Genomic DNA, 72,089 nt, shown 5'->3' with positions numbered 1-72,089 from the left:
AACTTGTCTATCCTCAAATTGTTCAAAATGCCCAACACATCTTCCTTCCTAACAAGTATTTCTTCTAGCTTACCAGTCCGTTTCACACTCTCCTCTTCAACAATACGGTCCCTCTCATTTGTAAATACAGAAGAAAAGTACTCATTCAAGACCCCTCCTATCTCTTCCAACTCAATACACAGTCTCCCACTAGTCCTTGATCGGACCTACCCTCGTTCTCGTAGTTGTGCAGTATAACATCACAAGACACAGAATTTATAGCAAAACTTTACAGGTATCATACTAAATTCTGTGTCTTACGATCTTATACGCCACAACCATCTGATGAAGGAGCAGTGCTCCGAAAGCTAGTGTTTCCAAAGAAACCTGTTGGGCTATAACCTGGTGTTGTGTGATTTTTAACTTTGTACACCCCAGTCCAGCACCGGCATCTCCAAATCATTAAAATACTCACAGTGAAAAATTGTTCTGACTGTGAAAGTTACCTGGCTGGGAAAGGGAAGACATATAAATAAACCCTTGTGAGCTAAATATCACTTAGGACTGGGGTTACGAAAAGAGATCATTGTAAAATAAATTATGAAGTGAGTTTTTTGGTTGTGTTAAAAGCAAAAGGTTTCATGGTTTGAAGTATAAATTGTCTGGCGACAATAATCCCTCGTCAATACTGCCTTTAGTTTGTAAAAGGCTCAGAACTCTTGTTATGACATCCTTCAACTATTAACTGCAAGTTCAAGTTTATTTCTTTAAAGCTGTCAGACTTTGGGTCACCACAAATGAAGTTGTTTTGAGTGCTGATTTACGCTAACACTTGAAAGTTAGTTAGGCACTTAAGCAAGCTGGCCAGCTCAATACTGGCAGGTTTTTCTCTATTCTAATTCACAATCAGAGAAACCTCTTCAGTCAGCTTGTATATGCAATCATCAATAGGATTTACAACATTAAGGCAATTTGAAATATCATTGTGGTTAATCCTGTCAAGGATCACAATGTTTCTTCCCAAAGAATCCTAACAAGTATCAGTATTTACTTGGAGACTAATATGGTAGGCAAGACATTAGGATAATGCATTTTTAAAAATGGAAAGATATTTAAAATTTAAAGGGGGGGGTTCATGAGGGTAGTATAGTGATATGGATGGAGAACTGGTTGGCAAATAGGGAATGAAGAGTAGGAATAAACAGGTCTTTTTCCAAATGACAGGTGGATCAGTGCTTGGGCCCTAGCTATTCACAATATATATAAATAATTCATATTACATATATATTTCTATAATTCATATTATATATAATATATATAATGTGATTTAGGTGAGGGAACTAAATGTAATACTTCTAATTTTGCAGACAATTCAAAGCTGAGTGTGATAGTGAACTGTATGGAGGGTGCAAAGATGCTTCAGTGTGACTTGGACAAAGTTGAGCAAATGCATGGCAGATGAACTATAACATAGGAAGATACTAGCGTATCCACATTAGGACCAAGAACAAGAAGGCAAATTATTCACTGAATAGTGATGGATTGGGAAAGGGGGAGGTACAGTGAGAGCTGGATGTCCTTGTCCACCCATCGCTTAAAGCAAGTATGCAGGTGGAGCAAACGGTGAAGAAGGCAAATGATTGATGGTCTTTACAGTGTGAGAATTTGAGTATAGGAACAGAGATATGTTGCTGCAACTGTGCAAGATCTTGGTGAGACCACACCTGGAGTATTGTGCACAGTTTTGGTTTCCACATCTGAGGAATAATGTTTTAGCTATGGAAGGAGTGTAACAAAAAATTACCAGACTGATTGCTCAGATCAAAGGACTGAAGATAGAGGGAGAACAGATCAGATAGGAATATGAAGGGCCCTGGAAAAGGGTCACTGGGCCTGATCTCTTCTCTCCACTGATGCTGCCAGATCTGCTGTGTTTCTTCAACTATTTCTGTTATTGTTTTAGTTCGAGTATACTCACTGGAGTTTAGAACAGTGAAGGGGCATCTCACAGGAACCATTAACATTTTAACAGGGCTAGATGGGGTAAATGTAGGAAGGATGTTCAGGGAGTCCAAATCAGAGGACACAGTTGAAGAATACAGGATAGGTCATTTAGGACTATGAGTCGGAGAAATGTCTTCACCCAGAGACGTGAGCCTGTGGAATTTTCTGCCACAAATAGTGGTTGAGGCCATACATGTCAACGTTTTCAAGAAGGAGGTAGGTATTTCTTAAGGTTAAAAGGATCAAAGGGTATGGGGGAATAAATGGGAACAAAGAGTTCAGCTGGATGACCAACCACGGGCTTATTAAAGGGCAGAGCAGGCTCAAAGTGCCAAATGGCAGATTCCTGCTTTCTGTGTCTACGTGTCTATGATCAAATTATATCAGAATAAAATCCCCTGGTCTGGATGGACTCTGCAGCTGTTCTTATTGAAATACATAAAGAAAGAAAGAGCAGAGGCACCATGATATATAACGTAAAAGTTATTAGAAAAGGGGAACAGAGCAAGAGGATTGATGGGCAGTTGATGTGATCCCTATGTTTAATAAGTGAACAAGAATAATTCCAGTAAACAACAGACCAATTGGTACAACTTCGGTGTTGGAAAAGATAATGGTATTTTTACTCACAGATGTAGTAGAAAAACATGTAGAAACAGAAAATATGAAAGATAATCATCATAGATTTCAAAAGAAAGGTTCCGGCTTGTCCAACCGTATTGAATGTTGTGAAAAAGTAACAAAAATGAAAAATGTGTTGCTGGAAAAGCACAGCAGGTCAGGCAGCATCCAAGGAGCAGAAGAATCGATGTTTTGGGCATAAGCCCTTCTCCAGGAATCCTCACTCCTGAAGAAGGGCTTATGTCCAAAATGTCGATTCTCTTGCTCCTTGGATGCTGCCTGACCTGCTGTGCTTTTCCAGCAACACATTTTTCAGCTCTGATCTCCAGCATCTGCAGTCCTCACTTTCTCCTAAAAAGTAACAGAAAGGATAGGTAAGGATGATGTAGTCAATGCACTGTAGTTCATTTGTCAGATATGGAAAGAGATGTTCAGCATTGAAATTGGCGGTCATGGTGGTGAAAATATACATCTGAAATTCAACTCAGTTCAAGGTTGAATATGATGTTGAGATTATGGACGTTTGAAGTGAATAGCTAAGAAATGGTGTAACATCAGTAACAAACAAGTAGAGAGGTGACTGGACCACAATTCGAAGAGGAATATTGATGGAGTGGCTTTTTTTCTTCTCTGGTCACATATTGTGATACCTGACTAATATCATCACAGATGCTTGAAGCCAATGACCCATTGTCGACATAGTTCCAAACTTTGACCTGACATTTTTTGCTCTCCCTTTCAATCAGATTTTTAACAGTTGCTCAATGGTGATTGCTGACTTTGTATGTTGATGGAAAGATTAATTAAACTTTATGGACCTGGAAATCCTAAGGGTTATCAATATTGTTTGTTAAATTATAGCTTCCACTACAGTTTTCTAAATATGTTAGAAGCCTATGTGTGTTTATTGGTTTATACTAAAGAAAAGGATTAGGCCTAATTGCAATGTTCTGTATGTCTGAAAAATCTAACAACCCACAGACATGAGTCTCTGCACTCAAGGAAGTCAAGTAACTTTTGAGTTAGAACCATCAGTAACAGGAGGATAAGAGTTGATATTTGACCATCAGGTTAGAATTCCCCGCCCCTTGGTCACTGACTGTTTAAAACATCTTGAAAGTATGCCAATTAGTTATTTGTAACCCTAACTAGCACTATGGCTACCTGTATGCCGTAACTGAAAAATGTGTGCTGTAGTATACAGGCTGATTACTTGGAACCTGCACACTGTTAGAGAAACCATCTGTTAGAAGGACCACCCATGGTCATTCCCAATGGTGATTTTAATAAGCACATTTTACTCTATATCAATTAAATTGGGTCTATGTTGATAAATGACCTAACTGCTTTTGACATTTTTTTAAATTCCAATTTCTCAATGGTAAAATTCTACATGGAATCCAAGTATCATAGGCTTTGAGATTTGGTCAAAGCCTGAGTTATTAATCATTAATCTGCCTCATTATTCTGACCAGTGCTCCTTTTAGGTTTTTTTTTGTATGGATAGTAACTTTAGATCTATACAGTAACTTCAGAAAGAAAAAAGCTGCACTTTTATTTTCATGATAATAAATAGGAAAGTTTGCAAAATGCTGACATCTGAATAATACTTTTTTTTAATCCTGGCTATTCACCTTTTTGTTTTATAAACATTGAGAATGACTTTTCCTGAAAACGTTGCTGGCTTGGATTCAAGAGGGAAACATAATTGACTTTCTTTGTGTTTTTCTTAAGAGTTATGGAAATCCTAGAACAATTACAGAAGGACAAATCCTCAGTGACCTGGCTTACACTGAACTACTGATCTCTTTCCCCAGCTTAGGAACTACACTGAGGAATGAATAACATTGAAAAATGTTAATGTCACAGTCAAAATAAACAAAATGTTATTGTTGTATAAGTTAATGCTTCATAATACATTGGCTCCACTCATCTACTGATGTCACACAGCATGTGATTGGAAGCCAGGAGAGATACTAGCCTCCTAAAGTCCTAATAACAATACCTAACAAAATGTAATTATTTATTGCTATCTTGCAATAAAATATTTTGTTATCAAAGGACAGTAACTCTTCTATCAATACTCTACGAATGGTGTACCCTCTATAACTAATCACTTGATAGGCCCAAGTTGAAGCAAAGACAATGTTTTATTCACTCCTGGGCCACAGGTATCACTGGTTGGGCCAGTATTTCTTGCTTGTATGTAAGAAGGTGGTATTGAGCTGCCTTCCTAATCCACTGCTTTCCATATGCTGCAGGTAGATCCACAATGCCCAGAGGGAGGGAATGCCAGGATTGTGATCCAGCAATTGTGAAGGAATAGTGATATATTTCCAGGTTGGGATGGTGATTGGCTTGGAGTGGAACATGCAGATGATGTCATTCTCATGAATCTATTCCCTTTGTTTTTCTGAATGGAAGTGGTTGAGGGTTCAGAAGGTGCTATCTCAGGGTCTTTGTTGCAATTCTGTGGTGCATCTTGTAGACAAGACACCCTGCTGCTACTGAGTGTCGATGAAAGAGGGAGCGGACGCTCGTGGTGCCGATAAAGTGAACTGCCTTGTCCTGGATTATGTCAAGCTTTGTGAGTGTTGTTGGAGCTTCATTACTCCAGGCAAGTGGGGAATATTCCAACACATTCCTGACTTCTGCCTTATGGATGGTGGACACGCTTTTGGGAATTGCTGCAGTATTCCTACTCTTTGGCCTGTTCTTGTAGCCACTGTATGTAAATGGTGATGCCACTTGAGTTTCTGATATTTCCCAGGTGAAGTTGAAAGTGAAGTATTCAGTGGTATTAACACAACTGAATATCAAGAGACAATGGTTAGATTGGAGATGGTCATTGCCTGGCATTTGAGTTACACAAATGTTATTCGCCACTTTTCCGTCCAAGCTTCAATATTAGATTAGATTAGATTCCCTACAGTGTGGAAACACTTTTCTAAGATATTGTCCCAGTCTGATTCTTTTGAACATGAACTGCTTCAGTGTCTGAGATATCACAATGCACAATCATCAGTAAACAAACTGGCAAAAATGGCAAACATCAGTAGATATCAGGAATGGTCATCTCAGAAGGTACCAACATTATAATGTGCACTGTGCCCCAAGATCTCTTCTTCTAACCTTCCTATGTGGAAAAAAAATAGCACTTCAATACCATTGCTACATTTTCATCAGCATACTTATGTTCCTGTCTTTCCACAGTTAGTTTTTCAAAATCTTTTCTAAGATGTTTTCCCACACCATGTGTTGCTCACATTCCCCCAGGTCTTTTTATTTTCTCTGAATCTCCCCCTCTGCCATTGTGGACTGGCCATTATGGAACAATAAGATTAAATCTGGAATAATTTGTCATCTGAAAGCTTCATCTCACTGTGGGGAAACTCAGGTAAATCTTGGCAAACCTAATTATTTCTAGTCATTCAGCACAGAAACTGAACTAAATGAGTCCCTCTTGCCTGAGTTAGGGTCATATCCCTCCAAACTTTTCCTAATCATGTACTTATCCAAGTGTATTTTAAACATTATAGTTGTGTCCACATCCACCACTTCCTCAGGCATTTCATTCCACATGCAAAGCACCCGCTGTGTAAAACATTTTCCCCTCATGTCTTTTTTAAACCTCTCTCCATTCACCTTAAAAATGTGCCCCCTAGTCTTGAATCCCCCAATCCTAGGGAAAAGGCACCTGCCATTAACCTTAAATTTATTTAAGGTTTTCCCAAACTTTGTGATCTAGATGCAAAGGAAAGTTCCCTCCATTCTGCTCTAACAACAACCTCCTCATTCTCAGAAGAATGCATTTCCCATGCTATCATCCTTCTGTTATGGCCATTGTTCTAGTCTCACTGTATCACAGGTCACAATGTAAGATAAAAATAACCTTTCCCATTGCCATCATGACAACTTAACTATCTTACCTATATCAAACTTTAAACAAAAAGATCAATTAGATTTCTTAATAAATAGGTTTTTTTAATCAACTTAAGAGTTTTAAGAACTTAAGTTAGGTCAGAATTTTATAGAATCAGTAGAATTGGATGACAAGTATGGTGAGGTCCATCTCGGTATTGACATCATCTTACTCCATCTTTTATGTTTTTTTTATAAGCGGCATGGTAGGATTCTCACTAGGCAGCAGTTAGATACCAATAGATGCTCATTTATGATTGTTAAGCCCCTTGTTAACACCACAACTCACCTCATTAATTGTCTGACTCCCAATTTGCCAAATAAGCATGACATCAGGAAAATTCAACAAGAAAACCAAAGTGTGTTGGCAGATTCAACTCACTACTTCTTCCAAACCACCTCTAATTTGGGTCAACTGTCAACAACACCTCAGGGCACAATCCGGGGCACCAGCCAAATGCACTCCTCGCCCATGGACATTTGTATCTGCCATCTGCCAACCCATTACAACCATCCTGGCATTTTTACTATGCACTAGCAGTGTGCTGTGGAAGCACAGACTTACATGGCACACCAGCAACTAGCATTGCAACAAGTACTGGGACAGGCACCAAGCCTGTGGATTTAACTAGGCTGCACATTAGGATTGTTCGATTGCTCTTTTAATATTCACTAGCTTAAAGGCTACCTGGTTGCTCACAGCCTCCTTGCCTTGCCTTGCTTTGCCGTACCAATTAGCATTAGTTGTGGAGCTGTGAGGTGCTCACCATGGACCCACACCCTCTCTGATGACAATTCTCACCCAGTACGGAAGCAGAGATCGAGTGACTATGAGGTGACAGAGAGAAGAGCCTGTCATATACCATGGCTAAGTGAGTAAGGGCATTCGCCTTTGTTCTACATTGTTGGTCATTCCTGTGCATCCTGAAGATGACACTGACCTGGACAGTGACCTAGACTGGGCTGCCAAGGCCTGATGATGCAGCTTCCTCTGCAGGTCCCCTGGGAAGGGGTCTCCTCAGTTTTGCAACACTCCCTTGACCAAGATCTCCAATTCCCAATTGGACAATCACATCTTTCCCTTCTCCATCATGTTCCAACTCTGACAGTGACCAAGGGCACCTTCAGATTGCCGCTGTTCGTCTGGATGCATTTTAAAGATGATGTGGGTTCATGGAATCCCATTGTTTTGCCAGATATCCATTGTGTGGCGAGCTGGTCTGGGAAAGGCGGTGGTAAGATATGGCAAATATTGGACATCAGAGATGTCATGGGGCATGGTAGGTAATTAAAAACTCACTTGTCTTGTGGCGAGTTTCTGTCCAAAATCCTTCCCAACGCAATGTAGACTTCGCAAAAAACACATAAGATTCAGTGTCAGTAAGGATGCAATAATTGGTTAAAATACACAGTCAGTAATGTAGAAGTATAAAAGTTTATTTCAATAAATATCCCCAACATATTTACTCTTCCTGTGAAAAGGGAAAAAAGAATTATCTGTGAGATTAGCTTTCTGAGAACAAACAACACTTTGACCAAATGGGTTATTCTTGAAAGCAAAAGGATAAAACATAGAATGTTCCAGAGTCTGGTCCTCTGCTGTTCTGGTGTATGTGGTCAAATCACTAATAATGCATGGTATTAGAATCAATCTAAACATCATGGCATAGACAGAGAACACAGGGGGCCAATACCTTCAACATATTGTTTAGCTAACACCATTGTTAACAGCTAACCCGGAATGCAACTTTTAAAAAAAAAGATTTTGTGATTTACACATGAAAGAAGTGAAACTATCACTGTATTCTAACAGATGAAAAGCTTAACAGACAATCAATTTTTCAATGTATAATTTCAGTTACATCACACTGTAAATTTTTGCTATAAATTCTGTGTTAGGATCAAGCCCTCCACTACCACCAGATGAAGGAACATTGCTCCGAAAGCTAGTGTGCTTCCAATTAAACCTGTTGGACTATAACCTGGTGTTGTGTGATTTTTAACTTTGCTTCCACAGTCTTGTAGAAATAGCTTTCTCAGAAAAAACAATCATGAGATGTTCTACCAACTACACTTGCAAAAGAACTGATAGGTTTCACTGTAAACTAATGTATAACATTTTCAGAAATGAGAGACATTACCTGGGCAGCTTGTTCATAGCAAACTTCCCTTTAGCTCACTTTGCCCTTAGCAAACTTCCCTCCAACTGAACCAAATAAAACAAGACCGTCTCCTAGCCAGTCACTAGCCAGAATAAAACAATGATTTCTAGCAAGCTTTGTTAAATAAAATCTCCAATGGGAATTACTTCTTTTAAGGAAATCACTTCAGATTTGTCAACAACACTTAAACTCCTTTTTCCAATTTCAAGTTGTCGAAACAAAATTAAATATCAACCATCTTCTTAACATTTCAACCTTACTGAATTAACTTTAAATAATGTAGTGTAACCAGTGCTGACATATGAGAAATTACATTAAGTGAAAATCTTCCCATAAGCAATTGTATTGAGGGTGTTTAATTATGTAGCTGAAAGCCCTTACAGGACCTGTAATCTAATCTATGTCCCTGCAGTAATAGTGTTGTTCTGATCCCACTGTATTATCTCTTTGTATCCCTAGACAATATAACATAATGCAGTTCTTTACAACTATTTCACTTTATTTTTAACAAATTTGATTGCTACAAAGTGCAATTTTCTCATCCACAAATGATTGGCCAGATTTGACCTTGGGCTTGAAAGTATATGTTTTCTGTACTGTAAGTGCCTATTGAAACTATGACATGGCATATTTCTAACACCTCTGTGGCTGCTAGATTTCAGTTCGAGCATTGGTCCTCCAAGCTACCTGCTGTGGAATGACCTTGTTGACTGAGAGCCCCATTTAAGGAAAATTAGCATTTTGGCAGCTGGCCAGGGTTAAGGAGGTTAGCATACTTGTGTTTTCCTGGGGGATCCATTTACTGTTGCTACAGTGACATGCTCTGTTGTTAAGGTTGCAAGTTCCTTGAGATAGTTTACACTATACTATTTGTACACTATTTTTGTTTTAGAACTATACTGTCAGTGGCGGGGGGGGGGGGGGAAGAAAAATAATTGTAAGAGGCTTTCAATCTCCTGTTTTCTGAGAACCAAGTCTGGAAATTTTTAGCCTTTTTCATTCTGGTCTATTAAATGGTTAATTGATATAATCAAATACTTGGGGTCAGTTCCACAGACTTTTCATTCTGCTGAAGGTGTTGATCATTTACTGGTGTGCACTGGTATCAGCCTTCTTCATGCAACTGGTGATGCTTCTTTTGTAGATGTTTTTAATCAACCCTGATCTTTCCAATGACCTGAAATCTTGCCCTTTGATTTGACATTTTTAAAACTTAGGCTGCTGTGAAGTATCTCAGGACACTTGTTACGTCATAGGCACAAGCTGTCTTTGTTATATTATTAAATGTCCTTCCTTCTCTCCATCTACAAATTTTGTTCGAATAATTTTCTTGTGTTGCTGCAATCAGGTACAATTTCTTGTGTTTTATTGTTGTAATGAATTTTTATTTTTGCAAACGTGGAACAGATTTCATTTCAAATGCTCACAACTGTGGTAATAAACAACTTCAGCCAATCTCCACAAACCACAAGGTACAGTTCCAAAATAGCATCTGTTGCCTCTGTTAAAATAAAAGCGAGTGATTCAAAGAATAGTTTCTCTCATTAATGGATACGGGATGATAAATTGGCTGCAATCAGAACTTCCGAAAACCTAATGTTTTTAATCATCTCCCTCAGCTTCAGTTTTCTTTTATAATGTTCTTCCTTGTATAAATATCCTTACTTTTGCAAGGATTGTAAATACAGTGTAAAATATACTGTAATTTGTCAGCATGTTAGCTAAGGATACTTGGGTAAACGTTGATTCTGACCAGTTTTGGGTGATTGATGGAAGGTACACCCCTCAACAGAGGTTTGAGACTGATCTAAACTTGAGACTCACACGAGACCATGATAAGTTTGGTCGCCTGGTGACATCTGTTACTGCTTCTCAACTAAATCAATGGCCCTCAGGCAAGTTCTGGAATTGAGGGGCTGATTATGGATGGGTCACATCCCTGAGATGTGCTGTGGAACTGGCACCACACATTTGGTGATGATCATTGAATAATCCTGCAGCCTACTCTGCATATCACTGGCCAGTTTAATGCAGGGATCCTGCAGGTTCCTTATTATTCTCCTTAGATGAATATGTAGGTGGCTTAATGTTTGTCTCAGGTTGGCACCTTGGGCAGCTGTCTATGCCAAAGTGGCAGTGACTGCAACTGTTATCAATTAAGAACAGCACTGATCCCAAAACTGGCCCTTGTTGTTGCCTTTATCTGCTGTCAATCCAACAGCAATAATTTTTTATCCCATTCTCTATGGAATAAATTTCTGACACAGCAAAACCTCCACACACCACTTTGATCTTGTCTCCAACTCAATCCCCTTTCTAAGTTAAGGTTTACAATTGATAGATCAGAGGTTCTTGGCAGGACTGTCACTGAAATAGCAAGGCCACCTTCAGCCTCCAAGCGAAATTCTGGCAGTACTGTAGCAGGAATGTTGGAGACAAGGGCTTGTGAAAGTGGAGACAAAATTAATGGGGAAGAAATGCCTGAGGACAGCAGCAGTTGTGGTCTTATACGCTCAGGATAGAACAGGGCCTATACTGACAAGTGATGGAGATGTAATACATGGGAGGAAGTGTGCTACTAGGCCCTCTTCCATTGTCTCCACTGGGACCTTCTGGAAATTATTTACTACATTTCAGAGAATGATACCTATTTACTGATAGCAAACTTCAGAAGCAACATTAACAGGAATAAAATAAATCTGCCAGGGACCTCAGCACTTACGTTAGAGACAAAAAAACTCCAGACACTGGCATCCAAAGTAGACAAGCAGGATGCTGGAAGAACATAGCACACCAGACAGCACCAGAAGGTGGAACAGTCGATGTTTCAGGTATAACCTGAAGAAGGGTTATACCTGAAAAGTCGACTTCTCCACCTCCTGTCTCATTCTATCATTTGTATGTGGTCCTCAAGAACACAAGAATTAGAAACGAGATTTGGCCACCTTCTCCCTCAGCCAGGTCATGGAGTCAGAGGAAATTCTGTACTGTATGATTCTTACAGTAAGTGATCAAGAAGGCATGCTGGTCTTCATCACAAGAAGACTCAAACACAGGAGCAGGGATATTATGCTGGAACTGTATAGGGCCTTGAAGAGACTACACCTGGAATATTGTGTGCTGTTATGGTCTCCTTATGTGAGGAAGGATGTTCTTGCTGTCGAGGGAGTGCATCAAAGATTTACTAGACTGATTCCTGAGATTGCAGGATTAACAGGTTGTTTCCTGAGATTGCAGGACTAACAGGGATTATATTCACCAGAGTTCCAAAAACTGATTGAAGATCTCATAGAAACTGATAACATTCTAACAGGACTAACACGGTGGATGCAGGAAGGATGTTTCCAATGATGGATCGTTTAGAACCAGAGGTTACAGTCTCAGAATACAGGGTAAACCATTTAGGACTGAGATAAGAAGAAGGTAGTCGAAGCCAAAACTGTGTATTATTTCAAGAAGGAGTTGGATACATCACTGGAAGCTAAACGCATCAAAAAATGGGAGAGAATCAGGAACAGGCTATCGAGTTGAAGGATCAGCCATGATCATGACAACTGTCAGAGCAGTCTTGAAGGCTTGAATGGCCTACTCCTGCTCCTATCTTTGTTTCTAAAAAGCACATTCCATTCACATTGAAAACATGCACACTTTCATTAATTTTGCCCTTACTCTGACAAAAAGACTGTCACTCTTCTAAAAACACTGAGCAAGTACCTCGATGATCTCAGTAGGTGAATACACCACCCAGAATGGTATAAAGGAATGTAGATTCTTTCCTGGGTGAGTTTGTGGAAGGCAGTGAGCAGCTAGGGAACCACACTCCATTCAGAGTCAGGGCCATCAGGATAGGGAAGAACAAGTTGCATTTGGGTGGGGGAAGCAAATGTGTTTACAAATCTAATTCACTTGCTTGCTGATTACTTATTTTCCGAATTATTTCACTAGTCAGGCAGCATCCAAGGAGCAGGAGAATTGACCTGAAGAATCGGGCTTATGCCCGAAACGTCGATTCTCCTGCTCCTTGGATGCTGCCTGACCTGCTGCGCTTTTCCAGCAACACATTTTTCAGCTCTGATCTCCAGCATCTGCAGTCCTCACTTTCGCCTATATTATTTCACTGCCTAAGTAAATATGTTTCTACAGATGTTCGTGAGTCCAGAATCTCACCCGAGTGGTCACATGAACGCAGAAGTTTCGGCAGCTTAAATTATTGGGATGTTAATTTAAAATCCAGTTTGATCCAAGCACACCCTTCCCATTAGAGAATCAATGAGTGTTATTGGGGTTGGGATACCTCTTGATTTGACAGCCTACCCCATTGGAAGTAATCATTGTCAGGTTACCTTTGCCAGTTGTCCATACTAGTATTGATCTCACAATCACAATTCAAGATGTAGGTATTGTGCACAAACACAGTCAGGAAGCAAAAAACATTGACTGAGATGGCATTTAGCAATCAAGACAGTAACCAAGTAATTTCACTACAGGATACCTGACAGAACTACGGGTGAGGAGAAAGTGAGGACTGCAGATGCTGGAGATCGGAGCTGAAAATGTGTTGCTGGAAAAGCGCAGCCGGTCGGGCAGCATCCAAGGAGCAGGAGAATCGACGTTTCGGGCATCAGCCCTTCTTCAGGAATTAGGAAAGTATGTCCTTAGCCTGCTGGACACACTTTCCTCATTCCTTAAGAAGGGCTCATGCCCGAAACGTCGATTCTCCTGCTCCTTGGATGCTGCCTGACCTGCTGCGCTTTTCCAGAACTACAGGTGAGTCAACATATTGACCATGACATGTTATGAGACTGTGTTCGTGACACAACATTCTCCAAAGAATATATGATTCATTTAGAAGCCAATAAATCATATTATGCCATTCAGTGCTTGATTGCAGTGTTCTGTTTCCCTTGACACTCAATGACAGTACCACTGTGGAATTCCACACCATCAATATCTTGGGGGTTATTATAGATGAGAAACTGGACTGCTCACATAAACGCTCATAGTTATAAGAGCAGGTTATATTTGCCGAACACTCTCATTTGACACCATCAAGAACAAAGCAGCCCTTTTGACTAGTGTTTACAAAGAAAGGCTTTTTTCATTTGTTCATGTGGGTGGGGCATCACGAGTTGAATTAGTTCATTGATTCCTTGAGCACAGTCTGCAACCTTTTATAATTCAATGACAAACCTGATGAATCTATCACTTTTAGTTTCATCAGCTTGGCATTTGAAACATTCATTGTAGTGAAAAATATATCTGGCTCAGATTATGAATTCTGAAAACTCCATTATGGTCCTCTGAGCCTCTTTTTCCAAACAACTGACAAAGGCCTTCATCACATGCTGCTCCCAATATCCAACATTCTGAGAAAGCCTGTGGTGGTCCCTTTAACAAGGAGTTGGAGAGGTCACTCCATGTCAAAGAGCAATAGGAAGAACAGTAAGTCTCTACTTCACCCACTGCTACTTCAAAATCATGGTGGGCTCCTATTGATATAACAGGTCCCCAATTTGCTTGGGCTAATGACACTGTAACCTGTCACCAACAACTGCCTGGTGGCTCAGTGATTAACAATGTTGCCTCACAGCCAGAGGGACCTGGGTTTGATTCCAGCCTCGGGTGACTGTGTGGAGTTTGCATGTTCTCCCTGTGTCTCTGTGTCGGTTTCCTCCAGGTGCTCTGGTTTCCTCCCACAATCCAAAAATGTGCAGATTAGGTGAATTGACCATGTTAAACTGCCCATAGTGTTCAGGGATGTGTAGGTTAGGTGCATTAGTCAGGGGTAAATATAGGATAATGGGTCTGGAGGAGGGGGGGTATACTCTTCAGATGGTCGGTGTGGACTTGTTGAGCCGAAGGGCCTGTTTCCACACTATAGGGATTCTAATTTCTAACTGCCTGAACTGCCCCTGTCAATGTCCCACAAAGAGATATAGATGTTGGCAGGAACAGGTGCTGGGCTCTACACTGCTCCTTTGACTATATTAGAGACCCAAAAAAAACTGCAGATGTTGGAATCCAAAGTAGACAGGCAGGAAGCTGGAAGAACACAGCAAGCCAGGCAGCATCAGGAGGGTGCAGAAGTTGACGTTTAGGTTGTGACCCTTCTTTAGGTCTGGGGGTGGGTGTGGGGGGAGCTGCAGATAAAGGGGGAGGTGGGGGCAGGCTGGTGAAGTGGGGATAGGTGAAGACAGGTGGAGGGTACAACCTGGTTGAGCAATGGGAATGAATCTGGTTGGTGGAAGTGAGGGGGAGGGACAGGGAAGGAAGTCGGGGGATGGGGAGGGAGGTTATTTGAAAATGGAGAACTCAGTATTGAGTTCTCCATGCTGTAGGCTGCCCAGGTGGAAGATAAGGTGGTGTTCCTCCAGTAGGAGCTGTGGTTTTTGGCAATGGAGGAAGCCAAGGATGGTGGGCCGTGACTGGGAGGTCTGGTCGGCCCCTGCAGACCCGGTTGAGATGCTCGGTAGACTGTTCCCTAAGTTTACATTTCGTCTGCCCGACATAGAGAAGACCACATTGGAAGCACCTGATGCAATAGATTAGGTTGAAAGAGAGGCAGGTGAACCTCTATCTCACCTGGAAGGACTGTCTGGGGTCCTGGATGGAGGGGGGAGGGGTGTACCTGCAGGTTTTGCATCCCTTCTGGTTGCAGGGGAAGATACCTGGGGGTTCCGTGGCAGGGGTGGCATGAACCAAGGGCTGTCAGAGGGAAAGGTCCTTACGGAAGACAGAGAGGGCTAGGGAGGGGAAAATGTTCTTGGTGGTTGGGTCTAATTGGAGTTGGCGGATGTGTTTGAGGATGATGCATTGGATGTGGAGACTGATGGGGTGGTAGGTGAGGACTTTATTGTTTTGGGAGGGGAGGTGTTTAGAGCAGTGGAACGGGGAATGGAGGTGGTGTAGCGAAGGATTGTCTGGATTACAGAGGGAGGAAAAGCACTTTGTTCAAAATAGGTGGACATCTGGGATGCTTGCGAGTGAAGCGTCTCCTCCACCGAGCAGAAGCGGCAGAGGCGGAGGAATTGGGAGAATGGGATGGAGTCCTTACAGGATACTGGGAGGATGGGGTGTAGTCCAGGTAGTTGTGAGAGTCTGTGGGTTTATAGTAGATGTCCAACTGGAGACTGTCACCAGAGATGGAAATAGAAAGGTCAAGAAAGGGGCGGGAGGAGTCCGAGGTGGATCAAGTGAATTTGAGGGCAGGGTGGAACGCCGCATCTGCTCGGATAAGGAGACATTCCTCCCTCCATCATCCAGGTAGCCCTCTGCCGCACCACCTCCATTCCCCATTCCACCACTCATGACCCAATGGTAATCCAATGAAGAAAATAAAAATGGGCAGCTTGCCCAAGGCTTGAAAGGTTATTAATTATCCATAGAATCAAAGCAAGTCTGATCAGTGCCTCAGGAGGTAAGGCAATAGATTGGATGAAAATGAAGTGTTTGAAATAAAAGATCTGCACAGAAAGCAAAAAATCTCGGTTAAGGAATTTGTACGTTAAGAATTGTAACTCTTCAATTCTCCACTTGGTGGTGCTGCAACAAGAATTTAAATCTCTCAATTACTCGCTGTTATATTTGTCACATTTGTTACGTTTTCTGTGTTTTTCCCACACTGAGGTTTCACTGACAACCCCCCCCCCCCCCAACCACCACCACCGCTCCCCCCCCCCCCCCCGCCAAGTCAATGAATCATTAAAGTGATTTCTTTCTGGTATCTTGAGGATATATTTTGTACTAATATCTCTTTATGGGCCTTGGTGTCAAATTTTGTTTTTAATTATGCTCCACTGAAGACTGTTTTACTATGTCTGAAGACATTTTGCAGGATTTTAAGGTCTCTGGGACTTAAGCATAAAAATCTAGGCTGATATTCTAATGCACTACTGAGGGAATGCTGCACTTTCAGATGTGCTGTCTTTCAAATGAAATGTCAAACTGAGTCTGCCCTCTCAGGGGGATGTTAAGGCTGACCTGGTACTAATCTGAAGAGCAGCATGGGATTTATTCTGCGTCGTGGTCAGTATTCATCCATCAAAAATCACAGAATCTGATCCTCCTCATCACAATGCTGCTCATGGGAGGTTACTGTGTGTAAAATAAATTAGATTAGATTCCCTACAGTATGGAAACAGGCCCTTTGGCCCAACAAGTCCACACTGACCCTAAAAAGAGTAACCCACCCAGACCCATTCCCCTACCCTATGTTTAACTCTAAGGCACCATTATCGATTCACCTGGTCTGTACCTCTTTGGATTGTGGGAGGGAACCCACAGAGACAAAGGGAGAATGTGCAAATTCCACACAGTCATCTAAGGTGGGAATTGAACCTAGGCCCCTCATGGTGTGAGCTAGCAGGGCTAACCACTGAGCCACCATGCTGCCCCCAAAACAGTTACTTTAATTGTACTTCCTGCATTACAACAGTGGTTACATTACAGCAAAATACTTATCAGCCACGAAGCTGCTTTGAGATGTCTGGTAGTCAGGAACAGTGATTGTAAATGCAAGTCTGTTTTTATAAAAGTTGTTAGTGCTATTGAGTATCAACATACTCAATTGGTTGCATTCAAATCCTTGTCAAACTCCACTGCCTTGTATCATCCAGCAGGAGTCACTGTTTTCAACAACAGAAGCCCTGCCTGATTTCTCCAGTTCTTATCTCAATAACATTGAGACTACAGAATCTAGATGAAAATCAGCTCGATCAGCATGGACTGAGCACGTATGCTTCTTCACCTTCCTGATTTGCATGAATTCCAAATATTGCACAATACACTGTAAGTACATTTAATCACTGCAGCATAGGAAAGATTGAGGAAGACTTAATTGTTTGTCCACTTAAAAATCACACTACTAAAAACACACCAGGCTGTTAAATACTTATTTGTTTGGAGCAATGTTTATATTTTAAGGTCAGTCAATAGGTTCAGTCAGTACAAGTGCCTGAGTCCTGAGAGTCTTTGTCATTGTAGGGTCCTGAAGAAACGGTTAGTGAGATAATTTGATGAATTGGTTTTAATTTTCCAAAACTCCCTTGATCAGAGGCAGCCCCATTAGATTGTAAGATAGCAGATATAACTCCTTTATTCAAAGACAGAGAAAGCAGAAATTACAGGCCAGTTAGCTTCACGACCTTTACTGGGAAAATATTTGAAATTATTATTAATAACGTTATAACAGGACACTTAAATAAACTCAAGGTAATCGGGTAGAGTCAACATGGTTTTGTGAAAGAAAATCATGCTTGACGAGTCTATTAAAGAGTTCACTGATGTGGTAACACTTATTGTGCATAAAGGGGAGCCGGGAGTTATACTGCACCTCAGATTTCCACAAGGCATTTATAAGGTGCCAAGTCAAAGATTATCAATGGTGTTGAGGGGAGCACATTGACATAGATAGAAAATTGGCTCCCAGGAAGCACAGAGTTGGTGTAAATAGATCTATTTTAGGTTGGCAAGATGTAATGAGTGATATATCACAGGGATTGGTGCTGGGACCTCAATTGTTTATAACTTTTATAAATCGCTTAAATGAAGGGATGGATGGTACTGTCACCAAAGTTACTGATGAGGACAGAGGTTACAAAAATATTGACAGGGTGAGTGGTCAATGATGTAGCAAATGGAGTACAGTGTGAGAAAGTGTCCATTCGGAGAGAATAAGGAATAAACATAGAATCAAAATGGTGGGAGATTGCAGAGCTGAGATACAGAGGGATCTGGGTATCCTCATGTAAGAATCATAGGTTAATATGCAGTTGCAGCAAGCAATTAGGGAAGCTTTTAGAATGTTATCATTTAATCATTTATCTGAGAAGGAATTGAATATAAGAGAAGGGAGGTAAAAGTTATTCAGTACACTGGTGAGCGTAGTGTGCATAGCATACTATGTTTATATGTTTATACTATACTATGTTTATACTATACTATACTCCTTGTTTCTGGAGGGATATAATTGCATTGGAAGTAGTCCAGAGAGAGTTTACCAGACTAATACTTGGAATGGGCAGGTTGTCTCACGTAGAAGGGCAGGACAGACTAGGCTTGAATCAGTGGTGTTTACAAGAGTAAGAGGTGACATGTTTAAAACATACAATCCTGGAGGATTGCGCCAGAGCATACATTGAGAATATGTCTTGTTTTATGGGTGAATCTAAAATTGGGAGGCCGATGTTTAAAAATCTGGGATTACACATTAGGCAATTTCCTTTTCTCACAGAGAGTTGTGAGTCTTTGAAACTTTTTTCCTGAAAATGTGGCAGATGTTGAAGCCTTGAATATTTTTAAGGCAGAGGTTGCTAGGTCATCTGAAGAATTGCAGTATTTTACCAGTAACTTCTGCTGTTGGCTTTATAGATTGTAATGCACAAGGAGGTCAATCAATTTCTCTCAACGCACTCTTGAAATAATCCTTTAAAGAAAATAAAGGTGAAGATTCAGAATACAGCATTCAGTAAAAAGATCGTACAAAGGCTGCTGGTACCTGGGCTTAAATAACAAATCAATTAATGTTTACCCACTGTTATAATGTAGGAGACAAAGCTAATTTGCCAGATTCCTTCACACCCATATCACATTGACGTTGAAGCCAGAGCCCCTGACCCAGAGACAGGAGCACTACCATGGCTGATGACCTATCCTACCAAAGTCACTAAAGATGCAGACAGGACAAATGAGAGTTATTCTGAAAAGATCCCTGGTAATTCATAACAGGCACTGACACCTGCAATTTAATGGTTGTGGCAGTGGTTCTGACAGTGGGCTGGAAAGCTGAGGGAACTCACTCCATGGACATTCCTGGAAGTCTGATGTAATTGAATTCTTATGTAATTGAATTGACAGCCAGGAATTAACAGCCTCATGGGATTGTGATTGCTGTCCCTTTAAGGATAAAGGTCCCAGATCCAAGAGCTCATAGCCAGAGGACTACAGCTCAACAGTACCAGCTGTGCCAACAGGAGTGGTGATTACTGTTGATAATGCACCTTGCCAAGGGCAGAAACCAGAGGTAGCCATGGAACTCAGGTAAGAAGTGGGTTAGCTTGCCAGGGCCAGCAAGGGAATGGTGAAGGCTTGACAGGGACGGGGGTTTTGAGAGTTGTGCGTTGCGGTGGGGGGGGACTTTGGCTGAGGTCAGCCGACATTATTGAAGGGAGGAAGTCTTTGCAAGGAGACAGCTCTTCCTGTTGGTGGGGCACTGTAGTAACAAAGTGTACACTTGGAAGATTGCAGCCTCCCCACCAATGGCATTCTTCTAGCCACTTCAGACTCAATTGGCTTCTAGGATAGAAGGCCACCTTTGAACTTGCCTGCCCTGATTTAGTTGAGTTAAGAAGGTGATGAGCTAGCTATCCATCACCTTTTGTCATGATGCTATGGATCTCCCACACCAGACCTCTATCCTCGTGCCCCAACCTCTGGACTGCACCCACACAGGTTGGATTAAATTCTGCCCTTCTGCTTCAGGACAGATGCAGAATAAAGAAATTACCCAGAAAAACTGAAACTGTGAATGTGAAGTTTCATAATTGATGATAGTTTTAACATAGTTAGCAATGGTAAACAGGAGAAAAAAGGCCTTTTATATATTAACAATGTATAATTTCACTCCTGTCTCCTCCAGAATGACTTGGCACAAACTTCAGACCAGAAGAAGTGTTTTATTTAGGAAAATAAATAATAAGCAGACATTAAACAAAACACTACATAACAAAAGCACACAAATTGAAGTACTAGCTGATTGCTACAAAATTATGAATGTGACAGAAACCAGCGTTCCCCGTTCATGTAACTAGAACCTGTGCTTACCAAGCTTGATATGCCAGCCTATGTGAAAAATACATTTAGACAGCTCTCTCCTTACCCAATCTCCCCACAAAATCGTCCATAAATAAGAACTGCCACGTACTTGGCAACACTGAAACTTTTACTAGGAGTCCTTTTCCTAACGAAATTATATCTGTCAGTGGTAGGGTGGCACATTTATTGCACATTGTAATAAGTTCCAGCGCATTGGAATTTGTCATCATATTTAGGGTTTAAGATTACACTCCAAACGAGGTGGAATGCCTCTGTTGTAATGCTCGATAACATGTTCTGCTGCACTGTACTTACAGCATTTCAATGTTAAGGAATCAGAACAGATGATCCTCCAAGGTCATATTTGTTCCCTCAACACTGGAAAGTGTACCCTGTTTAATGCTTCCCAGATTGAGCAGCACTTTCTTTTCATTTTGTCCTTCACCATCTTTCTCTTCAACAATTGATTAGTGTTGATCACAGCTCTCTCCTCTATTTCAACTCCGTCCTCTTCACTCAAATCACTGGCATTCTTCCTGCTGAACATGTCAACTATCCTTCAGGCCACTGAACACAGCAAAGAAACAAAAAGAATCATTCTGATAAATGAAAATGTGTCCACTTGCCATTCTTTTGAATAAAACTTGTCCATTCTCTTGGTTTTTCGATTTTGCCTTTTATCTGTTGTTTTTCTCTCAATATTGAGGTTCGCTGCACTCATTTTGCCAGTAGTATCCAAGGAATATTTGGTCTTTATCTTGGCAACCGTCTCCAGGTTTTTAACCCTCCCCATGGTTTATGTTCCCTGACACTGCTTAATTTAGTCTACTACTATTTTATAGAGCAAGGTCCTTAGCAGTTATTTACAAACATACCGTTCTGCTGTCCTTTCACATTTTTTGCAGGTTACGTAACAACACCAATGATACTTGCAACTACATCGTTCTATAATTGTTTCTGTATATGCATTGTATCCCCGACCACAGCACATCAGGTTACAGCTGTCGCTGTGCACAGAAGTCTTGTTGCACTGCCTGCAGATGAAGCAAGTGAAGGAAGATCAGTTAAAAATGTCAAAACAACAAACATACTATTGTGTTTACATGAAACTAGACATGTAAATGTCTGAATACTTCTACTGGATAGAAATAGATCTGCGTCATGTATTATAGTCTCAGGCGTATGGGTGATCCTAAACTAACGAGTACCAAAAACCTTTAAGTAAAAAAAGGCATATCACCAGACAAATGCTAGATCTGCTCTGTTACCAGAATGTGGACGAAACACTGCAATTAGTCACTGTGACCTTTACCTATCATGGCAGAGGGTGGGCGTGGTTTTCTGCTCCTGGTGATCCAAATATGCAGACTCAGCTTTGACACATACAGTCCCCATTGGACAATTTTCATTTATGGTGGCTCGGTGGGCTAACACTACTGCCTCACAGCACCAGGTTCCCAGGTTCGATTCCAGCCTTGGGCGACTGTCTGTATGGAGTTTGCATGTTCTCCCCGTGTCTGCGTGGGTTTCCTCCCACAGTCCAAAGATGTGCAGGTCAGGTGAATTGGCCGTGCTAAATTGCCCGTAGTGTTAGGTGCATTAATCAGAGGGAAATGGGTCTGGGTGGGTTACTCTTCAGAGGGTTAGTGTGGACTGGTTGGGCCGAAGGGCCTGTGTCAACACTGTAGGGAATCTAATCTAATCTGTTTTACAGGAACACTGCCAAAAATCCACATTTCTTCCATGGTATCAGGGGATGATTTTAGTAACATGAACGTAGTTTGCTTCCCTTCCTCCCCTATTGTTTTCTCTCACTTTGTTTCTCTTTGCTTTTCTCTGTGATTCCCATGGTTAAGAGATTTGAGGGCATTATTAAAGTTTTGTGAAAGGAAGCAACAAGAGATAGCTGCCTATTGTCCTACCATTTAATGTCCTTGTGTAATCTTGCTCTTAAAAGAGAATGATTCTCTATAAATGTTTTACAGCCCTTGTGAGGGCTGTTAGGGTCTCACATCAGTAGAGATTCCTGGTTCTATTCTAACTGCAGAAATGAGTAACACTCAAAATTACTGATGCAGTGCACTTGGTGAAAGATTGTGACAATCAGAAGGGAGACAAGATATAGTGAAATTTCTCCCCAAAATGGCTCATCTGATAAAATATTTATTAGCCCCATTCAAATTCATGGTGGCTCAGTTGATAATGCTGCTGCCTCACGGTGCCAGGGACCTGGGTTCAACTCCAGCTTCAGGTGCCTGTGTGGAGTTTGCATATTCTCCTAGCGTCTTGTGTGGGTTTCCTCTAGTTTCCTCCCACAATTCTAAGATGTGCACGTTAGGTGAACTGCCCATGCTAAATTGCCCGTAGTGTTCAGGGATGTGTGGGTTAGGTGCATTAGTCAGGGATAAATGTAGCGTCGTAGGGGAATGGGTCTGGGTGGGTTACTCTGAGGTTTGGTGTGAACTTGTTGGGCCAAATGGTCTGTTTCCACACTGTAGGGATTCTATGATTAAATTCATCATGAGAAATATCATTGGGCAAGAACCTGGCAGGTAGGCAGCACCTTTAGAATGGAATATCAGCCAAATGTATCCCATTTTTGCCAGGAGATAAATAAATCTATCATATCCATGTTAATAAATAAAGATAGAAAATGAAGATAACATTAGAATCACAGTCGGTTCAGGCTTTACCTCTCATAAGTACCATAGGAGCCTTGTTTTTCACTTGCTGTGCAGTAGTCAGGTGATCCCACCAGATAAATCAGTTCATTCTCCCGAACTGGTCGGATATCAAGCTCTTTAGGCACAAGTTGTTTTCTTGTGCCAACATAACGGTGAATCACTCTGGTGGCTGCCAGGTATTTTGACTTAAGATTAACAGCAATCTTGTTTAGTTCCTGTAATCCCTTCCAGCAGGTCTTTACAGAACATGAACCAGAAACACCATGACATTTGCATTTGGTTTCCAATGAATCAATCAATGCCTGGTAAGAGAAAATTGAAACAAGGTGCTGAAGTAATGCATGTTTACACTGGCTCTCAGTTGGAAGAGATAACTTTCTGGATGTTGGCACAATATTTTTTGGGGTGCAATATAGCCGAGCAATAGGAGGCAGAAAAATAGTATGGTTTTAGCCTTATTAGCCATTTACCTGTCTGCCCACATCATTGTTGTGTTTATTCATCAGTCTGTTCGCCTGTGTTCCACCTCTGTTGCCTTTCATTGGTGCATCTGCAAAAACAGAGCCAAGCTGCAGCCCATAGCGGAGGTTGTCCCCACAACCACCCCACCTGAAGTCAGGCCCAGGAACCTCAGCTGGGCTGAGACCACAGGAACAAGTTGGCAACTCGCCAGAAGCACAGAATCGAGCTATGGAATGACTGAGTGCAGCAGAAGAGAGTGCATACACAAAGGATGATTCTCGTGTTCCTGCAATACATGAAATGAGAAGAGGTATGAAGACCAGTCAAATTTCACAGTTACTAACTCATGTGATTTTTATGTATACGCACATTTACTCTTTGGATGATATGTTTAACCTGCCCTCTCAGGTAGATGTAAGAATTAACATTGCATGATTTTGAAGTGAGACTAGTTCTCCCAGGATCTTGGCAAATATTTATCCCTCAACCGCCTACAGCAGTAACACAGATTAACTGGTTCTTATCACATCGCTTTTTGAAAGATTGCACTTCAAAATCACTGAAACACTTTGGGATATCCTGTGGCTGTGAAAGATGCTAAGTAAATGCAATCACTTTTAAAAGATCTTCAAACTTTTATTTTATTAATGTCTACCAGTTTCTGCTTTGTTACATCAGTAAAGAAAATCTGTCCACTTTTTAACTTAGAACTTTCTCGCCTCAAAATAGGCCCTTCTAAGTGTATGTTGTATCAATAATGGTTCTGATCAATATTATGCATCTATCTGCACAGCTTGTATGAAATGCGATTAGTTATACATACTGACCCGATTGAAAAAAGAAACCAGATTTTCAGTTGTCATGTTTTTAAGGGATAGCTGATATTGGTGAAGCACTGTCAAGACTTTTGTTCACATTAAGTCTCCAAGGGTCAACAGAGTGAAAAATGTAATCTTTCTGACAGTCTGAACCTACTCTTCATCAATACCTCGCTAACACTGCCTGTCAGTAAAACCACCTACAGATGCAAAGAACTCAAAAAACTCCACACAACAGAACTATGATGACAGAGAAGCTCTATTGTGGCTGGTGGTTCAAAGTGAACTGGTATGCTAAATAAAACTGGGGCCTACAATTAAAGTTGTAGGACTGAAGATGACTGCACAGTGGTACAGTGCAACAATGGTGTAGAGGCCTTTTAAGATGAAGCTCTGACTTTAAAAGTGAATAAAAAGCAGGCACTGTAATGCGAGCTTCCTGAAGTTGGGACATAATATTTTGAGTATTCACCACCAAGAAACATCTGTTTACAAGTGTAAGAGAAGAAACTCCTACTTTCAAAACTCTTGACAAGACATTCACAAGATATTTGACATCTTTTTAGAATGCTCAATTGAATCTCACAAGCAAATTCTGGGTCAACTACACGGTGATTTTGATAAGACCAGACAGCAAGAACAAAAGTCTGTTCTTTGATTGTTATCCTTTATAAAATCCTGTGCATTGGCACATTTGAATACATTTCCCATCTCACTCACGCATGAGTAAGACCACTTTACTCATGCACCCTTTGTTTTATGTGTCATGTCTTATTCCAGCTTTGCAGGGTGTAAAAGGTTACAACAGTTCTGTGTTTTTTTTTAAATCTATTCAATGGCACAAAATACAAAGAAAGACATTATTCAGAAAAATATCATGAGGCACCTCAGTGTGATTCTATCTCAGGCACAGATAGCTATTAGTAATCTATGTCTGGTTAGAAACATTTCACTTCAATTGTAAGAAGAATTCAATTAAATTCAATTGAATTCAACCTTTTAAATACTAGGACAACTTCAAAAAGGGGAGTATTAGCAGAGAGACTAACATGTACATTTTTTTTAAAGATACAGATATCAGGACAGGTTAAAACAGTGTGTAAAAAAAAATTGGATCTGAGGTTTAAAATGCAAAAGGCCAGGAAATTAAGCTAAAATTATGTTCAATGCTGCTAGATCATTTTCTCTGGGCACCACTGTTTGGGAAGGAAGTGAAGGCTTTGTAAAGGGCACAAAGAGATTTACTAGATTGGTACCAGGGATGAATCATTATGGCTATATAAGCAGAATGGAGAACCTAGGATCTTTCTCCTTCATGGCAGCCTAACAGGGAGATTTAGTAGATACATTTAAAATCTAGATGGTTTAGTTAAAGAACAATAAAGGCAACTGTTCCCAATGCCTGAAGCATCAATAACTAGAAGATTAAAAAAACACACAAAATGCTGGGGAAACTCAGCGGGTCTGGCAGCATCTTTGGAGAGAGAAACAGCCTGGTAAGAATCTTTTTCAGAACCTAAGTTCTGTAAAAAAAAAGTCATATTGGACTCTGAATGTTAATTCTGTCTCTCTCCACAGATGCTGCCAGACCTGCTCAGCTTCCCCATCTTCTCGGTTTATAGCGTCCTCTTCTGCTTCTCTGTGATGACAGTGTTGTGTATTTCCATGTTATATTTTGGTCTCATTCAAATATTTTGCAAAACATATCACCTTGCACATTTGTGCACTAATTTCAGCAGCCTGTCTGTCTTCTTCACTGTTTACTACGTTTCACAAGCTCACACAAAGAGCAAATTGCAATGACAGAATATTCTGTTTTGTTATGCTACTTGACGGATAAACATTGGCTAGGACACTAGAGAAAAATGTCTTGCTCTTCCAAAATAATGTCAAGGGATCTATTGCATCCATCCCAGGGGACAGACAAGGTCTTGGTTTAATGTTTCTTCCAAAAGATTGCATTTCTAACAGTGCAGCACTGCCCAAGTACCATCTTTGACTTTTGTGCTTCAGTCTTGGGGTGGGATCTAACCCCTGGGCTGTGAAGGTCAGTTACAATCCTGCCAACAACCAAACCACAGAACCTGCTGTCCTTTGGGGTAAATGGTGTTGAAATACAAAGTTCGATCAGTTCAAGATGATGTTGAAGTGTTTGAGATGACAGTATCTGAAGAGCACCAAATTTCCCAATGTCCTGCCCACTTTTCCCTCACACATTGACACACACAACTGCTGTATTTCACAACATGCTGTGTGTGATTGCCTTTCAAAATTTATTTTTTGTAATAGTAAATATTAATTGAACTTATTTGAAATTCTGAGCACATATTGAATTTCAGGTTCCTTGCAGAGTTAAGTGTGTTAATCCTAGGCTGGCAAGCTGGTGCACAACGAGGGACTGCTGTACAGTCAAACATGCTTATCAGTTGGATAGGATTTTAAACAGAGACCTCTCATGCCCCTTCTGGTGGATCCCTTGCCATTATTTGAATGGAGGTGTCACTCCAATATTTGTCCCTCAATTAACACTAATGAAACAAGATTCTCTCATTGTTGAGGGAGTTTACTGTGTGAAAATTGGCAGCTACATTTTGATGAGACTACACTTTAGCTGAAAACCTTTTGGGGAGCAAATGGCACTCTTTAAACACGTCATAAATTTTCCTAAATTACATGTTTTTGTTATGGCTATCAAGAGGATAACACTTCTAATAGTTAAAAATCACACAACTCCATATTATAGTCCAACAAGTTTAATTAGAAGCACTAGCTTTCGGAGCGCTGCTCCTTCATCAGGTGCCTGGTGTTGTGTGATTTTTAACTTTGTGCACCCCAGTCCAACATCGGCATCTCCAAATCATGACTTCTAATAGCACACTGACTTAATCCTGCAGTGAAGTGTCAACATGCAACATTGCTTCAACATCCTGATAGGGCTGCTCACCGTGTCCATGCCCTTCACGATCTTATAAATCTCTGGAGCCTCTGACACTCCAGAGAAAACAGCCCCAGCCTATTCAGCCTTTTCCTAAAGCTCAAACTCTCCTGGCAACATACTAGTAAATCTTTTCTGAACCCCTTCAAGTTTTACAACATCCCTTCTATAGGAAGGAGACCAGGATTGAATGCAGTATTCCCAAAGTGGTCTAACCAGTGTCATGTACAGCCACAACATGACCTCCCAACTCTTATATATCAAAGCCTTTTTCCCAGGGTAGGGGATCCAAAATTAGAGAACGTAGGTTTAAGGTGAGAGGGGAAAGGGGACCTATGGGGCAACATTTCACAGAGGATGGCATTTGTATGGAACGAGGAAGTGGTAGAGTCTGGTACAATTACATTTAAAAGGCATCTGGATGGGTATATGAATAAGAAGGTTTGAGAGGGATATGGACCAATGGGACTGGATTAATTTAGGATAGCCGGCTGGCATGGACAAGTTGGGCCGAAGGGGGTTTTTTAAACGGACTGCATGCTAAATCTGCAGGAAACAGAAACGCGCTGTATTTACCTCTGTTTAAGTCTGGATTGAAGCGGGGGGCTAACTGGATAGAGGAGCAGTTCCACCTCATGTCAGCCATGGCTTTCTGACAAACCAGACGCGTCTGCTGCGCCGCGAACACGATAGTGGGCATGAGGTCCAAGTTTCTCCGGCAGAGTTGCTGCTGGTCTGGGACGAACCCAGGCCGTTTACAATGCTGGGTATGGTTCCAGCCCACAGCGGTACCGCTGACTGCGATGGCACTATCCGAGACATAAAGAGACTTGTTCGGTGTCTGGGTACGAGCTCCGTTTGCAACACTCAAAAACAAAATACACATCCAACAAAGATTTACACAATTTACACATGCAAAGCCAAATCCCAGTAAATAACTCTGGGACAAGTGATCCACAAACTTTCGATTTCCATTCTATTTAAAGTTCCTCATTATAGAAGCATTATAGAATGTGAAAATCCAAATTGTTTTATTTTGAAATCTGTTCCATCTCAGACCACATAATTAAATCTTTCAGGGACAGAAAGTGGTACTCACAGCCACTGTATAGCGCCACACAGCCGCCACTGAACAAACACCAACAAAAGGTAACCTATTCGAATCTCCATTTTCAAGTTGGTCAAATAAAACAGGCGAGGGGGCTCGCTGCAGACAAGAGTTCCGTCTCTGAGGCGGCACCTAAAAGATAAAGAGATATTTGTAAATAAACCGAGCAGCTGCCCTCTGACACTTGCATTAATCTCTGAACAGGCCTGGGCAGAATCGCCAGCGGAAAGACTTTGATCCTTCCTGGCTGAAATATTCTATGATGCATGTGGGGCCGAAGCAAAGAAACCGAAGTGGGACAGTACCAGCCAAATACTTCCAATCGACTCAGTCCGCACTCACACTGCTGCCGGATTCACTGCAAACGGAAGGCTTGGCCAGTTGGAAAGGTGACTCTTGCTTTTTTGTTTCACCTCGGATTTGAGGTGACCTCTTTATGTCGTTCACCCGAGTTTAAACATTTCTCCCCAGTGGCTGAGGTGAACTCCGCTCGCTCTGGATTGATTGCTAGCCGGATAGCTGAGGTCGGGGTTTCAGGGCCCCCGGTTTGCTGGGGGTAAGGAGCCACCTCTGTGTGTCTCGGTGAAGGTTTGTGAGGGGGGCCCCGGAAAACGCCAGCTTTTATAGGTCCGGATGACGCGAGCTGTCTCCATTCCAGCCAGCGATGTGGCTTTCAGGTATAGTGAGTGAAGCTGACGGCAGCTGCGGGGGACATCAAAGCGGCTGCAGACACGGATTCCTATTCATGTTAATCTCGCGCTGGGCAAATACACATAAATCCAGCTCCTGCCAACCCCCTTCCCCATGGGATTTGCCCCCAGGGCAGGTCGGCAAAACAAACAACCGTTATTGTAGCCGAGAAACTGGATCCGACGTTGATATTCACGCACGGTTTGCAGAAAAAAGCACTTGACATGGACTTGGTTCCAGCCCAGATCGACTTTAAACCCCGGATAAAAGCAAATCACTGCGGACGCTGGAATCTGAAACCAAAAGAGAAAACGCTGGAAAATCTCAGCAGGTCTGGCAGCATCTGTAAAGAGAGAAAAGAGCTGACGTTTTCGAGTCTAACTGACCCTTTGTTAAAGCTGCCAGACCTGCTGAGATTTTCCAGCATTTTCTCTTTTGGTTTCTACTTTAAACCCCGGAGTCAAATACCATTCCTGAACACAACCGGGTCCGTTCTTAAAACCAACCAGACGGGCTGAATACGTCCAGCCGCTGTCCAGTAACGCAATAGGTGCTGATCACCTCTCCCACCACCCCCCTCCCCCCCCCCTCCCCCACCATCGCCTCTCGTTTACAGTCGAACGAAGGATTTAATTTCCTCATGATCCCATCGCTCCCGATACCAACTAGTTTTGTCAAATGTTATGTCTTCAATACGCACGGCTTTACAGTTTCCCATGTTGAAGTGATCTCCTCGTTGGTGACAGATAAGAAGGGAAATGAAATCAGTTCCAATACACAGTACACGCTTGACCACACAGGTACACACACACAGCGCCATGACTATCTTGTCCTCACAAAGAGGGAGCTCCATCTATTAGTTATTAATCCATCTATTAATAGCTCCTGTTGTGGCTGTAAATTCTTCTTGGGTTGCCCTGTATCCATTTTGTGAGGTTAGCGAGGGGATATATTTAGTTCAGTTGGCCTGACTAATTTGGCAAAGGAGGAAAACTTCTTCAAGGCAGGCATCCTTGCAAGAGGATTCGCAGTAGGGTTAAAATCAACAAGGTAAAAACAATGACTGCAGATGCTGAAAATCAAATACTGGATTAGTGGTGCTGGAAGAGCACAGCAGTTCAGGCAAAGGTCTGGCAAAGGTCCATCAGTCCAGACACTGTATAAGCTAATTAACGGGAATGCGGAACTTTTATATCTGCCTCCCATCAGTGCTCCATAGTGCACACGGGGCCAGACATTTAGAAGATTTCACTTTGAAGAATCGGTGCAGCAATCTGCTCCCATCTGCTGAGCCTTTGAACTGTTTTTGAAATGAAGGTTTGTGTCAAACTTAGAATTAGCATGAGGATGGCAGAGAGATGAAACAAACAGCGGCGCGCAATCATCGTTTTAAAAAGGGGGCAGATAGCACATTCCCAGCATCTAACGCATACTCACAATACCGGGTATTTGTTCCTACCAGATTAACCGTAGACAAAGCTGCTGAAAATAAAACGTTGCAAAGTAAGGTATGTTTGTATAGCAATCCCTATGTGGAAAGCAGCTATTTAAAACTCGCTTTGATTTAGTTGTGAGGGAACATTACTGTGTTGTCTTTTCCCCATTATCATTCCTGTGTTTGACTGTTGAGAAATAAAACTTTCACTGTAATGTCAAAAGCTTTATTTTACTTTGAAGCAAAATTACAGTAACCAATAGGATACGGAAATAGTTTGAAACAAAAACAGCAATTGCTGGAGAAATTCAGCAGCTCTGGCAGCATTTGGGGAGAGAAAGCAGACTTCCACTCAAATTCCAGGAATTCAGATTTTCAATATCTGCAGTTCTTTGATTTCTTTAATGAAAATAATTGTATTCTTGGAGAGGATTCTAGCCTACACAATGAAGGAGACATTTATTCTGCTAATGTAGACTGTTTTGTAAATGGTTCTCTCTCCTTTGCTACTCATTATCAAACTTTCAAAATCAGCATCATCACCCATTCCTCAAAATATCACTCCTGACTCCTCTGTTGTAATGTTCCACCTCTAGCTTCCCTAAATTCAAAAGAATATGATAGCTTCTCAAATGCTTGCTCATCTTTCCCACTGCTACATGTTGATTCTCTCCAAAGAGGTTTAAGAGTTACAATGAACTGGCCCTAATCAAGGTCAGAAGTGACATACTTTGTGGCTGTATCTCTCTTGACATTTTTTGAACTGCCTGAAGCTGTTGATACAGTAAGGATGCTCCCACCCCTCCCCCCTCACCATGATCAAAGGCCCCAAAGGATCCTTCCACATCTGCCAGAGATTTTCCTGCACCTTCACACACGTCATCTACTGTGTCCACTGCTCCCAAAGTGGTCTCCTCTACATTGGGAAGATAGGTCACCAACTTGAGAAACATTTCAGAAAACATCTCTAGGACATACACATTAAACAACCCCACCGACCTGGAGCCGAATACTTCAACACCCCCTCCCACTCCACCAAGGACATGCAAGTCCAGGGCCTCCTCCACCACCAGATTCTAGCCACCCGACTCCTGGAGGAAGAACACCTCATCTTCCACGTTGGGACCCTCCAACCACATGGAATCAATATCGATTTCACCAGTTTCCTCATCTCCCCTCCCCCCACCTTATCCCAGATGCAACCCTCCAACTCGGCACCATTCTTTTGAACTGTCCTACCTGTCCATCTTCCTTCCCACCTATCTACTCCATCCTGGTTCCGACCTATCACCATCATCACCCCCCCACCCCCACCCCACCCTCCACCACCACCTTTGTATTCCCAGCTATCTTTCCCCCAGCTCCATACCTCCTCCTATTTATCTCTCATCCCCCTTGGGCCTCCCTCACATTCCTGATGAAGAGCTTATGCTTGAAATAGTGACTCTCCTGCTCCTTGGATGCTGCCTGACCAGCTGTGTTTTTCCAGCTCCACACTTTTTGACTTTACAGTCAGGGTAAGGTCGCAATAGTCCTATCAGACCAAAGGACTGCTCTTTGATCTGAAAGAGATGGCTAGTGGTGAGTTTAGACTGAGGGTTATCATGCCTCAGGTGAGGGGCAAGTTTGAGAAGGGAAGACCTTCATAGTAACCTCAGCTGGTGTGGAAATGGAACCCATGCTGTTGGTGTCACTCTGCATTGCAAACAATTGCCCCAAATGTCGATTCTCTTGTTCTTTGGATGATGCCTGACCTGCTGTGCTTTTGCAGCACCACACTCTCAACTCTGATCTCCAACATCTGCAGTCCTCACTTTCTCCCATTGCAAACTATCTGTCCAGCAGAGCTAACCAAGTAGCGTTCACCCCCAGAAGTGTTCTACCATCTAGCCAAAATGATGTTCTATGAATCACACACGAGTGGTGTGGACTTTGAATCTCAGTACTAGTTTTGGGGGTGAGTTATCTCAGTTGGCTGGAAGGTTCGTTTGGGAGTCTGACTGATGCTGACAGCACAGGTTCAATTTCAATCCCTCAGGCTGAGATCACTATGAGGATCCCAACCTCTCAACATTGCCCCTCAACTGAGGCATGGTGTGCCTCAGGTTTAACGCAACATCAGTCATCCCCCTCTAATGAGAGAGTGGGACTATGGTGACCTCACATTTGCTAGTTTGAAACCAGGTATATATGTCATTTGTTCCAAATGCTACTAGATTGTATCAAATAGCACGTCCCTTGGGCTGTCTGCAATGAACTGACCATGCCCAAGCAGCATAAAACACAACATAGTGTCCAACATAACATGTGATTCTGTGATTGGATAACTTTGTTAAATAATCTTGAGCGTGCTAAGAATTACATTGACAACCAATTTATTCAAGGCAGTCAGGCTCATAGTGCGATGCAGTTGTTTAGATTAGATAGATTACTTACAGTGTGGAAACAGGCCCTTTGGGCCAACATGTCCACACCGACTGGCCGAAGTGCAACCCACCCAGACCCATTCCCCCAACACTACGGGGAATTTAGCATGGCCAATTCACCTAACCCGCACATTTTTGGACTGTGGGAGGAAACCGGAGCAAACCCACGCAGACACGGGGAGAATGTACAAACTTCACACAGTCAGTCGCCTGAGGTGGGAATTGAACCTAGGTCTCTGGCGCTGTGAGGCAGCAGTGCTAACCACTGTGCCACCGTGCCACCCAACTGATTGCTATATATATATAAGACACAAAGATCATATACTCATTGCCCTGTTTCAATTGAACAGAATAGGTGGCAGCAATTTTCTGGTTAATTATTCAAGCCAGTGCCTGCTTGGTTGAAAATTAAAATGATATAAAAGATATGGATGTGAACATAGGAGGTATGGTCAGTAAGTTTGCAGATGACACCAAAATTGGAGACATAGTGGACAGCAAAGGAGGTTACCTCAGAGTACAATGGGATCTAGATCAGATGGTCCAATGGGTCAAGGAGTGGCAGATGGAGTTTCATTTAGATAAATGTGAGGTGCTGCATTTTGGAAAGGCAAATCAGGACAGAACTTATACACCAAATGGTAAGGTTCTGGGCAGTGTTTCTGAACAAAGAGACCTTGGAGTGCAGGTTCATAGCTCCTTGAAAGTGAAGTCACAGGTCGACAGGAAAGTGAAGTAGGTATTTGGTATGCCTGCCTTTATTGGTCAGTGCATTGAGTATAGGAATTGGGAGGCCATGTTGCGACTGTACAGGACATTGGTTAGACTGGGTTTGGAATAATCTGGTTCGGGTCTCCCTGCCTTAGGAAACATGTTGTGAAACGTGAAAGGGTTCAGAAAAGATTTGCAAGTATGTTGCCAAGTTGGAAGGTTTGAGCTATAGGGAGGGGCTGATTAGGCTGGGGCTGTCTTGCCTGGAGCGTCAGAGGCTAAGGCTGAAGGATGACCTTTTAGAGGTTTATAAAATCATGAAAGACATGGATAGGGTAAAGAGACAAGGTCTTTTCAGTGGGGTGAAGGACTCCAGAACTCGAGGCCAGGTGGTTTAAGTTGACAGGGGAAAGATTTAAAAGGGACCTCAGGGGCAACCTTTTCATGCAGAGGGTGGTGTGTCTATGGAATGAACTGCCAGACAAAGTGGTGGAGATTGATACAATTGCAACATTTAAAAGGCAGCTGGATGGGGACATGAATAAGAACAATTTGAAGGGGTGTGCGTCAAATGGTGGCACAGTGGCTAGCACTGCTGCCTCACAGCGCTAGGCAACTGTCTGTGTGGAGGTTGGACATTCTCCCCACGTCTGCGTGGGTACCCTCCGGGTGCTCCGGTTTCCTCCCACAGTCCAAAAATGTGCAGGTTAGGTGAATTGGCCATGCTAAATTGCCCATAGTGTTGGGGGAATGGGTCTGGGTGGGTTGACCCTCCCAGAGTACCCTTCATTGTCCAGCACTTTCCGGGAGCAGAAAAACAATGCCATGTTCTTCACAGTCTGCAATATATTATTGATGAGGATGAACATCTTCCCTGCACTTCCACTTCTTACCTTTAAACAACCACCAAACCTTAAACAGATCATTGTTTGCAGCAAACTGCCCAGCCTTCAGGACAACATTGACCACAACACCATACAACCCTGCCATGGCAACCACAGCAAGATATGTCACAGTGTTGATATCGATACCACCATTACACATGGGGACATCACCCACTATTTACGCAGCAGGTACTCATGTGACTCGGCCAACGTTGTCTATCTGATATGCTACAGGCAGAGATGCCCCAAGGAATAGTACATTGGCAAGACCAAGCAGACGCCAAGACAATAGATGAGTGGACACCACAAAACAATCACCAGACAGGGATGTTCCCTCCCAGTCAAGGAACACTTCAATGGTCAGGAACAGTCAGCCTTGGACCTTTGGGTGACCATCCTCCAAGGTGGACTTTGGGACAGGCAACAATGCAAAGTTGCCAAGCAGAGGCTGATAGCCAAGTTCGGTACCCATTGGGATGGCCTCAATTGGGACCTTGGGTTCATGTCACACTACAGGTGACCCCACTGCACTATACACTCTCTCTCTCTCACACACACACTCTCTCTCACACACAGACATGCACACACATTCTTTCATACTCACACACTCACGCAGACCCTCTCTCATACACAAGCTCTCTCTCATATGCACATGCTCCCACACTCACACCCATGCAAGCATCTTCTCACAGGCTTATACTCCATCACACTCACACACACACTTTACCAAGCTTGCACACACTCTCACACATGCACTTGCATTCATGCGCACACTCACATGCACACACTCACTCTCTGTCTCTCACACTCTCTCCTGCACATGCACACATATATACATTTATGGCGTGAATTTGTATTTGCAGAATTATATTTGCATATACATTCCATTTTGCTGAAAAAATGCAGAACCTACAGGCAGTCAATGCAGGCAGTCAATCCGTGTAATATTTTATAAATTCCGCTTTGGAAATAGAACCAGTCTGACTCAAGATTGGGATACAGACAGACTCTAACCTCACTCCTTTAAGGCATTGTCTGAGCTGTGATGTCACCTTTTGTTATAAAACCCTCAGTTATCCTGAGAATGTGACTTAAAAGAAGTTCTGAGATTTACATATGAAAGAAACGAAACCAGCAAACCTAGTCTCAAAGATGAAAGACTTAACAATCTAGGTTTGTTCAATATATCATTTCAGCTGCATGACACTGTTATCTTTTGCTATAAAGTCTGTGTCTTATGGTCCTGCTTGACAACTACCTAATGAAGAAGCAGCGCTCCGAAAGCTAGTGCCTCCAAATAAACCTGTTGGACTATAACATGGTGTTGTGTGAATTTTAACTTTGTCCACCCCAGTCCAACACCAACTTTTCCAAATCATGTCTTTATTCATGTCAGAGAAAATTGCCTTCTTTATTACCTATAGAGCTTGATTTTACTGTGGTTTCAAATCCCAGAATTAAGAATCTGATAGCCTCTTCCTGAACCTTCGTACAACTGAGGGTAAACGCTTTAAGCTTCAAATAACCCCTCAGGATTTTAATACTCTTGTTCCTACACTACAGTAACCCATTGTTAATAATTCTAAACTATCTTCTACCTTTCTCATCACTTTACATTTCCATGTAAGCTAGGAAACCTGCAGAACTGATACTAACAAAGAACATTTTTGCCCAAGTTAGGGTGTTTCCCTAATTAAACAAATCACAGATCTTCTAGACTGGGACACAGCAGTTCTCTTTGTTTGCTTCAAAATTTCTCGATGTAAACAAAGACCCATTGCTCTTCAGAAAGTCTTTCTCTCAGGTGGGTTTAAAGTAAATCATCATGACTACAGAAATACGAGTTAATTATTAAACTCCTTCTGGCACACAGAAAATCCATATGCCACTAGTTCAAAATCATAAATCCAAACTGAAAAATAAGTTATATTTATATATAAATCACATATTACATCACAAAGGGCAGAAGTGCTGTTTGGCAGTAATTAAGATTTGAAACACCATTGAAAAATTCACAAAATGCTTATGTGCAAAGTAGAAAATATTACAATTACACACCATTCCATGTAATTCCCATCCAAATCCATTGAAAATGGACTGGCGTAGTTAAGTGGGACTAGACAAATCTGACAGCAATTTCCTGATTCCCACAATTATGTGCACATATATAAATGCCAGTACTCTCTGTCTGAATTATGCCATATTAATATGAGCACTGATTGCCTCACCACTGTTCTTACCACAAAACCTGGATCATTATGCTCCTAAGGCAAAAACTGAGTAATTTGCCAATGCATGAGAAATTCCTATCAATACACTGATGAATTTGTAACAAATCAAGACAATATGTTGAATAATCCTTTAGTTAATCTGCAGTTGGAATACTGTTTCCTGTTGTGGGCACTTAATAATAGGGAAGACCTAAAAGCAGCGTAAAAAAAGGCTGTATAGGTGCACTAGGACCCTAGCATGAGCAAGTGATTATGATCATAAGTGACGGGAAATTAGGGTTATTTTTATGAGCACCGAGAAAGATAAAGGATAGATTGAGGGGTCTTCAGATTTTGCCATGTTTATAGTGAAAGATTTTTTTCTAATAAAAGATAGCCATAAAATCATAGAAATGTACAGCACAGAAAGAGGCCCTTCAGTTCAACTTGTCCATGCCAACCAGATATCCTAAATAAATCTTGTCCCATTTGTTAGCATTTGGCCCATATCCCTCTAAACCCTTCCTATCCTTATATCCATCCAGATGCCTTTTAAATGTTGTAATTGTACCAGTCTCCACCACTTCCATTGGCAGCTCCACCAACCTCTGCATGAAAAGGTTGCCCTTTAGGTCCCTTTTAAATCCTTCCCCTCTCACCTTAAACCTATGCCTTCTAGTTTTGAACTCCTTGTACCCTGGGAAAAAGATCTTGTCTGTTCACCCTATCCCTATCACCCTAAGCCTCCGATGCTCCGTAGTGACAAGAATCCACTAATCTAAGATAATGAAGACAAAATAAAAGGGAAGTAAAGAAATAAAGAAAAATATTCTTTATGTAGAGAATGATGAGAATTTACTATTTGTTACAAATTACTAGTTAGGCAAAGTTATTAAATTATTTCACAATAAAATTACAGGATATGTAAAATAGTGTAATATCAAAGACTATGGGGATCAAGCAGAGAAGAAACATTAAACTAGGTATTTATGTAGAGAAAGGTACTGACACAGACTTGGTGACTTTAATGGCTTTTTTATATATTCATGGACTCAAACACAAAAACCAGAATGGACACTGCAGTGCAACATTGAATGGGTGCTACACTGTCAGAAGTGCCATCTTTAAAATGAGGCATAAAGTTCCTCGTGTTCTCTGAGTGGCTGTAAAAGATTCCATTGCACTATGTAGAAGAAAAGCAGGGGAATTCTTCCTGGCGTCTTGGCCAATTTTCATTTTTACTTGGTTGTTATCCTCTTGATGTGTTTGAAAGTACATCACAGCTGCCACATATCCTGCATTGCAGCAGTGACTGCATGTCAGAAGAACTTCACTGGGTGCTTTGGGACATTTTGTGGCCTTGAAGGGTGCTAGACGAATACAATTTTTTCTTTCTGTAATATGTGATGATTAATTGAAAGTCTGATAATTGAATCAAATATTCACTCTAAAATCCTTAGATTGAATGCCATGATTGCATGAAACAGTCATGATTGGAGGTGCATCCTTTGTTACAGAGAAGTAACTGGGAAAACAAAGATCAAATTCATCTGTATTAGAGTCGATGTGAGGGAATGTAATAGGCCATGCGAACAATTAGTATGAATTGAAAATCAGTCAGATCCTCCTGAGAGTTGGTGACTTTCTGTAAAACACATCTAGTGTTTTATAACTCTTTTAAATGGTTCAAAATTTTCCTCTATTACAGGACAGAAGTGCATGATAGGATCACGATCACAGTTACTGATAATAGCCGTTGAATGGCTAGTGTGCTTCCATGACTATTTTAGCAGGTTAACATCATTGTTGCAACCTTGCATAGAGGAATATCATAAAAATATGTAAAGTGTTCCTGCACTATAATAGCCCTCGTAAATAGCAAACCCCATGTGCTTTAAGGCTTTAAAAATAGAAAATACTTGAAATGAAAAGGTTAATCATCACCTAAAAGTGGAAGAGATAAGTTAATGTTTTGATGACATCATCTAATAACACTTCAGGTCCCACATGTATACTAATGTCACTCATCAATTCATCTCTCTCAATTTCAACAGTGTCTTTATGTTGACAAACTGTTTGTACCACATCAAGTCTGAGGTGAACCAACATTTTCTCGAATCAAACATTAGGAAAACTGAAGCCATTGTCTTCACCTGAACCACAAATTCTATTTCCCAAACATATCTCCGTCTCTGACCAGGGGGGGTCTCAAGCTGAACCAAATGTTTGCAATCTTGGCTCTTCTTTGATCCTGAACTGAGATTCGGTCCCATCACCTCACTGTATTAACTCCCTTCTCTGTCCTTACTTTAGCCCTTCATCCTCTGAAACATTTATCGATGCTATTCTCACTTCTGATGCAACAATTCAAATGTTCACTTGACCATCCATCCCTCTTTCACCCTCCATAAATATGAAAATCTATCATCCAAAATTGTGTTCTTCGAACTCTAGATCTTGTGCATTCCCATTTTCTCCTTTCCACTATTGGTGGCTGTGATTTAGCTATCTAAACTGTAAGGTTTGAATTTCCTCCCCAATCCTTTCAATCTCTTCACCTCTCCCCCTTGAAGGTTTTTCTTCAGACCTAATTCTTTGACCAAACTTTTGAAAATATGTCCTAATTTCTCCTTCTTTGACCTGATGTTAATTTTGTCTGATTACACTCTTGTGAATGCTCTTGGATATTCCACTACATTAAAGGTGTTATTTAAATGCAGTAGTAGAATATTCATCAGAATTTATTTGAAGTTTGTTTCGATAATATTAGTTTACCTTAATCCCAAAATGAGATGATTGAAAAATGCAAATACTGTAGTTAAATCAATCAACATTCGTAAAACTCACTGTGCAGCTCATCTGCCTTCCTCTCAACAAAGAAAAATGAAAGTGAATTAATTTGTTTCTGTGAGCACAGAATTAATTGTGGATTGAGATTATTTTTGGCACTTTAAGTCACTTTTTGAGATGTATGTGTCATGGAAAGACTAGCATTTATTGCCTATCCCTAATTGTCCTAAAGTGCTGAGGATCCATCTTCTTGAATTGTTATGGTGCTTCACATACAGGTACACCCACAATGTGGTTAATAAGTGAATGTCAGGAATTTGAGCCAACAGTAGTGAAGGATCACTGATATAGTTTCAAGTTAAGCTGGTGAGTGACTTGGTGGAGATCTCTGAAGTGGTGGAGTTCCTATGTATCTGGTATCCTTGTTGTTCTGGATGACAGACATCACGGATTTGGAAGGTGCTGACAATGAACCTTGCTGACTTGCTGCAGTGCATCTTGCAGATGTTACACACTGCTGCCACTGTTCACTGATATTGGACAAAATAAATGTTCATTTTGATGGATGGCAAGGATAAGTGGGGTGTCTTGTCCTTGATGTTGATGTGCTTATTAAGTATGAACCACTCACATCTAGGCCAGTGGAGAATGCTCAGTCACACTACTGACTTATAACACATAGATGATGGACATGCTTTGTGGACTCAGGCATTACTTCTCTCAGAATTCCAAGTCTCTGACCTTACTTGTGGCCACAATATTTATATGACTGGTTCCATATCATTTTCTGGCCAATGGTAAACTCAGGATGTTGATTGTAGTTATTGGTAGTGTCATTGGATGTTAAGAAGTAGTAGTTAGGTTCTCTTTATGAAGATGGTCATTGCCTGACAGTTGTGTGCTCTGAATACTGTTTGACATTAACAGTCCAATCTTGAATATTAGAGGGGAAAGTGAGGACTGCAGATGCTGGAGATCAGAGCTGAAAATGTGTTGCTGGAAAAGCGCAGCAGGTCAGGCAGCATCCAAGGAGCAGGAGAATCGACGTTTCGGGCATGAGCCCTTCTTCAGGACAAAAGCACCAATGGGTATGGTTTCTAAGTTTGTTGATGACACAATGGTTGGTACAATAGTAAGTTCTGAACGGGACATAAGCAGCTACAAAGGGATAGAGATAGGCCAAGTGAATGGGCAAAATTCTGGAAAATGGAACATTGTGGCAAAATGTGATATTGTTCGTTTTGGCAGGTTTGAAGCATATTATATAAACGGTTAGAAATTGCAGAGGTATCTGGATGTCCTTGTGCCTTTGCAAAGGGCTTTTACTCAGATGTAGCAAGTAATTAGGAAAGTTAGTAGAATATTATGTTTATTGTGAAGGGAATTGAATATAAAGGTAGAGGTTATGCTTCAGTTATACAAAGCATTGGTGAGACCAGATCTGGTGTACTGTGTACATATTGACTTCCTTATTTGCAGAAGGATGTAAGTGCTTTGAACAGTTCAGAGGTCCACTAGACTAATATCTGAAATGGCTGAGTTGTTTTAAGGGGATAATTTACCCAGTCTAGGTTTGTATCCACCAGAGATTAGAATTGTAAGAGGCAACTTGATAAAAGATCCTGAAGTTTTGGCAGGGTGCGTGTGGAATGGATGGTTTTGTTTTCTGTGAGAATCTAGAACTAGGGGTCACAGTTTCAAAATTAGGAGCCACCTGTTTAAGAAAAGAAAGGGATTTTTTTCTCTCTCAAGAGCATTGAAAATCTTTGGAACTTTCTTCCTGAAAATGTGAAAACAAAAAGGTAGATAATTCCCTGATAAGCAAAAGGTGTTGTGAAAGATCTTTGAAAGTAGATGGGAATGTAGAGAGTAATCATGATCTTACTGAATGGCAGAGGGAGAAACCAAGTGGCCCGCTCTTGTTCCTAATTCGTATATTTCATATGACTTTTTGAGGTTATATTCTGAATGAAATCTACTTTTATCTTCATGTTTCAGGCATACAATTCTATTTGGTTAGAAATAATATGCTCTGGTAATCCAAAAAAGCCAACAAAAATTGAAAAGTGTCATGTGTCCTAGTTTTATGGAAAGGAGTTAAGATCAATATAGCAAGAATGTGATGCTTCAGGTAATAGAGTCATAGAGATGTACAGCATGGAAACGACCCTTTGGTCCAACCCGTCCATGTTGACCAGATATCCCAAACCAATCTAGTCCCACCTGCCAGCACCCGGACCATATCCCTCCAAACCCTTCCTATTCATTTAACCATCCAAATGCCTCTTAAATGTTGCAATTGTACCAGCTTCCACTACTTCCTCTGGCAGCTCATTCCACACACATACCACCCTCTGTGTGAAAAGGTTGCCCTGTAGATCTCTTTTATATCTTTCCCCTCTCACCCTAAACCTATGCCCTCTAGTTCTGGACTCCCCCACCCCAGGGAAAAGACTTTGCCTATTTACCCTATCCATGCCCCTCATAATTTTGTAAACCTCTATAAGGTCACCCCTCAGCCTCCAACACTGCAGGGAAAACAGCCCCAGCCTGTTCAGCCTCTTCCTATAGCTCAAATCCTCTAACCCTGGCAACATCCTTGTAGATCTTTTCTGAACCCTTTCAAGTTTCACAACATCTTTCCAATAGGAAGGAGACCAGAATTGCACGCAATATTCCAACAGTGGCCTAACCAATGTCCTGTACAGTGCAACATGACCTCCCAACTCCTGTACTCAATACTCTGACCAATAAAGGAAAGCATACCAAATGCCTTCTTCACTATCCAATCTACTTGCGACTCCACTTTCAAGGTGCTATGAACTGCACTCCAAGGTCTCTTTGTTCAGCTACACTCCCTACATTAAATGTATAAGTCCTGCTAAGAATTGCTTTCCCAAAATGCAGTACCTCGCATTTTCTATCTGAATTAAACTCCATCTGCCACTTCTCAGCCCGTTGGCCCATCTGGTCAAAATCCCATTGCAATCTGAGGTAACCCTCTTCGCTGTCCACTACACCTCCAATTTTGGTGTCATCTGCAAACTTACTAACTGTACCTCTTATGCTCGCATCCAAATCATTTATGTAAATGACAAAAAGTAGAGGACCCAGCACCGTTCCTTGTGGCACTCCACTGGTCACAGGCCTCTAGTCTGAAAAACAACCCTCCACCACCACCCTCTGTCTTCTACCTTTAAGCCAGTTCTGTATCCAAATGGCTAGTTCTCCCTGTATTCCGTGAAATCTAACCTTGTTAATCAGCCTCCCATGGGGAACCTTGTCGAACGCCTTACTGAAGTCCACCTAGATCACATTGACCGCTCTGCCCTCATCAATCCTCTTTGTTACTTCCTCAAAAAACTCTCAAGTTTGTGAGACATGATTTCCCATGCACAAAGCCATGTTGGCTATCCCTAATCTGTCCTTGCCTTTCCAAATACATGTACAGGATTCCCTCCAACAACTTGCCCACCACTGACATCAGGCTCACTGGTCTATAGTTCCCTGGCTTGTCCTTACCACCCTTCTTAAACAGTGGCATCACGTTAGCCAACCTCCAGTCTTCCGGCACCTCACCTGTGGCTATCGATGATATAAATATCTCAGCAAGAGGCCCAGCAATCACTTCTCTAGCTTCCCTCAGAGTTCTAGGGTACACCTGATCATGTCCTGGGGATTTATCCACTTTTGTGTGTTTCAAGACATCCAGCACTTCCTTTTCTGTAATATGGACATTTTGCAAGATGTCACCATCTATTTCCCTACAGTCTATATCTTCCATATCATTTTCCACAGTAAATAATGATGCAAAATATTTCGGCTGCAGCAAATACAACAGGTACACTCACTCCTGCTGACATTCAGTAATTTCTAAGCCTACAAGTGCTGCACTTTTTATATTCTCACTCTGCAGTAAATCTGATGGAATGTTTGGTTCATCTAAACTCTTGATAGGCATGTGCCACTGCAGTTTCAGTGTGAATCTCACTTTTACTGCATCTGGCTTTTATCTGACCTTTTGACCTTTAGGCAGCTAATAGGTTTTGCTAGGCTATTGGCTGGGCATATTTAAGACTTCATGTAATGTTAATTCTTCCAGACAAAAAGCCTTGGGTTTTTGAAGGTCAGTACATTTATTAACATCCTGTTCAATCCCAAATTCTGTTTGTGGTACAGGAAGGGAAAATGGGTTGATCAGAACAGTAATCTCAATTCGAAAGGGTGCAATTTATTTCTGGAAGCAATTTTTCGGATCTCAAGATAGCCACTTTTATTTTCTGCACGGTTTAAGAAAGACATGAGGGACAAGTTTTTTACACAGAGGATGGTTCACATGTGAAGTGACCATCTTGAGGAAGTGGTCTATGTTGATACAATTATAATGTTTAAAAGATTTTTGGATAAGTACATGGATATGAAAGGTCTTGAGGGATATGGACCAGGAGCAGGTTGGTGCGACAAGATTAGTTTGGGATTATGTTCAGCATGGCCTGGTTGGATGGACAAGTCTGTTTCCATGTTGTGTGACTCTATGACTGTATAGACATTGAACTGCCGTTTTAAAATTCCCTTTCTTATTTTCAGGGATTCACATTGCATTTGCTTAACTAAGAAATGCAGTGCCCTCTAGACTTAGTACACTGTCAAAGCATCAAAACATCAGAAACTGTATCATCTGAAAATACCTTTGAGGTTTGAATGCGAACAAAGATATGTAATAATCATTAAATTCTTAATAATTCATTAGAATGTCTGACAGGATGCAAAAGGAGAAATTGAGCAACAATAATTTCTGCAGCTTCAAGATGGAGGAGAAATATGTTAGGATTGGTAGTCAATGAGACAGGCAGATTTTGAAGAGGAGTCTGTTAAAAATTGGAATAATTTGCCCAGGAATTCCAGAAAACAAAAGTGAAGACCCTGCCTCAACAGTAATGCAGAGGGATAGGAAACACATAAAACACCATTGTTAACTTGGAAGAATGAACAATGCACAGAGTAGGATATCTGGGAAGATTTGCAGTAGCAGAAAGAGGCACCTTTGCATGTTTTGATACTGATAAGGAAATCTGTATGAATGACCACATATATGGGCTGATTTGCTTAAATTGTGCAGTATTTTGGTCAGATTATATCTAAAATAATGTGCATAGTTTTGGCCAATCAAATCGTCAAGTTTGGTTATTTTGGAACTAATTGTTGGTGTCAGAAGACTGATTCTGTGAGAGACTGTAAAATCTTGGGCTTTTAACATTGAAATGAAGTGACTGATTGGTGACCTCATTGATATACAAAAACATTCATTTCTGTTACGTTTCTTATATAGAGATTTCTTACAACATTTTAAAATGCAGAAGAAAGCTAGTGGAAATTAGGCAGATGGCAAGAAAACAACAGAATAGCAAGATTAAGTGATTAAAAGCACAACTGAAATTAGTTTTGAAGGTGGGAAGGGAAATGAGGGTATGTAAAAAGGAAAAAAAGAATTAAGTTCAGCAAATTACTTCAAATTAAAAAGTAGGACCAGAATTTAGAGCTTTGTCCTTGTTTTCATATTTGACCTTGAGCTGAGCTTCTGAATCTATACCCTGTCACAAAGATCATCTGCTTCCACCTCTGTAATACAATGTTTTTAGGTATTATAGATTGATGTTACATTGTAACACAATGTTTGTGCCCTACCTAAGCACATCTACTGGTGAAACTCTTGGTCATGGTTTTTGTTACCTTCATGTACTCTTTTGGTTGTATTGTATCGACCAACTTCAAAACTGCTGCTCATAACTCACGCCAAGTTCCTCTGATCCAGCACTCCTCTGGTAACTCACCTACACTGGTTCTGAGTCCGTATTCAATGCTCCTTAAAGTCTCACCTCTCCCTATTTCTGCAACATCCTCTAACTCTCCAAATCTCATCTTGATTATCACATACTTCTGTTGTCTTATTGTTGATAGCTGTGCTTTCAGCTGAAGTGCTCTTAATCAAGATGTCCTCTCTGCTTCTCCATCTCTCTCTCTCCCCTTTGACGTATCCTATAATAACCGTCATTAATCACATTGTAGGGATCATTTCCAACTTGTTCTCCATAGGATTGGTGTCAATTTACATCTAATTGCCTTCCTGTAATGTACCTTGGATTTATTTTCCTACGTTAAAGACATGGTGTTAGAATTGCTGTTAGGTGTTTCCAGGTCTTTTTATATTACTGAGGCAACTACTGTGCTGCTTCTGACACAGGAGATTGAGTTGTGAGACAGATATTGTGAGAGTTAATGAGAATGAACAACAGATATTATTTTGATGACGGACCACGCACTTGAAATGTCAGCCTTTTTAAATGATAAACTCAGATTCCCTAAACTCACTTTATTTAAATGCAACGACAAAATCAGTTCATATTCTTGCAAAACTTGAAATGTAACTCAGATATCATGGCCTGAATTTCTCTTCCAGGGAGTTATCCCACCTTTGATGTAATTTGCCAATTCGGTACACTTTATATTGCACAATAGGTCAAAGCTTTCACGTTAACTTTGAATTGCATACACCCATAATTCGGGCGCCAGTGTTACAGTGGTGTAAATACCCCTACAGATGTTATTCAGCATGATATTGAGTTTGGAAAAATAAACTAAAAAGTGGGTATAGATGCTATGAAGCAAAGTTAGTGAGCCTTAATTTCCTTATTTGTAACATCCTTCCTCACTGTCTTTATTGTCTCAATAATAAGTCGATTAACCGCAATAATAAGTCGAGTAAAGTCCCTGTTCTACGTGCAATATGAATGCACATAGGGGAAAAATCTCACGCTAAAAATTTGGCAGAAACCGGGTCTGTTCAAAGATTGTCACTTCGAACAAAATCAGCACAGGCTGCCTGGGTTTCTGAGTCCATCTAGCAATTTATCCTTTTGAAAGAGCGTGCGTTGTCTTAAACGTGCATCTTGAGACAGGCAGAGAAAAAAATTAAAGTGCATTTCATCAAAAGAAAAGGCAACTGGGTTGCATTAAAATCCATGGAGTAGCAACTTAAGTCGGCATTGAACATTAAGCTAATCAACAAAGGAGTTGTAAGAATATATGTGTGTGTCTGGCGCTGTCGCAAAATGCGTAGTCAGTCTTTGTTGTGCAAATTTCCTACCGATTTACTCAGCAACATTAGAACACTGTTGCGTATCACAATGTGTTAAAATCGGATTGAACGGTGAAGATCATCATAGAATTAAATTAGAGAATCATTACAAAAATAAAGGAGCCCTAGCAGCGGCACGGAAGCTAACATTCCGGGTCAGTCATGATAAAATGAAACGATTACAAACCCGGAGCAAAACCGATGTAGAGCTGGCAGTAGGATTGCTGAATTATCAGTGAAGAGTAGGATTGTCTCTTTGAGTATCTGAAATCCCAGGCGTGTTCTGTTTTACTTTTTCAGAAGATTCATAAAACAATAATAATGATCTTTAAATGAAAAATGGACATTTACTCAATAAATGAAAAATGGACAAATGAAAAATAAACAAAATGGGCTCGTCCGGGATTTGAACCCGGGACCTCTCGGACCCAAACCGAAAATCATGCCCCTAGACCAACGAGCCAACCTTTAAAAGAGAGCACAAGTACTGCTAAAGTTAGTGACACTGAAATATTAACAGGATAATTTATATTCGGGAGAAATGGATTAATGTGGTCAATGATGAAGAAACAGCAGTTTTACTCAATGTCAAAGCCGGACAGTTGTTTCTGGGTGGGTGTGTGTGTGTGTGTGTGTGGGGTGGGGGGGGGTGTCAATGTTGCACTTTTAAAAACACACTGTAGCAAATATTTAATCATGAGCTCCCCTCCCAATGAACATTCACAGTTGTTTGGAAAAACGGGCGTGTTTTACACAGCTCTCTCAGTGCTAGAGACTCCTAATGACGAGGCGCTGTTGGTTCTATACAGAAGACAATAACCAAGTCTTGTAGCAGTGACCAGTTTTCCGGGAAAAACATTGCTGCTCTCACCGTTCTGCGATATCAGCAAAATTTGTTTTCAGAGAATAGAGGGCTGATGCAATGATTATTAATCTTGCTCCCTATTCCTAGCAGCGTCCACCAATTCAAGGCAATTGACGAAAATTAAAAGAGTCAAATCCAAATGCAGGGTTTTAAAAAATATTAAGTTAACCCACACATATGGGAAAGTAGCTAGGTATTCTTTAATGCAATAGTTTTTATTGATCACATTTAGTCAGGTTCATTCAGAGTTCTTTAGAGGAGGAAAACACTCTGTTTTCCTGTTTGGGGATGTTAATTTATTTTCTTGAGAGGGTAAGAACCAGTTCTTCAAATCGCTCAGCAAGTTATGTGCATGACAATCAGTTAACCAAACAAACACAAATCACAATGACATCAAGATTGCTTGATAATACTAAAAATGACATAACTGCAGAAATTTGTCATCGTATTGGCTCGTTGGTCTAGGGGTATGATTCTCGCTTAGGGTGCGAGAGGTCCCGGGTTCAAATCCCGGACGAGCCCAATTTTATTTCAATCCAGGGGAATTTGTAAGTTGCAGAAAGAATTGAAAAGCCTGTTGCTAAACTATACGAAGTATCACGGCTTTAAATACATTCAGTTTTATTCAGTGTAAACATAAGGATAGCATGCTAGACTTTTTAAAAATTATTGGTTAAGCCACAATTCAAATATTATGACCCTTCCTTTATTCATTTAGGGGATGTGGACAAATTCTGGTAACCACACTTTAAGAAGAAAGTGATCACCCAGAAAGAAGTTACAGGAGGGATTTTCTCGAATGGTACCATGGATGAGGGATCACAGTAACATGGGCTGGATTTTAGTAGCCCTCTGAGGACAGGCTTGGAAACTAGCAAAATGGCACAGAAAGCTGAAGTAATGTGACTGTGACCTTCCAGTCCCCAGGCCATGCGACCAGCATCCTGAGCCCAACTGGGTCAGTGCTTCAGTGGCCAAGTCCTTCCCCTCCTCTGGTGGCATTTTAAAAGCAGCTGCTTGGGAGAAGGTGTGCCTGCCCCAATGGGTTTCAGTGTGGGGACCATCAATCCTGTGCCTTTTGACCCAACTAGAGACCCCCTGACAGCAATGGCCACACCCATACACCCACCACATGTCAGTGGCACTGTCTATCTCAATGAGGGCTTTTATGGCGCAGTAAAACATAATAAGGGTGCCCCTAGCTGTGGTCCAGGTTCAAGTCCCATTTCCTGCAGGGATGACAAAACAGATTAATTAGAAAATGTTTATCCTTCCCAAAGTGTAGTGCTGAAGACCCTCTCATTATGATCTAACCAGGACTTTGTACTGCTGAATTGTATCCCTCTCGGAGTAAGAGCCAGTATTCTGCCAGCTTTTTTGATCATTTTCTGTATCTGTTAATGATATTTCAATCAACAGTGTACTTAGGTTCCCAAGTCAATTTGGAGTTTCAGTTTCAGACATTTTTTTCCCTGTTCTATTGTCTTTGGTTCCGAAGTTTTTAGACAACCTCCCATTTGTCCAGTCATTGAATCTATCAATATCTCTTTGTAATTTCATGTCTCAAAGTGCTGACACAGATTCAACAGACCAGACCAAATGATGTCCTTCTGTGCCGTATGATTCTATGATTCTATAATTATCCCTTAAACTAAAAATGAAGATCCACTCAGTCTGAAATACCAGGTCATAAAATCTTGTTTGACAGAACAGTGTCTGAGTCACCATACTGTTATGAAATGTTGCCATGCTTTTGGGTGAGTTTGATTAGGAAAGAAAAGATGATTATATAGCATCTTTCATGACCTCAGGATATCTCAAATGGCTTTACCGAAAATTAAACATTTGTGAAGTGCCATGCAACCAAAATGAACACAACAAAGTCTGCAGCAGGAGTAAGAAATTTTCACTATTTGAAAAAGTCCTATTTTAAACTATTATTTGGTCACCATTTCATCAACAAACATTCATTTTCGATGGTCTCCAGTCTGACTTTCTATCTATTCCAGTCACATACATCCTGTAATCTTTCTCTGTTGATCCAGAATATTGTCAGATTTCAGTGATGCGAGCACCCTGTAGAGTCCAAGCCACTGAGAGATTAGTGCAGAGCCATGTTCATTGAGTTAAACAGAAACACGTGCTTTGAATTTTTAGATGGTGCAGGTAGGTTACAAGATAGTGAGTAGGGCTTAGGCTTATTTCTGTAGGTTTGATTTACACTCTCTGTCTTACCTGTTTGGCTCATCTTGTCGCTTAGCTATGATTAATGTGGGCATTTTTGCACCATAAATATATATACAGACTGTAACACTTTTATTAGCCTTTGTAATTCAACAATTAATGGTTTACCATGCCATTCCCAAAGTAGATGCTGAATAAGCCTTGCCCTGAAATTGCACAGGGATTCCATCGTTGCTGTGACAATAGCAGCCTACAGGACTTCCAAAGAGCCGAAGAACTATGCCATATTCTTCGCGACCTGCAACACATTATCAATGAGGATGAGCACCTTGCCAAGACCTTGCCCACATCTCCACTGCTTGCCTTTAATCAACCAGCAAACCTCAAACAGATCATTGTTCATAGCTAGCTGCCCGGCTTTCAGGACCACTCCATTCAACCCTGTCACGATAGGCGTTGCAAGACATGTCAGAGTGTGGACATGGATACCACCATTACACGTGGGGGCACCTCCCACCATGTATGTAGCAGGTACGCATGTGACTCAGCCAACGTTGTCTATCTCATACGCTGCAGGGAAGGATGCCTGAGGCATGGTACATTGGTGAAACCGAGCAGAGGCTACGGCAAAGGATGAATGGGCACCACACAACAATCAACCGACAGGAGTGTTCCCTTCCAGTTGGGGAACACTTTAGTGATCCAGGACATTCAACCTCAGACCTTCAGGTGACCATCCTCCAAGGCGGACTTCGGGACAGGCAGCAACGAAAAGTGGCCGAGCAGAGGCTGATAGCTAAGTTCCATACCCATAGGGAGGGCCTCAACCGGGACCTTGGGTTCATGTTACACTACAGGTGGCCACCATTGCACCGTACACACACACACAGGCACTCCGATACATATGCATGCACACACACACACGCACACACACCTACAGACACACACACTCCCACACTCATACATGAATCCTCTCGCATACTTAGACACTTTACACTCACACACACACACACATATACACTCTCTCACACTTACAACCCCCCACCCAGACAGACAAACACACACACACATATATACATATATGTTTGTGGGGTGAATTTGTTCTTGCAGAGTTACATTGTACTTTTCTCAAAAACTGCAATGAATCCATGTAAGACTCTGTTAACTCACTTTTTAGATTAGAATCAGTCTAAACATTGTGGCACAGACAGGGAACACAGGGGGCGAACACCTTCAACATATTATCTGGGCTGACACCAATTGTTACAATCAACGAGGTAAAAACAATGATTGCAGGTGCTGGAAACCAGATTCTGGATTAGTGATGCTAGAAGAGCACAGCAGTTCAGGCAGCATCCAAGGAGCAGCGAAATCGACATCCTGATGAAGGGCTTTTGCCCGAAACATCGATTTCGCTGCTCCTTGGATGCTGCCTGAACTGCTGTGCTCTTCCAGCACCACCAATCCAGAACCAATTGTTACAGTTAACCTGAGAATGTAACTTTTTAAAAAGGTTTTGTGACTTATATATGAAAGAAGTGAAACTATCATGGTCATTCTAACAGATGAGAGACTCAACAAACAATCAAGGTATTTTTCAATGTATAATTTCAGTTACATCACACTGTAAACTTTTGCTATAAATTCTGTGTCTTACAATTGTGTACTCCACAACCACCTGATGAAGGAGCAGCGCTCCGAAAGCTAGAGCTTCCAATTAAACCTGTTGGACTATAACCTGGTGTTGTGTAATTTTTAACTTTGTACACCCCAGTCCAACACCAGCGACTCCAAATCATATTAAAAACAGAGTGATTTCTGTGGAGGCATACTGAACATCTGAATAATTGAAGAGTTTATAACTAGTCAGCAGTATGGCATGTACAGGCTATGATTATCTCCTTAACATCATGCAGTATCACTCCCCTTCATTTCTGTATACTCAGCATCTTTCAGGACGAATTCACTTCCAGCTAACAACATACGTAATGAAGAACCATGCTTCAAATGCCAAAATTGGGCTCCGGTCACTTTGACAGGAGCAACATTAATAATCAATATGAGAATGATAGATTATAAACTCAGACTGATAATCAAGCCCTTTTTGGTTGCTTTTTAATGATGCGGAGGCCCAGAGGCTTTCTCCATGCAATAGAAACCTGTCCCATGTAATGTTGTAATCTCATTAAAGATCATGGGTCAGTCTAATTCCTCAGTATTTCCACAATATCTGAACTCACTGCCAGTGAGGGCAATTAGTTTGATTGAAAATTGTTATTTTTACTTTTCTTCAGAGGATGTTTCATCAGAATGAAATTACATAAAATGGTCAGACTCAAGCCATTTGAAACAAAAGAAATGTGCTGCATGATTGCAAGTGGGATCTGTGTCTTCACCAGATTATAAATCTTTTTTAGAAAAACAGAGCCAAAAATATAGCTCATTGTTTTCATTTTCCCTTCAACCTTCTCAACTCAAAGATTTGAAATTCCTTTACCTCTTGCTTCTCATTTAAGGTTCTTCTTAAAATCTTGCACTTTGAAAAGACTTTGACTTATTGTACATAATGTCACCTTCTCTGTGTCGGTTGTGTATCAAACTCTTGTGAAGTCTTTTGGAATGTATTGCTATGTCAAAGGTGCTGCATAAATTCATATTTTGATTTGATCTAATTTATTATTGCCACATGCATCAAGATATAATGAAAATTATTGTTTTCCATGCTATCCAGCCAAATCATACCTTACGTAAGTACTTCAATCAGGACAGATTATTGGTTATATTTACTCCTAGGAATTTGAAGGCCTTGCCCATCTCCACCTCAGCACCAGAAGGGCTATTACCCAAAACGTTGATTCTCCTGCTTCTCAAATGCTGCCTGACCTGCTGTGCTTTTCCAGCACTACACTCTCAACACTAACAGGGGCATGTTCTCCACTCCCCTTCCTGAAATCGATGACCAGTCTTTCATTTTGCTGACATTGAGGGAGAGATGTTGTCTTTATACTGAGCTCTCTATCTCTTTCTATGTACTCAGTCTCTATTTGAGATCCAACCCACTATGGTGGTGTCATCAGCAAATTTGTAAATGGGGTTAGAGCTGAATTTGGCCACAGAGTTGTGAGTATATAAGGAGTATAATAAGGGGCTCAGTACGCAGCCTTGCGGGACTCAGGTCTTGAGGATTATCATGTAGGATAGTTGTTGTCCAGTTGCAGATGTATGATGGTATAGCCCAAGAATCCCAGGGATGTAGGGCTTGTCATATGAGGAGCGGTTGATGACTCTGATACTGTACCCGATGGAGTTTAGAAGGATGGAGGTTAGGGGTGGGGGTGTGGGGGAAGCAGGGAAAGCTGATTGAAACTTACAGCATTCCGCGAGGCCTGGATAGAGTGGACTGGAGAAGATGTTTCCACCAGTCAGAGAAACAAGGACCCTAGGGCATTGCCTCAGTGTGAAGGTATGAACTGAGATGAGGAAGAATTCTTCAGCCAGAGGGCGGTGACTCTGTGGAACTCATTGCTGCAGAGGGCTGTGGAGGCCAAGTCATTGAGTGTCTTTAAGACAAAGATAGATAGGTTCTTGACTGGTAAGGGAATCAAGGGTGACAGGGAGAAGGCAGGAGAATGGGGTTGAGAAACATATCAGATAGGATCGAATTAGCTAAATTCAGATTCAGTGGGCTGAATTACCTAATTCTGCACCTATATTAACAACATTTAAAAGGGATTTGGGCAAATATATGAATAGGAAAGTTTTAGAAGGATATGAGCCAAATGCAGGAAAATGGGGTTAGCATGGATGAACATATTGATGGGCATGGACCAGTTTAGGCTGAAGGATCTGTTTCTGTGCTGTAGGACTCTATGACTCGATGACTCACTATATCTTATAGCTTTGCCCCCTTACCCAGAGATATCAGGATTACGTTACTTCGGTCTTGCTTTGCTGTTTAGCACAGGCACCAAACCAGGGAGCTGGTGATGGCAGTTAGGACTGTCAAGGGGTATTGACTTTACTCAGGGGGATCCTGGCAGAGTGAACCAACAGTAGGCTGCAATACCAGTTCAGGGGCCTGAGCATGCTCAGTCAGTCACTCGGGCCACTCAAAATCAGGAAAATCTCCACATAAAGGAGCAAAGAGATGTATGGAGCAGGGCAGCATGGTGACTCAGTGGTTAGCACTGCTGCCTCACTGCGCCCTCGGGCAACTGTCTGTCTGGAGTCTGCACGCTCTCCTCATGTCTGTGTGGGTTTCCTCTAGGTGCTTCCACAATCAGAAGATATGCAGGTTAGAGTGGATTAGCCATGGGATATGCTGTGTAACAAGGAGTGGGTCTGGGTGGGATGCTGTTCAAAGGCTTGGTGCAGACTCAATGGGCTGAATGGCCTGATTCCACACAGTAGAGATTCTATGTTGGGGCAACAATGGGATTCATCGCTCATCCTGGGCTACCACCAATCTGGGGTGAGAGAGGGGTAAGTATTTTGGAAGGTGCAAGTGGGAGGCACAGTCAGCACCCTTGGCTGTTGGGAGGTACCCCAAGAGAGCACCACCCTTTGTGTGAAAAAGTTGCCCTTTAGGTCCCTTTCCCAGCTTCCCTTAAACCTCTATAAGGTCACCTCACAGCCTCCTACATTGCAGTGAAAAAAGTCCTATCCTATCCAGCCACTCCTCATAACTCAAACCTTCCATTTCCAGTAATATCCTAGAAAATCTTTTCTGAACCATGTCCAGCTTAATAATAACCTTCCTATAATCGGACGACCTCATCAACATTCTGTACAACCTCAACATGATGTACCAGCTCCTATACTCAATGCCCTGGCCAACGACGTCAAGCATCCCAAATGCCGCCTTTACTGTTGTATTTTCATGCAGAGATTGGTGTCATAGACTCATAGAGATGTACAGTATGGAAATAGACCCTTCAGTCCAACCCGTCCATGCCGAGCAGATATCCCAACCCAAGCTAGCCTCACCTGCCAGCACCTGGCCCACATCCTTCCAAACCCTTCCTATTCATATCCCCATCCAAATGCCTCTTAAATGTTGCAATTGTACCAGCCTCCACCAAATCCTCTGGCAGCTCATTCCATACACGCACCACCCTCTGCGTGAAAAAGTTGCGCCTTAGGTCTCTTTTATATCTTTCCCCTCTCACCCTAAACCTATGCCCTCTAGTTCTGGACTTCCCGATCCAAGGGAAAAGACTGTCTATTTATCCTATTCATGCCCCTCATAATTTTGTAAACCTCTATAAGGTCACCCCTCAGCCTCCGATGCTCCAGGGAAAACAGCCCCAGCCTGTTCAGTCTCTCCCTATAGCTCAAATCCTCCAACCCTGGCAACATCCTTGTGAATCTTTTCTGAACCCTTTCACGTTTCACAACATCTTTCCAATAGGAAGGCGACCAGAATTGCGACAAGGTTCCCCATGGGAGATTGATTAGCAAGGTTAGATCTCATGGAATACAGAGAGAACTAGTCAGTTGTATACAGAACTGGCTCAAAGGTAGAAGACAGAGGTGGTGGTGGAGGGTTGTTTATCAGTCTGGAGGCCTGTGACCAGTGGAGTGCCACAAGGATCGGTGCTGGGTCCTTTACTTTTTGTCATTTACATAAGTGATTTGGATGCGAGCATAAGAGGTACAGTTCGTAAGTTTGCAGATGACACCAAAATTGGAGGTGTAGTGGACAGCAAAGATTACAACAGGATCTGGACCAGATGGGCCAGTGGGCTGAGAAGTGGCAGATGGAGTTTAATTCAGATAAATGCGAGGTGCTGCATTTTGGGAAAGCAAATCTTAGCAGGACTTATACACTTAATGGTAAGGTCCTAGGGAGTATTGCTGAACAAAGAGACCTTGGAGTGCAGGTTCATAGCTCCTTGAAAGTGGAGTCGCAGGTAGATAGGATAGTGAAGAAGGTGTTTTGTATGCTTTCCTTTATTGGTCAGAATATCGAGTACAGGAGTTGGGAGGTCATGTTGCGCTGTACAAGACATTGGTTAGGCCACTGTTGGAATATTGGTGTGTGTATGGAATGGTGGAGGCTGGTACAATTACAACTTTTAAAAGACATCTGGATAGCTACATGAATAGGATGGGTTTAGAGGGATATGGTCCAAGTGCTGACAAAATGATATGGTCCAAATTGATATCAAAGATGTAGATTTAAATCTTATGCTATCTGTGGAGGTGCATGGGATTGTAGAAGACCGCTGCATTCCGTTCTCAACTCTTGATGCTAAATACTGCCCCTTAAGATATATAATCCCTTGGCTAAGTGGTTGGCTAATTATATTACCTTGTTTAAAAGAATTGCCACATGTTAAAGAATATTTTTCATCATCAATTATTGCTGGAAAGACCACATATAAAATCCCTGAAGTTTAACTGATTGGTTTTCTTTCCAACATCCTTCCCTAAATGCAATACTCTCAGGCATGTAGATGCAAAAGTACAATTGGACATTGTCCAAGAGTAACTTTTGGTCATGAGGGTTGCCAGGTTATTCAAACAGGTGATGCATCATATGTGGCTCAATCCTGTATTTGCTGAGGGTGTTCAGACCCTTCTTGACCAGTAAAGATCACCATATAATGAGGAGGAACAGATCCCCTCTCTCAACACTCATGATACTTGAATAATGCAATCCGCTTGATTGGCATCACAACCACAAACTCCCTCTGCCACTAATGCTCAGTAGCAGCAGTGTCTACTATCCTACAAAATGCACTGCAGAAATCCACCAAGATGTCTAAGGTAGCATCTTCCAAACCAACTATCACTATCACCCAAAAGTATAAGGGCAGCAGATACGGGAACACAATCACCTGCTCCTTCCCCTCCAAGCTACTCATTATTCAGAGTTGGAAATGAATCACTGTTCTTTCACTGTCGCTGTGGTAAAATATCAAAATCCTGAAATTCCCCTCTAAATAGGATTGTGGGTCTGCCTACACCATTTGGACAGTAATGGTTCGAGAAAGCAGCTCACCATCACCTTCTGAAGGACAACAGGGATGGCTGATAACTATTGGCCGAGCCAGCCATGCTAGCATCCCATGAATGAATAAAAGAGATTCTCTCTTGCATGGAATACTAAAATTCATTCTCATGTTCCCCGTGGGCAAGATTGCTAACTAACCATACAAGACCTTAAGCTCTGGACTTCTAACCTTCTGTGTTTTTATTATCTCATACACTGAATCATACTTTAAATTGACGTTACAAAGCTGCAACTGTGTGCCAACTTACCTAAATTCACTGCCACTAAACAGCAACTTAAATAAAAGCAAAATATAGTGGCTGATGGAGATCTAAATTGAAAAGTAGCTCCTGTGGTGAGCCAACATGTACCAAACAGGAGAATGGTTTTCATCTTTGTTCTCTCAGATTTATGCCTGGAATTTCTTGGTAGGACAAGATCATTGACTCAAAGGTCCTGAAGCAGGCTAATTCCATCAGCATACAATCATTGCTAAGTCAACAGCATCTGTGCCGGTTCAGCCACATTCAATGAAAGGACGTTGGCCCTTTATCTCTGCATGGTGAATTAGCCACTTGGTTGTGACCTCTTGGGCATCCATACCTCTGCTACAGGGACACCTGTAAGTGTGATATGAAAGCAGCAGACCTTGACACTGGCAAATGGGGGACAGCGCTGATGGTCTAGACCTCTAGAGACTGACTAATTGGAATGGTATTGGGAAAGGCAAGCGACTAAAGTTTGAGATAGTTGTGCCAAGGTGCGGTTGAGAAAGACCACCACCTAAGGTTTTACTGTGGAAGTCAAATGGGAGTCCATTCAGATCCTCCTGGTGCCTCAAATATACGTTAATATAGCCTTGGATTTGCTTGTTCCCCAAATGCAAAGACTGTAGAGAGTTGAGCTGCTCTCATGATTATGTATGTATATAAAGATGTTTTATGAATAAAGTATATTTTTGAAGCTAGAAAAATAATTGGGAGAGGTGAGCAGAAAACTTCAACTGGTCAATAAAAGGGCTCAACAAAAACAAAGATGAATCATGCGCACTGCCTTCCTCTGCAGTGAATGTGTCAGAGCTAGCCATGCCAGATTGGATCTCCTGAACCACACCAGGTCACCATTGTCACAGACTTGACCTCTGTGATACAAACCATCATCTTTCAAGATGGAAGTAGCCTGGTTGTTGCTGAAGTGTAGTCAAGGTCATTTTATAATGTATACTGCTTGACAGTCTATCCCCAGAAATGGAGGCAGATGATATCTGGCCTGTTGAGTATTTCCAGCATTTTCAGTTTTAATTTCAAATTTCCTCACCTAGAGTATACGTCAAAACTTAAATAAATTTACTTTTATTGGTGCCATATAAGTAGGAAATTTATTCATGTACCTGCATGTATTTGGTCTGAGATGTTCAAACAAATTATGCCACAATTGTTTTAGAGACAACATTGCTTAGTTTTTGAAAGGATGTTGTATTTTGCAAATTAGCAGGCAAGTGCAACATCCTTTTAAAATACATTTCACGGTATAAAATGGTGCTGCATTTTCACACCTTCTTTTCTGATCTTTATCATTAGTCATCATACAATGTCCTGTCATTACATTACAAATGTGTGAGCATACATTAATATTTTATGCAGTTGAAGGCGAGAATAGACTTGTGAGTCACTAATTTCAAAGGAGTGTTTCATTATGTCTGGAAGGCTCCCCAATAAGATGTATGGTGTTTACAGAACCCCCTAGAGTGAAACTGATGCATGATTCATGACAAGTCAGGCTAATTTACTAAAGATGAGCACAGGGACTCAGCTTTCTAACCATTTATCATACCAAGGTTCTCTGGGAAACACTTGGCATTCGCAGACAATTAAGTGTTCCCTCAAATAATCAAAAACACTTCCCATTAATTTTGAGTTTCAGTGCTAAAGAAATAAAGAAAATAGTCACAGGAAGATTAAGAAAGAAGACTAAAGACTTGGTAAAGAGATGGATTTGGGAGAATGTTTAACACGGCATATGGTAGAGTTCTTAAAATGGTGAAGGTTATAGAGGGTGGGGTTGAGGAGGCTTGGAAGGAACCACGGTGGCACAGTGGTTAGTATTGTAGCCCTACAGTACCAGAGACCTGGGTTCAATTCCTGCCTCAGGCAACTCTCTGTGTGGGGTGCTCTGGTTTCCTCCCATAGTCCAAAAATGTGCAGGTTAGGTGAATTGGCCATGCTAAATTGCCCATTGTGTTGGTGAAGGGGTAAATATAGGGGAGTGGGTTGTGCTTCAGCAGGTTGGTGTGGACTTGCTAGGCTGAATGGCATGTTTCCACACAGTCAGTAATCTAATTTGAAGTTGCTAAGTTTGGAGAGGGTAAGCACATTTTACAATACACAGAATAGACCATAAGACATAAGAGCAGAAATTAGGCCATTGAGCCTGCTCTGCCATTCAATCATGTCTGATAATTTTCTTAACTACATTCTCCCACTTTCTCCCTGTCACTCTTGATACTCAAGAACCTAACTATCTCAGCCTTAAATATACTCTATGACCTGGCCTCCACAGTCTTCTGTGGCAATGAATTCCATAGATTCACTACTCTCTGGCTGAAGAAGTTTCTCCTTATCTCTGTTCTAAAAGGTCTTCCCTTTACTTTGGTCTGTGCCCTTGGGTCCTAGTCTCTCCTACCAATGGAAACATCTTCCCAACAATCATTCTGCCCAGGCCATTCAGTATTCTGTATGTTTCAATTAGATCCTCTCCCCATCCTTCTAAATTCCATTGAGTATAAACCCAGAGTCCTCAAACATTCCTCAGATGTTAAGCTTTTCATTCCTGGGACCATTCTTGTGAATCTCCTCTGAACACACTCAAAGGCCAGTCCATCCTGAGATATGGGGCCCAAAACTATAGAATATTCCAAATGTGGTCTGACCTGAGCCTTATAGAGACTCATAAGTACATCCCTGCTTTTATATTCAAGTCCTCTCAAAATTAATGGCATCATTGCATTTGCCTTCCTAACTACTGACTCAGAGACAAAAAGTGTGGCGCTGGAAAAGCACAGCAGGTCAGGCAGCATCCAAGGAGTGGGAGAATCGATGTTTTGGGTATATGCTCTTCATCAGGAATGTGATTTTGGCCTTATGCCCGAACTGTCGATTCTCCTGCTTCTTAGATGTTGCCTGACTTGTTGTGCTTGTCCAGCGCCATACTTTTCGACTCTAATCTCCAGCATTTGCAGTCCTCACTTTCTTGTAACTACTGACTTAAACTGTGAGTTTACCTTGAGAGAATCCTGGACTAGAACTCCCAAGTCTCTTTGCACTTCAGGCTTCAGAAGTTTTTCCCTATTTAGAAAATAGTCCATGCCTCTATTCTTCCGATCATAGTGCATGACCTCATACTTTGCCACATAGAGCATAAAGCGCAGCAGGTCAGGCAGCATCCAAGGAGCAGGAGAATCGACGTTTCGGGCATGAGCCCTTCTTCAGGATTCTTCAGGAAGAGGAAAGGCTCATGACCGAAACGTCGATTCTCCTGTTCCTTGGATGCTCCCTGACCTGCTGCGCTTTTCCAGCAACACATTTTCAGCTCTGATCTCCAGCATCTACAGTCCTCACTTTTTCCACATATAGCATAAAGACAGCCCCTTTGACCCAACCAACCTCCATCTTGGATTCTATGCTCCACTATTGACACCTGTTATTTTTTGCTGAAAAGAGTCAGAGGACTGAACCTTATGTCACAGAGTCATAGAGATGTACAGAATGGAAACAGATCTTTCGATCCAACCCATCTATACCAACCAGATATCCCAACCCAATCTAGTCCCACCTGCCAGCACCCGGCCCATATCCCTCCAAACCCTTCCTATTCATATACCCATCCAAATGTTGCAATTGTACCAGCCTCCATCACTTCATCTGGCAGCTCATTCCATACACCCTCTGTGTGAAAAAGTTGCCCCTTAGGTCTCTTTTATATCTTTCCCCTCTCACCCTAAACCTATGCCCTCTAGTTCTGGACTCCCCCAATCCAGGGAAAAGACTGTCTATTTATCCTATCCATGCCCCTCATAATTTTGTAAACCACTATAAGGTCACACCTCAGCCTCCAATGCTCCAGGTAAAACAGCCCCAGCCTGTTCAGCCTCTCCCTGTAGCTCAAATCCTCCATCCCTGGCAACATCCTTGTTTTTCTTTTCTGAACCCTTGCAAGTTTTACAACATCTATCCGACAGGAAGGAGGCCAGAATTGCATGCAATTCATCCAGTGTTTCTGTCTGCTAAACCGAGTGTGTTTTCTTGTGCAGTCAATCCAAACTTATCTCATTAACTATGTAACATACTCCTCTGGCAGTCCACTACTAGCCTGATTCATTGAAGTTGGAAGTACTCACCACTGCTGGGATATGCCTAGGATCCCTGGTGCCAGTGCCATCTTTAAAAGGCCAATGTATACTCAGTCAGTCAGCATTGTCAGTCCAGAGGCACCCTGCAGAGTTAATGACATTTACTCTGGACAGGGCAGACAAGAGAAATTAGGTGAAAGTGAGGACTGCAGATGCTGGAGATCAGAGTCGAGAGTGTGGTGCTGGAAAAGCATAGTAGGTCCGGCAGCATCCGAGGAGCAGGAGAATCGACATTTCGAGCAAAAGCCTTTCATCAGGAATGAGGTTTGTGAGCTGAGGGGATGGTGAGATAAATGGGAGGGGGGTGGGGCTGGAGGGAAGGTAGCTGAGAGTGCGATAGGTAGACGAATGTGGGGATAATGGTGATGGGTCGGAGAGGAGGGTGGAGCAGATGGGAAGGAAGATGGACAGGTTGTGCAACAAGAGAAATTGATGCATTGCTCTGCAGACAGCGACTTGGAGGCTCTGGTGGATGTGGTTAGTGCAGAGGGGGATGTCCTCTGACCCCAGGACCACCAAAGGAGGCTCCAACAACAGTCCCTGCCAGTCAGGTTAGTGCAGTCTTAACTATCTGGAGAATTGCCCAGCATTGTAGGAAGAAAGACCATGACCTTCTCCACTCTGCCAGGGTAACTGCCACCATCTTCTCTCTGGTACCTCACATTCACTCTATCTCTTCTACTGTACCCACCTCACATCACAGCTGCCACTCTCACTATTGAGTGCAACATCTTCCATCATTCGAACTCACCAACCAATCCCCCTGTTACCCTGCCTGGGCTGTGTGCTGCCTACTCACTCACTCAGGACATCTCACCACAGTGCCCGCACTTACAACAGCACTAACAGTCGCGTTCATTGATACAGAGAAACATGGAAAATAGATGCAGGAGTAGGCCTTTTGGCCCTTCGACCATGCAACACCATTCAATATGATCATGGCTGATCATGCAATTTTGTATGCAGCTCTCGCTTTCTCTCCATACCCCTTGATCCCTTTAGCAAGGGCCACATCCAGCTCCCTCTTTATCTAACAAACTGGCCCCAACAGTTTTCCATTCTGGAGAATTCCACAGCTTTACAACTCTGCAAGTGAAGAGATTCTTCCTTATCGCAGACCTGAATGGCTTACCCCTTATTCTTAGACTATGACCCTTAGTTCTGGACTTCCCCAACCTCAGGAACATTCTTCCTGCATCTAGGCTGTCCAGTCCCATCAGGATTTTATATGTTTCATCTCATTCAGTCCCTCCTTTTTTTCTCATTCCAGGAGTAAACAGTGCAGAAAGAGCCAAGCCAGCCGGTGGGATGCTTGATATTCAGCACCTCTCTCCCCATGAGGAAAGGATCCTGACTCTGACTGTTCCAAGCAGCTAAATGACCATGCCTAAGCCCCTGCACTAATACTGGAGACTTTCCTTGACTTACTGTAGTGGGATCTCTGATTGACAGGTGTCTCTCTGAGGATCTCCCCCACCCCAATCCCCATACTAACATTTCAGATTTGGCTGTTTGCAGTAAATATAGTGTGTTTGCTGTGTAAGCTGCTAGCATATGGTATAGGTATAGGATTGAGCCAGAAATATGCCATACAGCCAGCTGTCCACCTCCTTTTACTGATGATTGCTGATCAGCAATGACAAACTGCCTGGCTTTGAGCCTGTGCTGAACAGCAAGGGAACACAGCAGTACTGTCGGCCTTTCAATTGTGGCTGAGGGGACAAAGTGCTGAAAAGCAAGGCATGGAGCCCAGTTACAAGTGGAGTTCCGCAGGGTTCAGTTCTGGGTCCTCTGCTGTTTGTAATTTTTATTAATGACTTAGATGAGGGAGTCGAAGGGTGGGTCAGTAAATTTGCAGATGATACGAAGATAGGTGGAGTTGTGGACAGTGAGGAGGGCTGTTGTCGGCTGCAGAGGGACTTAGATATGATGCAGAGCTGGGCTGAGGAGTGGCAGATGGAGTTCAACCCTGCCAAGTGTGAGGTTGTCCATTTTGGAAGAACAAATAAGAATGCGGAATACAGGGTTAATGGTAGGGTTCTTAGTCAGGTGGAGGAACAGAGGGATCTTGGGGTCTATGTACATAGATCTTTGAAAGTTGCCACTCAGGTGGATAGAGTTTGTAAGAAGGCCTATGGAGTATTATCGTTCATTAGCAGAGGGATTGAATTCAAGAGTCGTGAAGTGATGTTGCAGCTGTACAGGACTTTGGTTAGGCCACAGTTGGAGTACTGTGTGCAGTTCTGGTCGCCTCACTTTAGGAAAGATGTGGAAGCTTTGGAGAGGGTGCAGAGAAGATTTACCAGGATGTTGCCTGGAATGGAGAGTAGGTCGTACGAGGATAGGTTGAGAGTTCTCGGCCTTTTCTCGTTGGAACGGCAAAGGATGAGGGGTGACTTGATAGAGGTTTATAAGATGATCAGAGGAATAGATAGAGTAGACAGTCAGAAACTTTTTCCCCAGGTACAACAGAGTGTTACAAGGGGACATAAATTTAAGGTGAAGGGTGGAAGGTATAGGGGAGATGTCAGCGGTGGGTTCTTTACCCAGAGAGTGGTGGGGGCATGGAATGCACTGCCCGTGGGAGTGGTAGAGTCAGAATCATTGGCGACCTTTAAGCGGCATTTGGATAGGTACATGGATGGGTGCTTAATCTAGGTTAGACGTTCGGCACAACATCGTGGGCCGAAGGGCCTGTTCTGTGCTGTATTGTTCTATGTTCTATGTTCTATGATACAACGATCATCTAGGTGAGTGAGAGCTGAGAGAGTGAGTGTACAGTCCCAAGATTCAACCTGGTGCAGTCCATGAGCTGACCCAGTCCTTGCACACAAAGTCTCCTTGCAGCAGTATTCCAACGATAGCTAAATAAAAACAACTGTGGATGCTGGAAATGTGATACAATTGCTGGAAAGGCTCGGCAGGTCTGGCAGCATCTGTGGAGAGATATCAGAGTTTTGGCTTCTGAGGAAGGGTCACTCGACCCGAAATGTTAACTCTGATCTCTCTCCACAGATGCTGCCAGATCGCTGAGCCTTTGTTATTGTCTCCGATGATAGTTGGGAGCATGCTCCAGAGTGCCGATGCATTCTATAAGTGGACCAGAGATGTGGTGCCATGATGGTACAGAGAGTCCAGCAGGTGTTGGGTGCTAGTGTCTATGGATATAGGGTGCCTGCAGCCTGTGCACTGGAGTGTACCTTGAAATATTGGTGCTGGGCATTCAAGGTGATAGTCTGGAGGAGTAAGTGGTGAACTGGAACCACCAGGTACCCACTCTGACTGTCACGTCGAACATTCCTGTAGCCCAGTTTCGATCCAACCGGTGGTAGGATAGTTAATGAAAAGAGATAATAAACTCCGTTAATAGGTATCTCACCTCTCCCTAATGAGTATCTGGCTCCGACATCTGGAACTGTGTTGGAAAATACAACTGGTTGCTCCCGACATCAATAATAGGCCTTGCTCAACGCCTCACGTGATAATCGCCGATTTCTTGCCATAGCCCACATTGTTGAGTACCCATAAAATTATTCCTGGATGGCTGAAAAGAGATGTGTTGCTGAAGATTCCCACTCATCAGGACACATGCAGGATTGCCAAATTCGAACAAATACCACAATTTAGAAAGAAAAAGATGTTGATTGGCTGGCAAGTCAATTAGCACAAAATTAAACAATTGGCTAATTGAATCAGACAGCATATCCCTTAATCTCAATAGGCAAAATACAGATTATACCCAACCAATGCTGAGAAAATCCCCAAACAAAATGTCTGCTTATGGATGTGAGTGAGTCAATATCAATCAATTTAAGATTATCAGTCAGGTCATTTACTCTTGCTAGAAGTGCCATAGACAGGGACATATACATTGCAAGCAAAAGTGTAGTACTTCAGTGGCTCAGTGGTTAGTGCTGTTGCTCGGGACCTGGGTTCAATTCCAGGTGACTATCTGTTTGGAATTTGTGTGTTTGCTCTATATTGCAGTGGGTTTCCTCCTGTAGTCTATGAATTTGTGAGCTAGGTGCATTAACCATTGAAATGCAGTGATAGAAGAGTAGGTCTACGTGGGATGCTTTTTGGAGGGTTGGTGTGAACTCGATGGGCTGAATGGCCTTCTTCTATGCTGGAGGGGGCATTCTATGAAAAGAGGTTATGTTTGAGTCTTGTGCCACTTTTAAGTTATCTGGAAGCCTATAATTCCCCATTGCTTTCTACCTGAGGCCAGTCACAGTTGACCTGACAATTATTCAGCTCCCCAGGGAATTTTCCAGATGATTCAGAGACAGATGACTGTGGTCAGATACCTTGCATCATGACATCAGCAAAAACTTGGCTTGCACATGGGAATAGAATTATCTGAAATAAGAGTTTCTGAATTTAAAGTGATGACTGTGTTAACTCATCAAACATGACAGAACCACAAACTAAAGTTCAATCTTTAAGAACTGCAGCTTGATATTTTTCATGACTTTTTTAGCGGTGGTTTTCATTTACTTGAAAACATAACAATTTCATTTCAGTGTACAAATGAATATATAGTTCCCAACCAACTGTATATGGCTGGGTAATACAAGCTTCTGATCTTTTTAAATTCATTCATGAGATGAGGGCATTGCTGACTGGACCAGCATTTATCGCCCATCCATAATTGCTCTTGGGAAAGTGGTATTGAGCTGTCTTCTTGAACTGCTCCACTTCATGTGCTATAGGTAGACCCACAATGTTGTTAGAGAGGAAGTTCTAGGATTTTGACCCAGCAACACTGAATGAATGGAGATAGATTTCCAAGTCAGGATGATGAGTGACTTGGAGGGGAGCTCACAGGTGCTGGTGTTCCCATGTTTCTGCTGCCCTTGTCCTTTGAAGTAGTCGTAGGTTTGGAACCTTGGTGAATTTCTGCAGAGCATCTTGTAGGTTGTGCACACTGCTGCTGCTGAGCACCAGTGATGGAGGAAATGGATGTTTGTGGGTTCTGTGCCGATCAAATGGGCTATTTTGTCCTGGATGGTGTCAAGCTTCTTGATTATTGTTGGAGTTGCACCCACGCAGGCAAGTGGGGAGGATTCCATCACACTCCTGACTTGTGCCTTATAGGTGATCAAGAAGCTTTGGGAGCCAGGAGGTGAGTTACAGACTGTAGGATTACAAGCTTCTGACTTGCTTTTGTAGCCTGTATATATATATAAGTAGTCCAATTCAGTTTCTGCCTCATGGTAACAGAAGTGTTTATCCTCTGTGTTGCTGGACAACCTGTGTCCAGCCGTGATAATAAACCTGTGACATCTTGTTGAATCAGACTGAACTGCTAGTGTTTATTTGACCGATCGCAGAATCGAGGGACCCCTCCCAAACGTCGAGATCTTCAGTCACACTATTTTATGTTAAAGGATGATAGTTAGATCCTCTTTAGTTGTAAATAGTCATTTGTATGCTGTGGATGTTGCTTGCCACTTTTCAGCCCAAGCTGTGCAGATTTTACTGCATTTGGACATGGACTGTTTCGGGATCTGAGGAATTGCAAATGGTGCAGAATATTGTGCCATCATCAGCAAATGTTCCCATTTCTAATCATGTGGTGAAAGATCATTGATTAAGTAACTGAAGATGGTTAGGCCTAAGACACTACTCCGAGGAATTTGTGCAGTGATGTCCTGGAGCTGAGACCGCTGGCCTCCAGCAGCCCACCCCTCCAACCGTAACAAGGACGAAATGCCCCTGGTGCTCACCTTCCATCCTACCAAACCTTTGCATAAACCAAATCATCCGCCGACATTTCCGCCACCTCCAAAAAGACCCCACCACCAGGGATATATTTCCCTCCCCACCCCTTTCCACCTTCCGCAAAGACCGTTCCCTCCGTGACTACCTGGTCAGGTCCACGCCCTCCCGACAACCCACCCTCCCATTCTGGCACCTTCCCCTGCCACCGTAGGAATTGCAAAACCTGCACCCACACCCCCTCCCTCACTTCCATCCAAGGCCCTAAAGGAGCCTTCCACATCCATCAAAGTTTTACTTGCACATCCACTAATATCATTTATTGTATCCGTTGCTCCCGTTGCGGTCTCCTCTACATTAGGGAGACTGGACGCCTCCTAGCAGAGCACTTTAGGGAACATCTCCGGGACACCCGCACCAATCAACGACACCGCCCCGTGGCCCAACATTTCAATTCCCCTTCACACTCTGCCAAGGATATGGAGGTCCTGGGCCTCCTTCACCGCTGCTCCCTCACCACTAGACGCCTGGAGGAAGAACGCCTCATCTTCTGCCTCGGAACACTTCAACCCTAAGGCATCAATGTGGACTTCACCAGTTTCCTCATTTCCCCTTCCCCCACCTCACCCTGGTTCCAAACTTCCAGCTCAGCACTGTCCCCATGACTTGTCCTATTTGCCTATCTCTTTTCCACCTATCCACTCTACCCTCCTCCCTGACCTATCATCTTCATCCCCTCCCCCACTCACCTATTGTACTCTATGCTACTTTCTCCACCCCCCCCACCCTCCTCTAGCTTATCTCTCCACCCTTCAGGCTCTCTGCCTTTATTCCTGATGAAGGGCTTTTGCCCGAAACGTCGATTTTACTGCTCCTCGGATGCTGCCCCAACTGCTGTGCTCTTCCAGCACCACTAATCCAGAATCTAGCAGCAACAACCAGGTTCCTTTGTGTCAGGTATGACTCTGAGCAGTGGAGAGTTTTCACTGACTCCCATAGACTCCAGTTTTGCTCGGGCTTCTCATTGTCAAATGTGACCTTGATGTCAAGGGCTGTCACTCTTTCCTCACTTATAGAATTCAGCTACTTTGTCTTTGTTTAAACTAAGGCTGTAATGAGGTCATGAGCTGAGTGGCCCCGGCAGAAACCAAACTGGGCATCACTGAACAGGTTATTGCTGAGCGTGTGCTGCTTGATAGCACTGTTGATGACTCCATCAATTTACATTCTCCATTCACACAGGTCTTTCTGTGATAATTCCAATTTTTATTTCGACAGTGCCTTTAATATGAAAAAATATTCCAAGCTGCTTCGCCAGAGTATTATGAAATTACATTTGACACTGAATCCTACAAGGAGCTATTTGGGCAGATGGCCAAAAGCTTGGGAAAAGTTTTATGGACCATCTTAGGAAAGTGAGGTAGGTAGTGGAAGAAGTGTAAATTAAGAAAAAAGTCTAGGCAAACCTAGTAATAGTGGAGCAATTAAAATCAAGGATTCTATAGAAGCACAGAGACCTTGGAAGATCTCTGGATAAAGGAGAATACAGAGTTAGAGAGTGGCAAGACTACGGAGGGATTTGAAGTGAGAATGAGAAATTTAAAGTCAAGGTATTTCTTAACTGGCAGCCAAAGGTCACCAGTGAGCTGATAGGTAACTGGGGCTTATTGCAATCTTGGATATAGGAGGCAGACTTTCATGTGCTCTCAAGTTTTCAAAGAGGAGGCCAGTCATGATTGCATTGGAATTATTCTGTATGGATGATGGTTTCCGAAACAGGTGATCTGGGACAGTGACAGAGGCATGAAGGGATGAAAGTTGTCTTATTGATGAGACTGATACTTAGTTGGAAGCTTGCTTCAGGCTTAACTTTGACACTGAGGTTGCCAGGTAAGTAGGAGCAAATTGCAGATGTTAGAATATGTACTGAAAACAAAAAAATACTGGAGGTCACAGCAGGTCAGGCAGCATCCATGGAGAGAAAGCAAGCTAACATTTCAAGTCTAGATGACTCTTCACCTTCCCTTTAGTGAAGCTAAAAGAAAAGGAAGATGAAGAGTCATCTAGATTTGAAATGTTAGCTTGCTTGTTGTCCATGGATGCTCCCCGACCTGCTGTGATCTCTAGTCTGTTTTGTTTTCAGGACTGGTTCAGCCTAACACAGCTTCCAAGGAGAGGAATGGAGTCAGTGACTGGGAACGGGAGTTTGAGCAGGAGGCTGAAGATAATTGATAGGTACGAGTGGAACCAGGTGAGTGCAATCCTATCCAGCCAGACAGCAGTGGAGAGGAATTGGAGGGGAATGGTAAGATCAACCCTGGTCTGATACACTCTCTGGCCTTAGCTTTACATTCCCTGATATGCCACACTGGCTGCTGCTCATCAAGAAGCGTGTTATAGAAGGAACTTCACAGAACTTTCAAAGTTATTTAAACTATTTTTATATCTAAAATGGAATCCTTTTATCTAAACCACCCCTATTCCCAAGATGATGCTCTTCATGCATGCTGACATGATGATCCAACTGCAGACTGATGACTGATTCAGGCATTGATATGTACTGTTTTATCTATAAATGTAACTATTGTCAAGAGGTTTCTGGTATCTTTAAATGCTTTTCATTGTCAGTGGAGTCAAGATTAATGTGATCAATGTAGGGGGCATTGTCTCACATTCTGATTAGGTCACCACTGTTTCTGCATTATGTGAGAAATCTGACAACTCATGACTTTTATTCCCATCACTTCTGTTTTATTTGATATTTATTGCAAAAGAGACTAATGCAGTGCCAATATGTCTGCTTCAGGACAGGCCTGGAGGGGGTCAGTTAGCTCAGTTGGCTGGACAGCCATTTTGCAATGTGAGTGATGCCAACAATATGAGTCCAAATTCTGTATTAGCTGAGATCAGCATGAAGGTTCCACCTTCATAACTTTGTCCTTCACCTGAGGCATGGTATCCCTTCAGTTAAATTCACCACCAGTCATCTCCCTGTAATGAGAGAGCAGCCCCACGGTCCTCTGGGACAACAGCGACTTTGTTTATGCTCAGTCACATCTCACCTTAAATATTGAGATCTAGATTCCCAGCAAACACAACATGGTCACATAGAATTCTAACCCCACTATCGACTTCTTAATCTCACTATATATTAATATATGATCGGAAATGACATTAATTTGATACATTTAAAAATAAACCACGAAAATCAAACCAATGTAGAGAAAAAACATACCATGCCTTGGCCATTTTGTGTACATTCCCAGTAGGCAAATCAATCTTTATGGGCACCTTCTTCAAGTAATTGAATTGAATGACTCTGGTGCTTCTGAGTTTATGGAGAGAGATTGAACCTGACCTTCCTGCTGGTCCTGGCCAGCAGCTGGTGACCCTGCTGGTTCGTTTGTGTATGTGGATGAGAAGAGCAACAAACTTCAATGCGATGGCCCTGAAAGGCCTTTAGAATAAAGCCTCAGACTCTAATGAATTACCCCAAGTCTGCAGGTGATGGGAGTATGTCAGAGATCCAGCCTTATGGGACTGTCTGCTGTTTTACAGCTCCTCCCATCCCCCACTCCACCCATGTCCATGCCCACTGCTGTGGGTCTTCAGGGATTGCCCACATTATCTTTTACTTGTAAGGCTCAGGCAATCATGAAACCATTTTTCAGGAATGCTTATCATAGAGTAAAGGGGAAGAATGTGGTAGAAAAATAAAAATCGAGAGTGTGGCTCTGGAAAAGCACAGAAGGTGCTCCATCCAAGGAGCAGGAGACTCGACGTTTCAGGCAAAAGCCCTTCATTAGCCCTGCTCCTCAGATGCTGCCTGACCCGCTGTGCTTTTCCAGCACCACAGTCTTGACTCTAATCTCCAGCATCTGCAGTCCTCACTTTCTTGTAGAAAAATGAAAGTCTAACCCCAGAAAATCATGGCGACCAGAATGAAGGGATTGTGCAAGGGTTAGAATGGGGTGCAGTAATTTGACTTCTACCTGAAAGGGATGCAAATTTTTGTCAGTGACAGTGCCAGTGGCATAAAGCTGACAATAAGAAGCTAAAAGCATTTTGGCAGTTCAGAAATTTGGATTTTGTTGAATTGGCTGATAACGGGTATGGTCTCAAGAGAGAAAACCCTGATTACAACCCCCAACTGGGATCTTAGGTTCATGTCAATCTGCCCCATCTCTCTCTCTCTCTCACACACACACACACACACACACACACACACACACACACACACACACACACACCTCTCTCGCCTCCCCGCCCCCCCCACCCCCGCCAGACGCATACACACACATACACATATAGGTCTATGGGGTGAATTTGTACTGGCAGATACATTTTAATTTGCTCAAAACACACACAATCTGCAGGCAGTTAATCAATATGACATTTTATACATTCCTACTTTGGAAATAGAACCAGTCTGACTCAAGATTGGGATACAGACATTCTCTAACCTCACACCTTTAATGCATTGTCTGAGCTGAGATGTCACTTTTTTTTAATAAACTGACAAAACCTTAAGTTACCTCAGGGCTATACTTGGAAGAAATTCTGGGATTTACGTGTTAATCAATTGAAACCTGCATCCCCATTCTAAATGATTAAAGACTTAACAGCAATCTAGAATTGTTCAATATCGCATCAGGTGTATGATACTTTGATCTTTTACTATAAATTCTGTGTCCCATGATCTTGCCCTGACAAAGTAGCAACACTCTGAAAGCATGTACTTTCAAATAAACCTGTTGGACGATAACCTGTTGGTGTGAATTTTAACTTTGTTAACCCGAGTGAGGTACTGCACATGCTCCCACTGGTCTGAAATATTCTGTTACAACCAGGAAAAACACCTTTTGTCTCATAAAAATTCTTGTTAAAAAAAGTTATTTCTCTTGATTGGTGTCATGCTGTGTGTTCTCTTGCTGCTGAATCAGAATTTTGAATTCAAGTCCCAGTGTACAGATTTAACTTATGATTTGGACTTGTAGATCTGTGCAATACTAAGTGAGCCCAGTACTGTCAGAGGTGTTGCCTTCAGCTGTTAAAATAATGACCCCTGCCCCAGCAGGAAATGTAAAGGCTCTCAGAACAATTCTTCAAAAAAGAGCAGGAACACACA

General features: G+C 42.1%; 1 protein-coding gene and 2 non-coding genes across 7 annotated transcripts; 1 reads left to right on the top strand and 2 right to left on the bottom strand.

Moving 5' to 3' along the window:
* Window positions 1-19,044: 19,044 nt before the first annotated feature.
* On the bottom strand, window positions 19,045-29,579 carry LOC140495998 (protein Wnt-11b-like). Of its 5 annotated transcripts, none has more exons than XM_072595404.1 (7): window positions 29,396-29,579; window positions 28,497-28,637; window positions 27,974-28,206; window positions 23,653-23,930; window positions 23,192-23,484; window positions 21,374-21,532; window positions 19,045-19,110 (listed from the first exon to the last, which is right to left on the bottom strand). In XM_072595404.1, exons 1-7 carry the CDS (start codon window positions 29,419-29,421, stop codon window positions 19,089-19,091), a joined length of 1,152 nt encoding a protein of 383 aa, XP_072451505.1. In that variant the 5' UTR covers window positions 29,422-29,579; the 3' UTR covers window positions 19,045-19,088. The 5 variants fall into 5 exon arrangements, with proteins under 5 accessions (XP_072451505.1, XP_072451508.1, XP_072451509.1 ...); XM_072595407.1 differs by lacking the exon at window positions 29,396-29,579 and adding an exon at window positions 28,811-29,334; XM_072595408.1 differs by lacking the exon at window positions 29,396-29,579 and adding an exon at window positions 28,848-29,334.
* A 17,598-nt stretch (window positions 29,580-47,177) lies between these two features.
* On the bottom strand, window positions 47,178-47,249 carry trnap-ugg (transfer RNA proline (anticodon UGG)). Its single transcript has one exon. It is a non-coding gene; the product is annotated as a tRNA-Pro (tRNA).
* Window positions 47,250-48,101: 852 nt separating this feature from the next.
* trnap-agg (transfer RNA proline (anticodon AGG)) lies at window positions 48,102-48,173 on the top strand. The gene has a single exon. It is a non-coding gene; the product is annotated as a tRNA-Pro (tRNA).
* Window positions 48,174-72,089: the final 23,916 nt, after the last annotated feature.

Source organism: Chiloscyllium punctatum, chromosome 25 (genome assembly GCF_047496795.1).
Source record: "Chiloscyllium punctatum isolate Juve2018m chromosome 25, sChiPun1.3, whole genome shotgun sequence".
NCBI lineage: Eukaryota > Metazoa > Chordata > Chondrichthyes > Orectolobiformes > Hemiscylliidae > Chiloscyllium > Chiloscyllium punctatum.
Note: the sequence above shows the minus strand (reverse complement) of the source record. Positions and strands in the feature narration are given on the sequence as shown.

Excerpts from the sequence above, each read along its gene's own strand:
- LOC140495998 (XM_072595404.1), bottom strand. The coding sequence starts at position 29,421 with ATGTCAAGTGCTTTTTTCTGCAAACC. Across the intron at positions 28,638-29,395 it reads AGTGCTTTTTTCTGCAAACC|GTGCCGCCTCAGAGACGGAA; the intron begins GTGCGTGAATAT and ends TTTATCTTTTAG. Across the intron at positions 21,533-23,191 it reads TCCTATGGTACTTATGAGAG|GCAGTGCAACAAGACTTCTG; the intron begins GTAAAGCCTGAA and ends CTTCATCTGCAG.